The sequence below is a fragment of the Micromys minutus genome, assembly GCF_963924665.1.
Source record: "Micromys minutus genome assembly, chromosome: 5".
Lineage (NCBI taxonomy): Eukaryota > Metazoa > Chordata > Mammalia > Rodentia > Muridae > Micromys > Micromys minutus.
In genome coordinates, this window is record NC_137974.1 from 20,282 (window position 1) to 92,370 (window position 72,089).

Sequence of the window (72,089 nt, forward strand, 5' to 3'; positions counted from 1 at the left end):
CAGATTCTCTTTGAGCAGAAAACTTGGCCATGACTTTAAAATCAGTTTGTGGGAATCAGATGTATGCTTGCCAGGAAAAATGTTTTCTAGAATTTACCTGATACATTCTATAGAAAACATTTATGGTTCCAAATTAGGTTTCAAGTGTGTTCTGGTCATATTTTCAGTACATGTTCCTTTGTGTTTGTTTTTGCTATTTTGGCTTCTCGAAACAGGGTTTCTTTGTGTAGACCAGGCTGCCCTTGAACTCACAGAGATCTGCCTGCCTCTTCCTCCTGAGTGCTGAAATTAAAGGTGTGCACCACCACCACATTCTTGACACGAGGTAAAGGGAGTAAGTTTGAAGATTCCTAAGTTGGGAGCAGCTACACATCACTTGTTCGCTGAGTGACCTGAAGGGATGTTCTCAGTCTGGTTAAGTTCATCTTTGCATAAGGGTTACAACACCCAGATTGCAGGTGTTTCACAGATCTTAATTTCCACAATCTTCAGCTAAGAGCCACACTATTTTTTCTGAATTTTAGCCTGACCCCAATTTCTATTTGTCAAATATTTTTTGTAAGGGTGATACTGGAATGGGGAGGAATGAATTAAGGGGGGGGGGGGGGCTTTGTTGCAGTTCATCTGTTTGCCATTGGGATGATCTTTGGCTGAGCTAGCCAGCTCCTTCAAGGCAAGCACTTCCATGTGCCCTCTGAAGTCATACTCTTATACACCAAGTGCTTCTGTGACCCAGAGAAACTCTTCTGGTCTGGGGCAGGTTTCCCAATACATGGCAGGTCTGTTACTTGGCAGTACACCAGGGTTTTGGAGAGAGGGAGGGAATGAGAGGGGAGAGAGGGAGAAGACAGAGAATTTGACTATACATGAAAACAGTCATTTTCACCTCTATAACTCTCTCAGCAACCCCTCTTTTCTGCTGAGAACCTTTTCCTAACAAGTCCCCTACAACTTTGAGGCTCCCCTTCCCCCACTATGGTGTTTTGAATAAAAATGCGTCCCCACATGGGTGGCACTATTAGGAGGTGTGGCCTTGTTGGAGGAATTGAGTCACTGGGAATGGGCTTTGAAGTCTCAAAAGCTCAAGTCAGGCTTGCTTAACTCTTCCTCCTGCCTTTGGATCTCAGCGGCTTCTCCAGCACAACATCTGCCTGTGTGCTATCTACCACACTTCCCACCATGATTACAGCAGACTGTAATCTGAACTGTGTGCCAGCCCCAATTAAATGTTTTACAAGAGTTGCCATGGTCTAAGGACACTGTTAAGAAGACAAAATGTCAGCCAACAGATTGGGAAAGGATCTTTACCAATCCTACATCTGATAGAGAGCTAGTATCCAATATATACAAAGAACTCAGGAAGCTAGACCCTAGAGAATCAAATAATCCTATTTAAAAATGGGGTACAGAACGAAACAAAGAATTCTCAGCTGAGGAATATCGAATGGCTGAGAAGCACCTAAAGAAATTCTCAGCACCCCTAGTCATCAGGGAAATGCAAACCAAAACAACCCTGAGATTCCACTTCACACCAGTCAGAATGGTTAAGATCAAAAACTCAGGTGACAGCAGATGCTGGTGAGAATGCAGAGAAAAAGGAACACTTCTCCACTTTTGGTGGGGTTGTAAGCTGGTCCAACCACCCTGGAAATCAGTCTGGCAGTTCCTCAGAAAATTGGACATAGTAATACCTGAGGACCCACTTGTCTTAGTCGGAGTTTCTATTCCTGCACAAAATATCATGACCAAGAAGCAAGTTGGGGAGAAAAGGGTTTATTCAGCTCACACTTCCACATTGCTGTTTATTACCAGAGGAAGTCAGGACTGGAACTCAAGCAGGTCAGGAAGCAGGAGCTGATGCAGAGGCCATGGAGGGATGTTACTTACTGGCTTGCTTCCCCTGGCTTGCTCAGTCTGCTTTCTTATAGAACCCAGGTCTACCAGCCCAGGAATGATACCACCCACACTGAGCTGGGCCCTGCCCCCTTGATCACTTGTTGAGAAAATGCCTTACAGTTAGGTATTATAGAGGCATTTCCCCAACTGAGACTCTTTTCTCTGTGATAACTCCAGCTTGTGTCAAGTTGATATAAAACCAGCCAATACAATTGACCCTTGTCAACTTAACATGCAAACAAATCAATATTAAGCTTCAACCCTACTTTCTTGTTCATCCCCAAGATGTAGATAATCTTAAGAGTCCCACAACTTTTACCAATTCTTACATTTTAAAATTGCAATACCTTTAAAATATTCAGTCTCTTTTAAAAAAATCAAAGTCTTTTTACAATCCAAAGTCTCTAAACTGTGGGCTCCTCTTCTTCCTTCAAGAGGGAAAGATATCAGGGCACAGTCAAAAGCAAAATCAAACTCTAACCATCCAATGTCTGGGAATCTACTTACAAACTTCTGGGCTTCTCCAAGGGCTTGGGTCACTTCTCCAGCTCTGCCCTTTGTAGCACACACTTTGTCTTCTAGGTTCCAGCTGCCTGTTCTCCACTGCTGCTGCTGTTCTTGGTGGTCATCTCATGGTACTGGCATCTCCAAATCACCACTGTCAGTCCTGGGACACTAATTGCCACTGAGGATGCACTTTCACCAGTGGCCTTCCATGACCTTTCACAGTGCCGAGATTCAGCTGCTCTCCATGACCCCTTCATTCCTTCAAAACCAGTACCACCTGGGTGACTCTTACACATTACCACGTCCAGTCATAGCATGAGGTACAACCTTGGCTATCTCTGGAACACATCCTCTTTGTGCTCTCACAAAAACAGTTCCCAGAAGATTTCACCTCATTGATGCTTGTCTCTTCTTAAGCACCACTAATTTCTTAGCTCCAGCTGACCAACATCAATAGTCCCATTAAGGCAAAGATTTTGCTTTAGTAGTTCTGGTATCTTGTTAATCACAACTGATTCTTCAGCCCCAGCTAACCAAAACCACAGAATCTTCACAACCAAAACAGCAACAGCCCTGATCAAAGAGTCTTTAATCTTCCCTCTGAAATTTCACAAGCCATCTTCTGCACTATTCTCAACATTATCTTCCAAACTCCTACAGAACATCCCACAGAGCTCTTAATATGCCAAAGGCTCTTCTAGCTCAAAGGTCCAAAGTCCTTCCACAGTCCTCCCCAAAACATGGCGAGGTTGTCACAGGAATACCCCACTATGCCGGTATCAATTTGTCTTAATCGGGGTTTCTATTCCTGCACAAACATCATGACCAAAAAGCAAGTTGGGGAGAAAATGGTTTATTCAGCTTATACTTCCATATCAATGTTCAACACCAGAGGAAGTCAGGACTGGAACTCAAGCAGGTCAGGAAGCAGGAGCTGATGCAGAGGCCATGGAGGGATGTCACTTACTGGCTTGCTTCCCATGGCTTGCTCAGCTTTCTTTCTTATAGAATCCAGGTCTACCAGCCAAGGGATGGCACCACCCACAATGGGCTGGGCCCTCCCCCTTGATCACTAGTTGAGAAAATGCCTTACAGCTGAGTCTCATGGAGGCATTTCCCCAACTGAGGCTCCTTTCTCTGTGATAACTCTAGCCTGTGTCAAGTTGACACACAAACAGCCAGTACACCACTCCTGGGTATATACCCCAAAGATGCTCCAACATATAATAAGGACATGTGCATGTTTATAGCAGCCTTATTTATAATAGCTAGAAATTGAAAAGAACCCAGAAATCCTTAAACTGATGAATGGACACAGAAATTGTGGTATATTTACACAATGGAGTAGTACTCAGCTTTACAAACAATGACTTCACGAAGTTCATAGGCAAATGGATGAAACTAGAGACTATCATCCTGAGTGAGGTAACCCAGTCACAAAAGAGCACACATGGTATGTACTCACTGATAAGCAGATACTAGCCCCCAAAAGATCTGAATACCAAGAAACAATTTACAGACAGTCTAAAGCTCAAAAAGAAGGAAGGCCAGAATGTGGATGCCACAGCCCTCTTAGAAGGGAGAACAAAACACTCACAGGAAGAAATGCAAGGTCAAATAGAGGAACAGGGATTGAAGAAAAGATCACTCAGAGACTGCTTCACCTGGGGATCCACCCAATATGCAGCCACCAAACCCAAGCACTATAGCTGATGCCAAGAAGTACTTACTGGCAGGAACCAGATAGAAATGCCCCCTCAGGGACTGTGCTATAGTCATATAGATACAGCTGAGCATGCTTGCAGCTAACGATCAGACGAACTTGGGGACCCTAATGAGGGTGCTAAAGATAGGACTGAAGGAACTGAAAGAGTTTGCAACCTCATGGGAAGAACATTATCAACCAACCAAACCCTCCAAAACTCCCATGGACTAAAACACAACCTTTGTGCACACATTGAGAGACCTATTGATCCAGTGTCTGGCATCAATGTGAGAAGAGGCTTTTGGCCCAGGGAGGGCATGTTTTCCCAATGTAGGGGAATGCCAAGGCAGTGGGGTGGAGAGGGTGATCAGGAGGGAGTGCACCTTTGTGAAGGCAGCTGGAGGGAGAGGAGGATGGGAGGGGGTAAGGAAAGGGATGACATCTCAAATGTAAATACAGAGAGTATCTAATAAAAAAAAAGGAAAAAATGTTACTATGGTCATGATGTTTATTCACAGGAATAAAACCATAACTAAGACACCCAATGAGTTTAGTTGTGGCTTGAATGAGCATGAGTTGGGGCTATTTACTGGGACAGGGACAACTTCTCAGTAGGTACACTGCCAAAGAAAATGACACACCTCTTCACAGCTTCCCTTAAGTGCCCATTGTGCCTCGTTGACTTCATAAGCCCTGTGTCTGTCATGCTGATTGCATGACAAAGGGTGACTGAAAGTATGTGAGTAAGATGTCCAGCCTCTCCCTTTCTTAAAGTCCTCCCCTCCCTCCCTCTCGATATTCCCACAGAGTCTTGGAGAGGATGGTGTTAGATGTCTTATTCAGGCCAACATTCACCATCACTGTCTCTGCACCTCAGGAGAGGCAAGTCTACCATTGTCTTTCTTCAGATATGACACACCCCACCACATACACACCCCACAGCAAAACTCCAATCCTTACTGGAGCTTTAAAATTAAACTTTATTCTTACTGATTCTACATTTACACATTTTTTAAGTATGTTGACTTATTGGTAGTTTTTTTTAAACTTGATTCTTTGTGAGTTTCACATCATGCCCCACAATCCTACTCACCCCTGTGCCCTCATATCTGCCTCTGTCCTTGCAACCTGCCCTGAAAATGAAGTAAAAAAAAAACAAACAAACAAAAACAAAGCACAGAAAACATCTCATCATGGAAGCTGTAATATGTCACAGTGTACCCCTCTGTCTACACATCTTTTTTAAAAAAGTTATTTAATTTTTATGTTTATGACATACCAGAAGAGGTCATCAGATCTCATTACAGATGGTTGTGAGCCACCACATGGTTGCTGGGAATTGAACTCAGGACCTCTGGAAGAGCAGTCAGTGCTCTTAACCTCTGAGCCATCTCTCCAGCCCAACACATCTTCTTATAAAAACTTTTTAAATTATATTTATGTGTGTCTATGTTTGGATATGTGCATGAGGGTGTATGTATCCATGTAGACTGAGGAATTGTATCCCCACTGAGCTAAGAAACAGGAGCTTGTAATTGGTCTAACACATGTTTGGGGAGTTGAATTCTCTGTAAGATGAGCACTCACTCTTAACTGCTGGACTATCTCTCCAGCCTTGTGTTTTATTTCTTTCACTACAATTAAGACTGTGTATGTCATAAAAGTGTAGAACCTGATCTTGACACTACAGAAGAAGCTACAAGAAGAAAGAGGAGGCAGGCTCCTTCAAGTTAGAGAGTTAAAGGAAGAACGTGAGATTGCTTGTGTACCAGTTATCCATCTCTGAGACAAAACACGCCAAGCAGCATAACGGAAAAGCTTCCTCCTAGCTCCTGGTTCCAGGGACAAGGCCCACCATGGGGGGGGGGGGACACAGTGCTGACAGCTCTTCAGCAGCAGAGGCACAAGGCAACTTGCTCACAACTTGCTCCTGTTCAGTGGATTTAGAAGCAGACTGTCCTGCTGGAACCAGAGGGTACCTCGTTCTACATGGGAGCCAAAGCTGCCTCTGTGCAGAAGCTACATGGGGAGTTAGTGTGTGTGTGTGTGTGTGTGTGTGTGTGTGTGTGGGCAGTAGTGGGAGTTGTAGGAAGTGAAGCTGAAGGAAAAAGGGATCAGAAGCACAAGGCTCTGCACTGCCCAGCCAGGCCAGGCTCAACATCTATTCTAGGCTCAGAACAGCCAACAGAAGTGTGTGATCCTTACCTCTGGCTGGACAGCAACCAAGGTCACAGACACTTTCTGACAGTCCTAAGGCTCACCTTCCAGAGAGCTGTGTACTGGTAGCAGACACTCCTAGAACAACCAGCCTTTCTTCAGACACAAGCCAGAAATAACTATTCAGAAATAAAATACTTCATCTTTTCTTAGGATTCCTTTTAAAAAATTGAATTTATCTGAACAGCCCTTCACACTCTCAGAACAAGATGGCCACAGACAAATACATATCACATTGGCATAATTAGTATATTCTTTAGAACATAGAGAAACTGCTAGGCCTTTGTAATGATACATTCTTGGTCAGGACTCTCCTTTACTGGCTAAACTTTTTCACAGATATGAACCGGCAGAACTTTCAAAGAGCCAAGAGATAGTTGAAGAAACTTTGGGATTTTAAAGTAACATAGCAGAGAAGAAAGGCTCATTTGAGTTAACATCACATTCCTCTCTGACAAGAGACACATCTCTGGTAAGTGAAATATCATTTTGGGACTAAACACTACAGGGTCCTCAGGGCTGAGCCAGGCTGGGGCCTTAGTGCTGTGCTTATAATCACTTCTCTGTAGCATGAATGGTTTCTTGATTTTACATAGAAACAGTACGTTTACAAAGTTTAGCATAGAGTCACATTAAGAATATTTCTCTACAATGTGAGTTGCTTTGTCAATTAAAAGGGATCAGGGAAACTGCTAGCCTCTATTGCTCTTGAGCCCAGGGGTGATACATGAACCTCTTACTAGTCTGCTGACATTCATATCTGTTTTCTCCGGAGGGAGTTATGTCATGATTTCAATCAAAGGTTCTATAAGGTTCTATCTATATTAGTAGATGACTTAGTAGTGCATTAGTAGATGACTCTAGATACATCAGGGGTAGCTGAAGGCTTTCCCACACTGTTTCCATTGATAGGGATTTTCTCTGGAGTGAGTTTCCATGTTTTCGAGGGAGCTGGACCATCTGAAGGCCTGATCACTTTTTTTACATTCATCCTATTACATCTGCGTATTCCCAATACTTATGTGGTACACATGAGCAGACTGAACTTGTGCTTCATAAGACACGGCAATCACAAAGTTTATTCCAGGGTGAAATTTCTTGTTCATAACAAAGTTATTACACTGTCCTTACGACCTGCTCATTGAAGGATGGACAGGACCACCATAGACTCAATCACTGTTTATGTTTCTGATGGGAACTTTGGGAGTTCTTGAGAACTTGGGATCTCACTGTCTTTCTGCTCAGTCATCCTGCACTTGGGCTCACAGTCTTCTGAACACAGGAAGGCTAATGCACTTCTCGTACTGCCTTTGTACTGTTGTCCAGAAAAAGACAATGAAGGTTTAATGTAAAATGGGATTTAATCTCCCTTAAAGGCCTTCACCAGAAAGTGATAGTGATAACTTATTGGATAAACTATGCACTATAACTGTCATGAATGTGAAAAAATGTTTGGTTTGTTACCATTGGTTCACAGCTTGGTCTCAGTGCTCATCCCCTCATGAGACACTGCTGGGCTGGCCACTGGGATGTTTTTCTGCAAAAGCCATTGGATTATCAAAGACATATGAATCTTCCATGGTTCATCCAATGATAAAGATATTTTCAATTTATGTAAGTTTCTTCCTCTGGTGATTCAACAAGTTAGTGGATTTAGAAAAAAACATGTATTAAATTTACTTCAGATCCATCAGCTGCCATGAGTGATGCCAAAGAACAGCAGAAGCCAAACATTTAAACAGCTTTAAACAAGGCATTGGATAGACTGCAATTATATTCAGGGAAGAACTGCTTGATGCATGACATTAAAATGCAGTTCCCCAGGCAACTGGGAGAAGATTCATTCAATGGCAAGAGAGCTTCCAAGAATTGCTAAAAATTCTGCAGCACCTCTTTATTTATTTTTTTTCCATTGACAGTTAAATTACCACTTGAAAGCATTTGTTGACTAGAAAACAAACCTTCCGTTCTGGGTAAACCAGAGCTTCTCCACAAACAAGCCACTGTCTAATTGACAGATTAGGAGGAAGCTAGAGGAAGTATACAGATTGGATGTGTGTGGCCTCACTGTCAGATGGTGATCACAGATAGGTGTCCATCCTTCTGAGCTGTTGAAGTACTTCTGGAACAAGCAATGGTTTGGAGTACGTCTCCTCTTCCCTGGTGATTGGCTTTTAGCCTTCTGATTCAGTATGGAGCCCATGAGTCTTCCCTTCCATTAACCTGGAGCTTTCATTTTCTCTCAATTTGTCCCCCAAAGCTGCTCCATTCCTTTTCAGAAGAAAAGGCAGCTTGGGTTCTTCCTGTATTGATGGATTAGCAGCATTCTGGGCTTCAGTTGATGCCATAGCTATGCTTCTGCTGTCAGAGTTGAAAGAAGGACACCTTTTCTGTGTTTACCTTAGGATTCCTATTGCTGTGATGAAACACTATGATTGATTGAAAGCCACTTGGGAGAGGAAAAGGTTTATTTCACCTCACAGCTTGTAGCCCATCATCCACATTGAGGGAAGTCAAGGAAGAAATGTGGAGGCAGGAACTGAAGCAGAGACCATGGAGAGGTGCTCCATATTGGTTTACTCCTCATGACTTGCTCAACCTGTTCTCTTATAGAACTCAGGACCACTTGCCGGGGGGTAGTGCTACCTCATACATTAATCCTTAAATGCACCACAGGCCAATCTGATAGAACATTTTCTCCATCGAGGTTCCTCTTCCCCAAATGACTCCGGCTTGTGTGGAATTGACGTAAAACCAGCACAGGATCCTCCACTACAACCCAGAGTCTCTCCACAGAGCTTGGCTTCCAAACATAGAGCCTTCATCAAGTTCACCTGAAGACATTTCGAATCAGTGTTGCTAAATATCTAAAGCCACTTCATGTGACTAGGCCTTGGCAAGTGACTAGGTTGTCTCCCTAGTCTGGTCAGTCTTTGACACCAAGTAACTCTATTATCTACCTGTTTTTATGACATATGCCCTAGAAATGATAGGATTTTTAAAAAGGTCTTTGGTCTTTCGGAAGAAAGAAATCGCTTAGACTGGGTATTACTAATTGGGGTAGAAATATGGTGTCATTAAAATCCCCATAAGTAAATGCTTATAGGTTGGCACTGAATTGTCTTTGCTAGTGAATTCTGTATGACACACCTTTCTGGTTTAGTCTATGCCTCCCTCTTCTCCCATAACTACTTAAAACCAACCATGCCACTGGTTTGCATTCTGCTACTGAACTGTTTACACACTGCTGGAGGTTTCAGAACTTCCTTCTTTGTATTGCTTTTGGGTGCTGGCAGAACAGCACTGCTGTTATCTCACTGTATGTGATAGAAGGCCACGGTTGTAGAGGTAGAATTCTTAGGAGGGTATAGCTGATCCAGTTCAAACATCTCGATAAATCAGAAAATCTAGGGAAGAACAAGTGGTAGGCCTGTGTACACAGCCCCAGAAGTTGTACTCTCCAAACTTCCTATAAAACCCCAAGTGCTCCCACCCCTTCCACAGACACCTCTTTCCTGTAGGAGAGTGACTGTCCTTCACTGTTTGAAACAAATAGTCTGGTCTGTTGACTTCAGTCTCCAGTGTCTTTTCCACCTCCCGTATCTTTAAGTTGCTTGGGAAATCTAACCATGTGCCAACCAATGAAATGGCCAGTTTTACGAAGGAGAGTTTATACAGGTGTCAAATGTGAGTGGGTGGGGAGCCTCAGGCCTCTAATCCACCTCCCTGAGGATAGAGGTGTCTATTGGCCTGAGCTGTGGGGTATGGAAGGAGGTTAGTATGCCTGAAATGACTGGTGCTTTACATACAAATCAAACTGCATAGTTCTTCACAGGATTCACGCTCAGAAATAGTGGTGTCAGTATACCGGAGGACTGGGGAGGAGGACATACATTTAGGGTCTCTGGCATCAAGAGGCCATCCATCAGCTATAGGCAGGTGACATATTGGCGGTTTAAACCACTCTGAACTTCCTTTAAGCTCTTGAAAAATCCACTCTGTAGTCTTGACCATCATGTTTCATAAATCAGACAGCGCTGTTCTGAGAAAAATACTGGAGAGAAGAGGGAAAGCCTGGTTTTATTCATGCTTTTAGGCTATTCAGTATGTGAATGAAAGTTCCTGGAGAGAACTACCCCTGACACTGAGACTTTTGCAAGGCTGACTCAGAGGAACTTGTTCCAAGTCCAGAGCCAAGTTATCCTGCGCCTTCTGTTTACCCCCTTAGTGGACACTTATTACCCTTCTTTGTCTGTGGCCTGACTTCTCTGTGTGTGCTCTGCAGAGTTCAACATGATTAGTTCCTCACCAACCAAAGAAATAAGAATGCAATCAGGTAGCCTGTGTAGGGTATAGACAAGCTCCTTCACCTTACCAAAACCAGCCTATTCAGTGCAGCCATCAAAGGATTTTAAAAATGGATTGATGTATGACCTTCTTCGTTCAGTTTCTATTACAACTTCATGAGGAGGAGAGATTGGCTGCTCTTCCAGAGTCCTGAGTTCAATTCTCAGCACCCACATGGTGGCTCACAACCATCTGTAATGGGATCCCTCTCTCTTTTCTGATGTGTCTGAAGACAGCTATAGCGTACTCATACACACAAAATAGATAAATAATTCTTTTTTAAAAACTTCACGAGATTGCTACTTCATTAAATCATGGTATTCGGGAAATACCTAAATCTGTATTCCCAGGCTGTGGTCATTCATTTTTGGCTTTAGAATAAATCATCTCTTGCTCCTTGGAGGCAAGAACAGTTTCTGTGGTGGAAAAGTCCATTATCTTTCCAGGCACCTGAGAGCATGGGTCTTTCGCTTCATGGCTGTCAGGAAGCAGAGGAAGAGAAAGACAAAGCAGCTCCTGGGACAAGATATTGTGGGACAAAAGACATCCCAGTGACCTGCCTCCTCTTAATACAGCTCTCAACAGCTGGGGGCTGAACATTCAGCATGTGAGCCAGTGGGGCTGTTTTGTTTCAGACTGTAGCACAGGCGCTCTCCAGAGAGGCCTGTGGTCCTGTACTGCCTAACTACCTCATCTGGCCTTTGAAAGCAAGAGAAACCAGAAGCTTGCTCAGTTTCCCCACTCCCCACTCCCAGGCTTCACTACCTCTCTTTGACATTACATAGCACAATCCTGAGACTCTGTTCTGAGAATTGGTACCATCAGTGGCATCCAAACAGAAACTTCCTTAGGAACTCTTTTTAAGGAATAAGCTATTAGTTAATGTTTTGTTGTTTTTAAAGAAGGAACAAGGTTACTAACCCTAAAACATTCTTTTATTTTTTAATTGCAAGCATCTTTATTTATTTTCTTCACTTACACAGGATCCCCTCAGGGCTGAGAAGTCTGGGTGTTTGGTAAAGTTCTTGCTGTGCAACTACGAGGACCTGAGTTCAGATCCCCAGTCCCCATATACAACCAAGTGTGGGAGTACTTACTTGTAATCACAGAAGCAAGGGAGTGGAGACAGGAGGATTGTTGGAATTAGTCAAATCTGTGAGCTCTAGGTTCAGTGAGAGACTCAGTATCCAGAAAACAGGATGGGAAAAGATAGAAGCAGCTGTCTCTGTTGACCTCTGTTCTCCAGGCACTGCATACACACGGCTCATAGGAACATAAATCATGTCTGTTTGTGCACACACACAAACACACACACCCTCAGTAACTTTGCTTTTACTTGTTAAACGTGACTATCCTTTGAATATTGCTTTCAATTTTGCTTATACCAATCTAATGGCCATTTCTCGATTTCTGTAATCCACTATTGGTTGTACACAGGAACTCAGTCATTAGCTTTTAAAAACCCATGTCATGCATATTTCTTACACTCTACTTACACATATGTACACACGTTTTGGCAGTGTTCAGGACAGAACACAATTTTGAGGCAAATGCTTTACATTTTTTCTGTTTTGTTTATTTATTGACTCAGTGTCTCTTTTAACCAAGACAAGATTCTAAATCTCTGGGTAGCTGAAGATGACCTTGAACTCCTGACCTACTGCACTCACTTCCCCAGTGTTGGGGTGATAGGCTTGTGTCATCAAGTCTGGTCTGTGCAGTTCTGGACATAGGAGCCTGGGATTCTTATGTGCTAGGAAGGCACTCTACCAAGTGAGCTGCATTCCAGCCCCATTTGTCCTATTTTAGACAGACGATGACTCTGAGATTAAGCAATGTTCATGTTTTCTTCCTGAATGTTTATTTGGAATAGACAGATGTCCAATAAATATGACTTACAACTTACAATAAGAGACTTTATCAGTACAAAACAATTCCAGGGGCTTATCTTTTGCTTGATCTGATTGATCTCCAGCTTACTAACACTTACTATGAGGTTAGAGAATCCGCATACAATACTCCCTGAAACAAAGAGGACACTAATTTGATTGCTTGATAAAATCTACCTTTGGAATTATGATATAATCCCTCCCCTGTGAAAAACAGGTCCCATTCCTCCAAGCTCAAAGAAAGTAAGTCAAAGCATGTGTTACTGCTTAAGAACCCTTTTTAGTCATCAAGCCTTTATAAGTTCAAGGAGGTAGAGGTAGGTGGATCTGAGTTCAAGGCCAGTCTGGTTTATAGAGTTCCAGGACAGCCAGAAACCCCTCTCATGGGGGGGGGGGTGCTGCGCTGGAGAGATGGCTCAGTGTTTAGAGCACTGACTGCTCTTCCAGAGGTCCTGAGTTCAATTCCCAGCAACCACATGGTGGCTCACAACCATCTGTAATGGGATCTGATGCCTTCTTTTGGCCGGTCTGAAGACAGCGACAGTGTATACATATAAATAAAATAAACAAATCTTTAAAAAAATCATCTAAAAAAAAGCCTAGTTGATCAATAACATCTATTTCAGTTTGTACCAACTCCTAGGGGATGAATCTTTATACTTAAAACTGTACCAACCTCCTATTTCCTCACAAAACACAAATGGGTTTTAAATGAAAACACTTTTTTGCACTTGCTAATCAATTTTTCCAGGGTCAAAGTTCTGGCTACCACAGATGTTAGCCAGCAGGAGGTTTACTGCAGGTAGGAAGCTGATCAGTGAGAAAAGCTATCCAGGCCACTGAAGCTCTCCATGATAGACTGGCTGCTGGCATGAAGAAGGGATTATCTGAGCTAAAGAAACAGTTTTAGGCTGGGTGGTGGCATGACCCTTTAATCCCAGTAGTTGGGAGGCAGGGGCAGGCAGAACTCTGAGTTCCAGGACTATCAGATCTATAGAGTGAACGCTAGGGCTACACAGAGAAACCCTGAACCAACAAACAAACACACAGCAACAACAAAAGAAAGAAGGGAAGAAAAAACATCTTTAGTGAAGTTGAGTTGGGGAGCAGATTATTCAAGAGATGGGTGAATGCTGACTGGTGACTGCCTACTCATGTCTGAAGGTTTGTGGCCCAAGGACTCATGACTAATCCTGGTCCTGGTCCTGGAACTCTGGAGAGAAGGCTGGCCTTGAACTCACTGAGATCCATGTGCCTCTGACTCCCAGTGCTGGGATTAAAGGTGTGTGCCATCACCACCCAGATCAAGTATTTATTATCTTTTTTAAATTACCTGTGTCTGTGTGGTGGGGGTTTGTGTATGTGACTGCAAGTGCCCATAGAAGCCACAGGGAGTGTGTATCTTGGTTGTGAGCTGCCCGCTAAAGGTGGTAGGAGCTGGACTCAAGTCCTGGGGGGAGCATTGAATGCTTTTAACGGCTGAGTTAAACCCAAAGCCCCTCTTGTCAGTGGTTTGTTTTCCAAGGACAAGTTCTTGATATGCTGTCTGCTGTCTGGCTAAGAGGGTTTAGTTGGCTGCCCTAGTCCTCTTGCTGATCACCAAATTCAAGGTAATGAAAGAAAACAAGCTTCCCCTAGACATTGTGAAAGATAAGGTCAGGGCAGGTTAAAACAGCAGAGCAGAGATCTGGCAGCTTACAAATATTGCCTTCTTAGGCACAGAAGACTCCCATTTACTGAAACTCATGCACTGATGGGCCAGAGGGGTTTTCTAGAGTGGCAGGTGTGTTGTATACATTTTAAACAATTGAACAAATTTCAAGTCACAACTTCTCTACTCTTAAAAGTATGAGAGGGGCAGGGCACATGCTTTTAATCCCATAGTTTGGAAGTATGAGGCAGGCAGATCACTTGAATCAAAGGCCTTCCTGGTGGTCAACATAGGGAATTGGTCAACAAGACAGAGCTGTACTGTGAGACTTTGTCTCAAAAAGTAAAAACACAACAGAAGAATGACTGCACTAGAGGTGTGAGTATTGGGGGGGAGAAGTGAGGGTGAATGGGACAACTACTCTTGAGGCCTCAACCCTAGACAAAGTGACCAAGGAATGCCTGGACTGGGGCAGTCTTCCCCAGGAAAGAAGACACCAATGCCAGGTTAGCCCTGAAAACATACACACACGTGACTACATAGACTGAGCAGGTTATATTTACATATTTAGAAACGCACACACATACATAACAACTATTAAAAACAGAGACTGTGAATTTGAAAGAGAGCAAGGTGTGGGGAGGAAAAGGAAAACAGAAATTAAGCTAGTTGTAATCTCGAAAAAAATATTTTAAAAAATATTTTTAAAATTTTTTTAATGGAGTTTATCTGCTCCACCCTGCCTGCCCCAGCAAGGTCACCTGTTAGCTCATCTTTCTCAGGGCAACCAGACCATAGCATTTTTTCGAACACGCCTCTCTCCCTGTGGAAAGTGAAGGGGAACGGGTGTCTCTATCTCGGAGGTTCTAGTTCCCTGGATTCTTGTCTCTTTTCTTCTCAGTTCTTCCCTTCCTAAACCGAGGGGTCCAACCTGAAGCTTGTCTTGTGCAACAGCGGGGTTTAAGGGCCATCTAGGAGGGCGGGGTGGAGGGGCGGGGCGAGCGCCATGACGCAAGGGGCTCCGGCCAATGAGAACACCTCGCGGTGCCGGCCGAGTCGCCCCGCCATAAAAAGAGAGGCGCGGCGGGGCTCCCTAGCTGGCGGCTGCCCTAGACTCCGGGAGTGGTTGTCTGCAGTGAACCCCTGTCCGGGTGACAGCCCCAGGTCACGGCCGCCGGCTAAGCTGTGCCACAGCGCTTGTTAGCACCTCAGGGTGTCTCGGGAGCAGTCCCGCGGGTCTATGGAGAAGTCGCGGGGAGTCAGGTGCACCAATGGGTTCCCCGAGCGGGAGTTGCCGCGGCCCGGGGCCAGCCGGCCTGCCGAGAAGTCCCGGCCGCCCGAGGCCAAGGGCGCACAGTCGGCCGACGCCTGGAAGGCTGGGCGGCCCCGCAGCGAGGAGGACAACGAGCTGAACCTACCCAGCCTGGCGGCCGCTTACTCGTCCATTCTGCGCTCGCTGGGCGAGGACCCCCAGCGTCAGGGGCTGCTCAAGACGCCCTGGAGGGCGGCCACCGCCATGCAGTTCTTCACTAAGGGATACCAGGAGACCATCTCAGGTCTGTAGGAGCGCTGGGGTGTATGCGGAGCGGGAGGCAGCTTCGGGAAGCGGGAGCAGCTCCGGGAACTTTCCCGAGTTGCTTCACTTTTGGCGCACAGAGTCAAGCTATCACGTCCCAGCTCCAGCTGTGGTGCTCGACCTGGCCGAGGCGAGGGCCCTTCCTGGGTTGTGTGACTGGCACTCAGGGCTCTGGGGACGGTGGCCAGCGAGTGCATAGCCACTGACACTGAGCGGGAAGGAATGTGGGACCCTCTCACCCCAGCATCCAGAGTGCTGTGAGGCATGTGAAACAACTCCTTTCCCCATGTAAGGATCCCGTGGACACTTGTTAAAGGAACGAGTCTGAGATCCACGCTTTTGGGTAAAGTCGGGCTTCCGAACCCAGTGAGCCTAAAGTTAGGTACTTGTAATGGGGTGGGGGATTTCTTCAGAGAGTTGGAATTTGCATCCGACTAATGACTAATTCAATTTTACTCCAGCTTAGGATTTTACCAAAATATGACATGATTCTGGATTCGGACTTACAGTCTGAGGTGTGGACTTTCTTGAGCTAGAATTGTTACTAAAAGCTTTTAATGCTTGCCCCCTCTAAATAAATAAATAAATAAATAAATAAATAAATAAATAATAAAGAGACCACCTGCTGTTACTCTGAGGGTTGAGGTTCACTGGACACTGGATTCCGTGCCCCCTTCTCTCTAAAATGGGCAGTCTGCGCCTGCTGGCTGCAAGTCTTTCCCAGCCAGTGATGAGGCAGTTGCTGTGAGCACAGAGGCAGGGTGAAGAGGAAGTGGAAAATGACGAGGGCCTTGCTCCCTATTTGGTAAAGCAGTGTTGGCCTTTATTTTAATACGAGAAGCTCTGGTTCCTTTGATTGACTGAGGTCAAGGGCCTTATTCCAGTTTACATCTGGGCATCTCTGTGACATGTTTCTTTGCCTCCGTCATTACTCACCGAAGAGGGGAAAAACCCCAACAAAACGGTGCTGCTTTGAAAGGTGGTAATCCTGTCTATTCCTGTCATTTTCCTGAAGGCCTTGAGAGCCTGAGAAGGGTGGAGCCCCAAAGGAAACAACTACTTCCTAATAATTCAAGGAAGTGGACTCAGATCTAGTTCACTGCTTTACATTTGATTGTGAAAGTTTGGATCTCAAAAGCAGAGTCTGAAAATGCAAAAACTGGAGAACAATCACTGAGATTTTTCTGAGTTCAGTATTTGGGAGTGTTAGTGTTTTTGACTGTCTAGGATGTAACCAGGAGGAGCATTTTGACAGAGCCTTGTTCACTCTGCCTCTTGTAGACATAAAAGGTGGTCCTCAATGGTATTCTTCAACTAAGCCCCTCCTGAGAGAGAGAGAGAGAGAGAGAGAGAGAGAGAGAGAGAGAGAGAGAGAGAGAGAGAGAGAGAGAGAGTGAGTGAGAGAGAGAGAGAGAGAGAGAGAGAGAGAGAGAGAGAGAGAGAGAGGTAGAGAGAGGGAGGTAGAGAGAGGGAGGGAGAGAGAGAGAGAGAGAAACCTACTCAGGGGCTGAGATTCAGCTAAAGAAGCCTAAGAGCTCCAAAGTACCCCCATTCCACTTTATTCATAAAAGGTCCATTGACCTAGCCGCAGAACATCTGTCAGCTGAGAAAACAGCTAGTGAGTGGCAGCTTAGTGGGTGTGGGGCTTCCTTTTCCAGTGATAGAAATGTTCTGAAAATAGACAGGTGGCAGTTACCAGGTGACAGTTACACAGCATTATGATTATGATTTCTACTGAACTGTGTGCTTTATAAATGGCTAAAATGAAGAGTCTTATATTTTACCACAATAAAAATCATTGATTATTTGAACATTTGATTTTTTTTTAAAGCATAGCATTGGCTGGCATGGAGCCAGATAGGTAGGTGGACCCGACTAGTCTAAAACTAGAACTGCCTGCCTTTGCCTCTGGAATGCAGGGATTAAAGGTGTGAGTTGCCATACCCACTGCAACTGAATGGTGTGGACTGACTCTGAACTTTGCCATTAGGCATTATTTTATCCTCACAGTGGAGTTTATACCTGGTGGTAGTTGGTCTGTAGGTATTTACTTATGTTGTAATATAGCAAGACAAACAGTATACCTTTCTACCAAGCATGTGGACAGGGAAAGATCAACTTGTCATGTGTAATAAAGCATAGTAAAGACAGATGTTTAATAGTTTAATTTTCTATAATTTGTATTTTTTATTTCATATGCATTGGTATTTGCTTATGTGTCTGTACGAAGGACTGGATCTCCCAGAATTGGAGTTAACAGTTGTGAGCTGCCACATGTGTGCTGGGAATTGAACCTGTGTCCTCTGGACCTAGTGCTCTTAACCACTGAGCCATCTTTCCAGCTTCAAATGCTTAGTTTTAAATATAATGTTTTTATTAGTTTTTCAAGAATTACATTCATACCTGAATGGTAATAGCAGCACACACCCTTAATCCCATGGAGGCTTTTGGGTCTCTGAGTTCAAGGCCAGCCTGGTCTAGGGAGTGAATTCCAAGGACAGCCAGGACTACACAGAGAAACCCTGTCTCAAAAAAGAATTTCATGTGTGCAGATATTTAGATCAGATTCACCCCTCACCCTTTCTATCTGCTCATATCCTTCTGACCCCCACTCTCTCTTCCTGCCCTCCCCTTCCCAACTTTCTGCCTTTTAAATTTTATATTTATTTTTTAAATTTATACTTATAAATTTAAATTTATGAAACCTATGGCATCTATATCCTCATGGTGATGTGGCCATCCACAGGACTGTTTGACCTGTTGGGAATCACACTCTTAAAGAAACTGACTCTTCCCCCAGAAGCCACCAACCGAGATAGAGCCTAAGGCATAGGGCATATGAGTCTCTCCCCTATCCATTCTGAGTTGTTGACAAATAACCAAAACTAATTTTTCCAAAAAAATAATAACAATTTTCTAATAACTTCAAAAAAAATTTTTAATTACATGTGAGCGTTTACATGTGTGAGTGTTATGAATGTGTGCATGCCACATGTATACAGGGACCCTCAGAGGTTAGAGGAAGACATGAGACCCCTTGGGACTGGAGTAATAGACATGTGAACCAATATGAGAGACCAGGTCCTATATGTAAGAGCTGTGCCAGCCCTTGAGAGTCTTGATTTTTTTTTTAAAGCTTGTAGACAAACATAAGGATTTACATTGTTTGTGTGCTTTATTAATTCCTTGTTGACTTATGGCAGAAGCTATTTAATTATTTAATACTCTCCATGTTTTCCTTTCTCTTCCAGCTTTTCTCTTCATTTCTTGGCCCTGGGGACTTTTTCATTTCTTTACCTCCCCTGTCACATCTTTCTCCGTCCAGTGCCTGCCTTTCCATGGGAGCGCCTCTGATCATCTGTGGCAGGGCTGCCTGCATGCCAAGTGTCTCTGGTTGTCACTACTGTAGCTTGTGGGCTAGCAGCTTTCCTCAACACATATCCTAGAACTTTGGAATCTCTAACCTTGGGGTCTCCAGGCAATCTAGGTAAACTCCAGAGCTTCACACAGTGGCCTTATCTTGGCTTCTTTGCAGGGACACCCCTTCCACACACCTGGCTTCAGTGGCTTTCCTTAGTTGTGGAGGGCAATTCCATAACTCTTATCATTGATTCTAAAGCCAAAAGGGTGACTGAAGTCCTGCTGCATTCTGGGGCTGGAACTGGCTAGCATCTTTCTGTATTCAGTGGTCTCTTCTACTGTTTAAGTTTGGCCATCCTGGAGCCTGTTCTGCACACCAGGCTGACCTTGAACTCAGATCTGCATGCTCCTGTGATGAAAGTTGCTTACTACCATGCCCTGACCTAAACTGTTCAATTCCTCTTTAAAAGATGGATGTTTAGCTGTGTGGGGTCCAGGATATAATTACCATTCCTATGGGAAGGAGCACAGCAAGGAAACACTGGATTAGAGTAAGACCAAAACCAGTTGGACAAACTCAAAACTACATCTCCATGTCTGATGTCAGAAAGCTTAGATTTCTAATTTCTTTGTTGACTGTAACATACTTCTGACTCCTGGAAATATGTGATAATGCTTTATTTTATTTTAAAGGGGATTCGTTACTAGATTTCATGAATCTCAGAAAAGACTTGGAACTTTGGTTTAAAAAAATTTTTGAAACTGAAAACATGAGGACTTTTAGAATTGAACTAAATACATTTTGCATTATGTGAGCCTATGGAGACCAGGGAATAGAATGTGGTGGTTGGAATAGGTATAGCTCTCATAGACTTGTGTTTGAATGCTTAACTCATAGGAAATGGTGCTACTAAGAGGCATGGCCTTATTGGAGGAAATTTATCACTATGGGGCAGACATTGAGGTCTCCTATGCTCAAGCTATGCCCCATGTGGTACAGTCTCCTGCCCACAGATCAAGATGTAGAACATTTGGCGCTTCCAGTACTTAGTGCTATGCTTCCTAGAATGACAATAATGGAAACAGCCAGCCCCAATGAAATGTTCTTTATAAATAGGAGTTGCTGTGGTCATGGTGACTTTTCACAGCAACAAAACCCTAAGACAAAGCCAAAGTGTCAAGGTAGATAAGAAATAATCTTTGTTTCACTTTTTAATTATATGGAAGGGAGGGAGGGAGAGCACATGCACAAGGCCAGGAGAGAGCATCACATTCCTTGAGGCTGTGAAATAATAGCAGTTATGGTGCTAGGGTCTGAACTTGGGTCCTAGAAGAATAGTACATGCTCTTGACCTTTCCTGACTCACAGTAAAATTCTTTCCTATTCCATCCAATCTCGTGGATGACTAATAAATTTATGCCTTTATTTAAAAAATACATATTATAGTGCTTTTGGAGTTAGTTCAGTTGATGATGTACTTACTGAATAACTGTTAAGACCAGAGTTTGAATCACAGCAGCCACATAAGAAAGCAAGGCAAGGTGGCATACTTGTGTTATCTTAGCCCTGAGGAGGTAGAGACAGGACCCCTGGGGCTTGCTGGTTACCTAGTCTGGCCAAACTTTGTGTTTTTTCTGCTGTTTGCTTTGTCCGGCACTAGAAACTCCTCCACATCCTGGCATCTCTCCTCCTTTGCATTTGCAGCATCCTTTGGCCATTTGACTATTTCAGTGAGTAAGACTGCAGTACCAAAATTGTCCAGGAGAGGGCTGATGCCTAATTACTGCAATTAGGAATCTGGATTGCACAGATCCTAATTCCATGTTATGCGAAGGGAGATGTTTCTTACAGCGTAGGTCCTCCACCAAGTCTGGCAGATACTCTCAGGAGTTACCTGATAATTTTGTTATAATTAATTAAGGCCAAGGATTTATTAGAATTTTGTTTACGGGAGAACACTGGGGACTGTAGGCATTCTGTTTGAATCCTTAGCAACCTGCCTCATATAACTGATGACCCTGATGGATGCTTAGCTTATTTTCAGGACAGACCATTTGGTGCTTTGTCTTGTTAGGATTGTGTATTTAAAGATTATCTTTAGAAGATTTACTTATTTTTATTTTATTTTATTTTCTGTATTTTGTGTGCTTGTATGTCTCTCCTCTTCTCTCCCTCTCTGTGTGTGTATGTATGTGTATTTTGCTCATGGAAACCAGAAGAGGGTGCTGGATTCACGGAACCGGTGTTACAGGTGGTTGTGAGCACTGTGCTGTGAACCAAACCCAGCTGGGACTCTTGAGTCAACTCTCCAGCCCAGAGTTACAGAATAGTTCTGGTGTGCATGACAACAAGCCGTGTCCCCATAATGCAGCCTCAGTGACGGTTAGCATAGTAGGTCTATCCTGCTTTGTTGCTCCCTGCCTCACAACCTTTCTTCACTGAATCATCTTACAGAAAGTCTCTGCCATTTCATTGCTAAACATTCTACTGATCTCTAAAATATAAGGATTTAAAAACAGAAATGTATGCTCATGTGAAGTTGACCACATCCCCTTATTATTCAATGCTTGCATGTACTCGTTTCTTACAGGCTTCTTTGTATTAACTGATCTTGATTTTAACAAAATTCTCACATTATATTAGGGAACTCTCTTTAATGATCTTTATGAGTACACTGCTGTCTTCAGACACACCAGAAGAGGGCATCGAATCCCATTACAGATGGTTGTGAGGCACCATTTGTTTGCTGGAAATTGAACTCAGGACCTCTGAAGAGCAGTCAGTGGTCTTAACTGTGGAACCATCTTCTAGCTCTCTCACATTGCCTTTTTGCTGAGGAAACAGCCCATCAGCGGTGCAGAGCCCCCACATTACAGCTTTGTGTGGGGAGGACAGGAAGCGTGTGACTGTGGGGAAGCTAAATATCTTCCTTTTCAGGCATTAAGCTCAGTCAGCCTTAAGTGTCTCACCAATCTTGTCAGTTAGAGTTTCCAGCCAGCCTGTAACCTACTGATTTAGGATCTGCTAGTGACTGCCTAGATATGGTATTTGATCTTTGGTCCTTTTATTTTAAATTTATTAGTTGGAATTATAAGCAGGACTCTTGTGTCCCTTTATAACTCTGTATTACTCTGGAAAGTACACGAAGCTTTAAAACATAAAAAAGCTGATTTCTAGCTTAATAATCTAGAAATAATAAAATATGACTAACAAATTATTTTTCATATATTGAATTCCATCACAAATGAAGTCAATTGATAAGCTGGGAAGAGACATTCACTCATCCTGGGCAGTGGGCTGATGATAATGTAAGATGAAATGCTGGGAAGTGTTGGGAGAAACATAAGTCACACAACTGGAAATTGCCAAAGCCTCTGAAGAGAAGGTTCTTAGTAAAGTAAATTCAAAGGGCTCCAAAAACAGAAAATATGACCTCACTCTCCATGAGAAAAACACACAGGTCGTACGTTGTTTTTTGTTGGGTTGAGAAACATACAGAAATTTGACTGTATATATATATATATATATATAGTTGAAACTATAAGGAAGCATTATGTATATGTTCAAGGTTAAGTACTGTATGGAAATGACTAATATCCATTGTCTTACAGTTGAGTAAGGGATATGGGTGAGGATATGTTGCAGTTATAACTTTATCCTGCACTAGTGCCGGCACCATTAGGGCCACATGGCACTGCAGGGTATCTTTATCCCAGTGGTTCTGTGCTGTTTCCAAGTTTTCTTAGACCCAGGTGGTCTGAGGGCTGCCCCCTCCCAGCTGTCTTCCTGCCAGCCAGGAACATTGCTCATGTTCCCCACAGCCCAGTAAAATCATGACTCAACAATTAATAATTTATCAAACAGATTTATATGTTAAATTCTCAACCCACAGTCCCTCCACATAATAAGCTTACAACCAGTTGACAAAGATATAAACCGTCCACCTAGATAAATTGACCTATAGAAATCTATCCCTTAGAAAGTATAAATAACCTATATCTACTCAGAGCTGTGTGGATGGAGATGGGTCATCTTTGTCTTCCATCTTGATTTTCCCTTCCTCTCCTTTCTCCTTCTTAGACTTTTCCGTGCCTGCCTTTCTTTCTTATCCAATGATAGGCTGGACCTGCCTTGCTGCATAATGACATCATCCTACAAGGATAGAAATGCTCAGTAGCTCTCCACAGTTGATCACTGAGCAATGCTAGTGTCGGGACACCAACCTCTAGAAAGTTCAAGTATAACTTTCAAGTCTTCTGAAGGTTGATAGCCCACAATTGACAGGAAGCCTTGCTAATAGCAAACAGACTAATACACAGGTTATGTGTTATGCATTCTATCTAGTAAAAACATTTATAAACTTAAAGATCACTTTTCCCGGGTTATATAGCTTATGGCAGAGAAGAGCTGCTCAAGAGAATATTAGGATAAAGACAAGACAGACTCATCACAGTTGCACTGAGAGGCAGCTATAAATTCATGACAGTTCTACAGTTGTGTGGTATCAGACATTGAACCTGAGGCCGTGGGCATACTAGTCAAGAGCCCCACCACCGAGCTGTATGACTAGCCCCACAGATAATGTGTTTTTAATTATGATTTAATACTGAAGTATTTATTTACATTTCATTACAGATGGCACAGTATGGGCTAGGCTACATACGCCTAGAGGAAATTGCACTCTGCATGCATAAAAGCGTGTATATGCATATGTATGCATGTGTGTGAGGGCCAAGGGTTAACACTGACCTTGTCAGTTGCTCCTCTACCTGATACCCTAGACAGTGTCTATCGCTGATTGGCTGGATAACTAGCAAGTCCCTGGAAATCCTCCTACCTCTGCCTTCCTATTGTAGGAATGGCCTTTATATTTGTAATAAGCCTTTGTTAGCACTAATGCTGGACAGAGATCTACCCTCTATGCTATTATTTCCTACTGATAACACCAAGTAATTACTTATATAATTTCATGGCCAACCCTCATGCTTTCATGACTCCTAACTCATGGTGTCTTTCTCCTTTCTCTACCTTCTTTTTCTCTCCTCATGGCCTCCTTCTACCCCAAGCCTGGGAACACCAAGACCCACCTACCTTCTGTACAGCTATCAGCTCTAAGCATCTTTATTCACCAATTAGAAATAACTTAGGGGCAAGGTCACATAGTATCACTTAGGTCTACATGTGAACTCTTCTTGTCTTTGGGGCAACCAGGCCTTGGGGGCCGCACCTAGCACACACTCAAGCCCTGATGGCGAGGTCACTGGTGTGTTGTTGGAGGTTGGTGATTCAGAACCACTCATAAGCTCCAGTCTCAAGTCTCTTCAGTCTATGAGGCATTCTGCAAGCTCTTCAAGCTGAAGAGGTGTCCAGGAAGGAAGCAGTTAGCAGTGCCAAGGTGCTCAGCTGTTAACATTGATCAGGAACCATGGATAGAAATGTGTGCTTCACCAAAGAAAAGTATCTAAACACCAAGATGTAAATATTAGAAAAAATTTGCAAAGTATAATAGAAAAAGGAAAAGAAACTTTGACTCTTAACATCCCAAGCAAATCCCAGGTCTGGCAAACACTGCTAGTCTTGGATTACTTGACTTATAAACAAAATAAAAATAAAAAAACTCAAACATTTTGTATACTCTGGGAAAAGGCATTTTTAGCAAAATGTAAAAATTTTAAAGTATTCATTTATTCAATGTTAATTTTTTACTGTAGAATAACCGCATGACATCCCTCCCTCGTTCCTTCTGAGTTTCACAATGTAGACTAGGATAGCCTAAAATCCAGAGGCCTTTGGGTCTCCCTGCGTTAGTAGACTGTTTGTTGCTGGCACAGCCCATGAGAGAGCGGTGGCAGTACATATTTCGAATGTGGGTGGTGGTGGGGTTCTGAAGGCCGCAGTCAGTAGACAGATCAGCTTTATTTAGTGTGAGCAAAGGCTTAAAGTTTTAGGGAACCGAGGGTAGAAGTATCCAGGATGGGCCGAAATCATTGGCTGAGGGCTTAGGGTATCTGATATGTCTCAGCATGGAGAACCATTTCAGGACTCCCAGGTTCTGGTTGAACAGGTTTTGTCAGAAGACATGTAGTCTATGAGGCTACATGAGATCCCTCAGGTACATATGCCTATGGAGCCTTTGGAGTCTCCCATATTCTGCCAAGCCAGAGGCTATTGGGTCATGGTGGACGTCAACCTTAATTAGCAAGGTTTTCCCACAGAGATCCACCTGCCTCTGCTTCCTCGGTGCCAGGACTAAAGGCATGTGCCACCACTGCCTGGCAGCAGTTCTGTTTCAAGGAACAGATTTGATAACGAGTAAGGAAATGTATTCCTCAGTATTATAGGAGCTTAAGGCTGGAACAGCTTCTCCAGAGCATCCCTGATGAACTCGGGGGATGATAAAGATGAGGGGAGACTGCTGGCTGCCTAAACTCAGGCACTGGACGCTGAGAGAGGGTAAATGAGGGCCAGGCAGGCAGCCAGGAAGGGCCTTGACAACTCACTTGTGGGTTTTGAACCATAGAACTTTCAAAACAAAAGCACTGAGGTTCCATTTAATGTCCCACTAGCTATTGTGAGGGAACAGTCAATGTGAGAAGGAAACAGGCTCGTTCTAACCCATGACTAATGTCAGCAGTCATTATGGCAAGACCTATGCAGCACTGAAAACGTGCCCTGGAATGAGATGTGTATGCAGTTCTGTGCCTCCCAATACTTCAGCATCACTAGCATATACCGCAGTGACTCCATAAGACAGACAGCAATGGAGCAAGGGCAAGAACAAACAAACCCCCCAAACCCGTTGATCAGGACAACCCACTAACACATGTTACACTCCTGTGCTGCCCGTGGGTTAGGGTCACAGCTCAGAACGGTGTGCAGCAGCAGAGCCCCTGCCTTCTGTTCAGCATTCTGTTAATCTGTCTGTTTTAATCTTGTGTTTTGTTATTCATGGCCTTAAAAACAGTAGACTATATTATAAATATGTAAATATACTCACTATTAATATCATGTGATATGTAAGTTGTTTAGTCATGCTCTACGGCATTCATGCAGTAATAAACTTGCTTAATGATTCATTTTGCAGAGCACAATTCTGTCATAACCAGGCATGGTGGCACATTCTTGTAATTCCTAATACGCGGGGAGGTGAGACCTGTGCTACATGAGATTCTATTTCAAAACCAAAATGAAAACAAAAGCATGTATGAGCGCATAGGAATTAAATAACAGAAAGGAAGGAACAACGGAAAGCGCTGGACTCTGAGTGTATAGAATGTAAGACACCGGGAGCTTTGAGTCACCATATAAAAATGCCAGCAACCTCTTGCTCTGTAGAGCCATTTGAGCAGGTGGAGATACCACTTGCTGGTGTTTGAGCCATAGCTGCAACACTGGATGTGTGAGTAAAAGCTCCTTGTTGACCCTAACCCTAGATAGAGTAGCGGCCAGACACATTTCGGTCCATAGAATCTATGGACCCGATAAGCTATGCCTTAGAACACCCACCATGTTGCAATGCTGTGGGCTTTCCAAGTGTCTCTGAGGTTAGTTACACTGGGGGAACTTGGACCTGTGACACACTTCTTTTTCTCAAATGGGACAGACGTATCTTTTTGATTTTTGATTTACAAAACAGGGGTTCTCTGTGTATCTCTGGCTGTCTTGGAACTCACTCCTTGAAACCAGGCTGGCCTTGAACTAAGATTCATGTGCTTGTTTCCCAACTGCTGGGATTAAAGGTGCACCACCAACACCTGTCGATAGACTTATCTTTGATAGCACCTTTTGATTTAATTCTGGGCAAGAGCAGAGTCCCCATGTCTTAGGTTGTATTGCCCCAGCCCGCCTGGGCTCTATTGTTTCTTACCCTTATCTTTCTCTTTAGGCAGGATATATACCCCCTGCTACATCCTTCAGATGGTTGTTTGTTCAAGGCTCCAAAGCCATCTTTCATCTGGCTTGCCTGCCGGAGGATGAATCAAGTGTTGCACCCTGGCCTTGAATGCCATTCTGTGCCCAAAGTTAATGGTAAAAACAAGATAGAAGTGTTCCATGTTTTTCCCTTTTGCCCTTTTCTCTGGAAAAACAGGTCTGTTTGTTCTAAACGTGCACTTATATATTTGAGCAGGAACATACAGGAGAAGCTCCACCAGGAGCTCTCAGTGAGGTCGGGCCAGTTCACAGTGTCTGGGATCTTTTCAGAAATCAGCTTCTCTAGACCCAGACTGACTGAGACTGGACAGGACCCAGCAATTGTGTTTTAATACAGCCGTGGGAAGGGTCTGCTGTGTGCTGCTTTACAAGGTGCTTCCAGAGCATCACATGTGCCTGCCGTATTTTCAGGAGGAGTCCTTCATTTCTCAACACTGACAAGGCGGTGGTAGTGTGGACAGACCTCAACTTCAGGAGGCTGCTCTGGTTTCCTCTGTGGTTGTGACTAACAGGCAGTAGGAAGGAGAATGCTACGAATCCGGTTTCCAGGGTTACCTTCTTGCTGCTGATAGCAGGCAGGAAATTAAAACAATCTGTGATAAAGCTTAGTTCTTATTATCCACAGATGGCAGCTTCCAGATATGCGGGAGCAAACCATAAGTAAATATAGCTGGGAAACTTTATTACTGAAGAAAACGACTTGGTGAGGTCAAGTCTACAGTCTGGGGTCATTTTAATGAAATGTGATATAGGTCAGTTCTGTGTAATACGGTGCCTTCAGAGAACAAGCAGGCTTCACGTATATCAACATTTATATCAACTACGTGTCTGGGAAGATGACTCAGTGGTCAAGAGCATTTGCTGCTGTTCCAGAGGACTCAGCTCCAAGCTCTGGGGATTCAGTGTCCTGTGGTCTCACTTTTAAAGACAAAAATCTCTAAAAAATACGACAAATTATATTTTAAACACATTTAATTTCTAGCTATTTCCCTTTTTTATTTGTAAACCCTTTACAAGTATTTTATTAGGCTTGTGATTTAGCCTTCCATCATTTCCTTTGAGGGATAAATGTTTATGCTGAGGCTCCATATTGTATTATAATGAAAAACTAGTTAAATTTATTAAGGTAATATCTCCGAACTCAACAATGATATTGTGGGTTATACACACATACAAACACACAGTTAGCTACAAGGAGATGACAGGGCCACCCCCAAATTTTCTCCCTGTCAGTTGGCAGTCCACTGCACATCTGCTCCCCACCCCCACTGACAGACTGGCCTTTCCCAGGATTTCACACCCAGGCATCCGTGTGTCAGCTGGCTGTCTCTTCAGACTGCACAGAGCCGAGCTGAGGAGACAGCCTTCTCAGACACCACCGCAGATGTGATCTACCACTGGCTGAATGTTGCTGTGTGCTGTGCCTTTCATGTTTGCTTGTGACTTTATGCCACACAGAGACCTGCAATTCACTGAGGCATAAATACTCTCAGTTCTTGGGTGTCATCCTTTTTTTTTTTTTTTTTTTTTTTGAAGCAATTTTAGACTTAGGACAAAATTACAAAGATGATACAGAGGGTTTTCATAGACCATTTCACCAGCTTCTGCTACAAACACCTCCCCTGCCCATGGCACGGTTACTAACACTTAAGCCAATACTGGCGCAATGATTCCAACCAACATGTGCTCTATTCAAATTCCGGCTTTAGCTTTGATTACACTTAGCTGTCATCTCACGAATCTCCTCTACTCTGACAGTTTTATGGCTTTCTCATTTTTTTATGACCTTAATGTTTTTTCAGAAGATGACCCATGCATGATGGTGCATTCTTATCCCAGCTGCATGGAAAGCTGAGCTGGGAGGATTGGTTCAAGTCTAGCCTAGATGATTTAGTGAGCCATTATCTACTGAAAACTATTAAGGTGATCACATAATGTAGCCTGTTCCCCAATTTTTCTGATGATTAGACTATAGTTATAAATTTTCGATAATACTACGTGGGTGAAAGCCAATGCCATTAGGTCCTAGAAGTGGCTGAGTCACCCCTGATCTACCAATGTTCTCTACTGTAGAAATGCCTTTTCACCCACTGTGTGCCTTGCTCAACAGTCAGCTGGTTCCTGCCTAGCCTGGCTTGAGGCTGACTCTAACGTGCTGTGTAGTTGCGCGGAAGTTTGAAGATTTCCTTTGCCAGAGAAAATGGTCGTCTGACATGCCCCGCTCTTTCGTTCGTTTAGAAGCATTGTTTTGTTTTTACTGTCAGTCAGATTTCTCACATGACCAAGGGTTTTAGTGAGCTGTACATGGCCGTATGATACCGAACTCTTAGAGAAATGTAGGGTACTTCTGAAGCACTGTGTGCTTAAACTACTTTTAAAAATACAACCAAAGGTTAGGGCAGAGCATTCTGTATAGGGGACTCCACCAGGGAAGGGGTATTTCCTTAGGGAATGACAGAGCTTGTCTCTGCTTCATTTATCCCTGTTGGACTAAATGTGTTTAAACCTGGCACATGTCCATTCTTGCTGGCCACACTACTGACTCTCTTACCACTCAATTCAAGTTGATTCCAATGGCCTGATGCAAACAGAGGTTTACGCATGACTCAGTACCTGAGCCCCTGAAGGTCAGGCAGTGGGGGTGGGAATTTGTACATCTCTGAGTCATAGCCTGCCTTTCCAGGGGAAAATTGCTGTGGGCAGCTGCAAAGCCATCCCCATCCCCCACACTTATCTAATTGTACTGTGGGTTGGGTATTCCCCAGATCCTTGAAGTTACACACTAGCTGTCTCAGTCTACCAAGCCATGAGATGAGGGTTTTCCTATGCATGTGCTTGTTTTATAAAAGTGAGGAAACATCCTCATGACAATGACATGTGACACTCACATACGATTTTAGGGCATATACCAGTTTGTCAACACTGACAGTGATGGCTGTGGCTTATATCTCTTTATCTTTCTGCAGCCAGGGCAGGATGCTCTTGCTGTCACAGAGTGTTAAGTGACCTCAGTGTGCTCTTGGGCATCCTCTGGTTAACCTTCTCCTTTGCAGATGAGGAAGGGACCGTTAACTAAGTGCAGCCTTTAAACATAAGGCATCTTGTCTGAACTGTCTCTTATCTGCCTGACCATATGTGTGAGGTTCACAGCTTACATGACTACCACCCCTAGAGAGGTGTACACATGCAGAATATGGGATTTATTTCTTTATGAAGGCTGACATTTCCCCTGGCAATTTTGGAGAATTTTGCCAAATTTACAGGCATGTGGATCTTTGTACATATCTGTTAGGAAATGTAATGTTGGGAAAAACAAACCCCGTCTCTACCTCCACACACAGCCCTCACTTTGTCATGGCCTCTCCCCTCCTCCCTTCTAGCTCATGATACAAATGCATTTGGAAGTCTGCATTTCTCTGGAAAGATTGTCTAGAGGCTGTTTTTATATCAATTAAGGAAAAGACAAAACTCACTTAGAAGGGAAAATGAACTAGTTTTCATTTTTATTTTTTTAATGTTTTAGTAAGGGCTTAAAAATTTTGAGCATCCTTTTGTGTTTCACCATTTGTTTTCCCTGTTCCAGATGTCCTGAACGATGCTATATTTGATGAGGATCATGATGAGATGGTGATTGTGAAGGACATTGACATGTTTTCCATGTGTGAACATCACCTTGTCCCATTCGTAGGAAGGGTAAGGTTCTCCTTGTTTCCTCGTAATTTAAGGAAGTGTAATGGATATCTTAAATTAGGAAATTATATTTCAAACTGTCAACTGATTCTTAGTATTTTCAGCATTTACAGTCCATATAGGTAATTTTTGCCTCTATCAATTCTGGATAACCTGATAATTGGAAATTCAAGCTGGGAGGTAGCGGCACATGCCTGTAATCCTAGAAGGCAAAGGCAGGCAGATCTGAGCTCAAATCTGGGCTACAGAGAGTTGAGAGTTCCAGGATAACCAGGGCTACAAAGAGAAACCCTGTCTCAAAACACAAGAACTAAAAAGTAAAGAAGGAAACTTAAAGCAAACCAGCCACATGGTGGCATATGCTTGTAACACTAGCAATCATGAGGTGGAGGCAGGAGCATGGAGAATTTGGAACCAGCCTATGCACATAGAGAGACTTTGTCTTTAGAACAGACAACCCCCAAACATGGCCTCCACGGACCTTTCATCTTTAGCAGCCTGTTTGTATGTTGGGATAGTGAGGATAAACTTGCATCCTTTAAGGGTGAATGCTACTGCTCTGAAAAGCTTTGGCCCATATTCTGAATGAACTGTTTGCTCCAAGATCCATGTACACAGAGCATGACATTGTGACCTGCAGAGATGACTGCAGAGTTTCTGGAGCCAGAGGTTATGGTATTAGTGAACTTAATTGAATTCTATCCCTTTTTATATTAGGTAAGAGAATAAAATCCAAGCTACATAAGTCAGAGTTGTCATGAAATGCACCTTTGAGGGCATGGATAAAATACATGCAATAGAGATGTCCTGGTGTGCCTACTCTCGTAATAGTTTAATTTTCTCTCTTATTAATGTCCCAACAGGAAACACGTGTAGGAAATAATATGAATATTTAATATTTGCTTTGCTTTTTGTTAAAATATTTTATTTATCTTTGAAGCACCCTTATTTCCTCAGTGGCTCTGCTCTTCCAGACTGCCATGAACTGAGCAGCTCAGCCTCACCGCAGCTCCACCAGGCTTCTGTAGTCCACCTCAGGCCTAAAGCAATAGAGGCAGGCTGCCCGCGGACCGAACCCTCCAAATTGTAGGCTGAAAAGTCTTTTCTCCTTGAACTTGTTTTTCTCAGCTGTTTTGTCAGCAACAGAAGGCTAGTGTGCCACCGCCACTGTAAGGACAATAGAACCCAGGAAACAAGGCATCAAGAATAAGACTCCTTATCTGCAGTTTCATCTCCCAAGCCTGGGCGCTCTGGAGGGTGCTCTCTTTCTGCCTCAGATGAGGTGGTAAAATCTTAAACCATGAAGCTCCTGAGGACTGAGTAAAAACAATCACTACAAAAAACTATTTTATTTATCTTCTTATGGTTGTAAAACATAGAAATGGCACAACCATATGAAGATTTGTTTCATCTTCATTGTTAAACACTATTTCATTGTACAAACCACAATTCTGCTCTCTCTCTCTCTTTGTCTCTGTCTCTCTCTCTCTCTGTCTCTCTCTCTCTCTGTCTCTCTCTCTCCCTCTCTCTCCCTCCCTCTCTCCCTCCCTCCCTCCCTCTCTCTCTCTCTCTGTCTCTCTCTCTCTCTCTCCCTCTCTCTCCCTCCCTCCCTCCCTCCCTCCCTCCCTCCCTCCCTCCCTCCCTCCCTCCCTCCCTCCCTCCCTCCCTCCCTCCCTCCCTCTCTCTCTCTCTCTCTCTCTCTCTCTCTCTCTCTCTCTCTCTCTCCCCTTTTCTTGCTGTTAAAAACAGTATGGCCCAAGCCAGGCATGGTGATACACTTTTAACCCCAGAGGCAGAGGCAGGTATCCACCTGGTTTATATATCAACTTCCAGGCCAGCCAAGATTCTTATAAAGAGAAACTGTCTTGAAGGCCAGCCAATCTCTTGGTGTACATATGCATCTATTTCTGCTGGGGCTGTGTCTAGGAGTGGGATTACAGGATCAGAGATATGCCCATGTTCTCCTTGCTTCCTTCTAACCTTTGGATCTACAAAGGGTCATGTGGGAGTTACCAATATTTTATACTTCAATAGCACTTGGTACTTCCCTCTTTAGTATCTAATCTTTGAACGCTTTTAAAGAACTTTTGATTCTTTGTAAATTTCACATAGTTCATCCCAGTATCATTCATCTCCCTGTCCCTGCATATCCACCCACTGTCCTTCCAACCTCTCCCCACCCCAAAGAAAAGAAAACGAACCCCCAAACAAAAAACAGTCTTGCCATGGAAGCACTGCTGTGTCATGGTGTGTCACACACTGTACTCTTTTTACTTGCAAAAGTTCTGGTTCGAGGCCTCGGGCTTCTGCCACACTAGCAGTACTGGATCCTCAGTGGGACTTCTCAGACTTTGTTGCTTTGTGCCACTGAGATCCTTCAGCTTTGGGGTGGGCCTTCTTGGGCCCTGCATCGGGCCTGGGAGGAGGCCTGCTCCGTGGAATAGCATTCAGAGGTCCTGCCATTTAAAGGAGTCTCCCTGACTATATACTGTGTGTTGTGTGCTCCTTTTTTCCTTATTCAGTATAGTTTTTCTTGACAGGCTTTTGGATTTGAATCAAGAATTTTACCAAGGAACATTACAAGTTTAATTTTAAATTGTCATTTTAGTAACAAGTCTGTTCTTAAGTTTCTTCATGTAGTATATATAGAATTGCTTCATAGGTTTTAATGATCCATTTTTACTGTGATTAACTTACCTGTATGTATGCTATGGTCGGCCTATATCTTTATGTTGTTACAAAGTGCTTTCTGTGTCTTTATTTACTTGAAAACCTCTCTCTTCCCTGAAGGTCCATATTGGTTATCTTCCTAACAAGCAAGTCCTCGGTCTCAGTAAACTTGCCAGGTAAGCATGAAGTTTCTAGAATTGTTCCTATTTCTTCCAGGCTGAAGGGGATGGGTTAGTGGCTAAAAAACACTGATTCCTTTCAGAGCACCAGGGTTTAATTCCTAGCACATATGTCAGCTCACAACCATCTCTAACTCTAGGATCTGACATCATCACAGATGCATGCAGACATAACATCAATGCACAAAAACTAAATTATAATAGAGATTTCTATTTATACCTGTATGGAGCTAACTTAGAAGTTATAATGTTATAAATAATATTGTGTCTGCCTTCTTCTCTCTCATTGACCTCTCTCCACAAGCTTGAAGTATGAGCTCACAACTTTCTCTATAGAGGTTTCTCCAACTGGAAAAGGCCTAAGGTTACTCCCAGTCCAGCCCTGAATCTTAATAGGAGGTTAGCTAACAGTGAAGGATGGGAGAGAAAACACGCACATCAGCCTAACGGCACTATCTTTCTATGGGAGGGGCAGGGAGTAGAAGAATATTTGCATATGTGGAGAATAGTATCCAGTGCATTGCAGGAAGTACTTTGTGTTGATGTAAGTCATGTAGGCAAAACCAGATCCCAAAGTCTGTAGTTGGCTTATACTCACAGCAAGGCCTGGTCTTCTGAAGGTAGCACATGCCTCCAAAAACCCACACTGATTCCCAGTGAATGCACACAAGCAGAGTAAGATAAGCACAATGCCTTATCTTACTACTGAAGGTGTTTTGCCAAAAGTTTTTCCCATCCATTAAACAGAAACAACTAGAGAACATACTTCATGGTAGTGAGTTCTCTCCATTGTTCTCATGGGTGCTAGAAAGGGCTTGCTGTGCAGCCTCCATATATGCTTGATTGGGGCCTCTTTCTAGTCTGAATCCTTTCAGTTTTCAAGTAGAGCTGGATGGGTTGACCCAGATAAGTGTGAGTACACCCATAATTACAAGGACACAGAAAGTGAAGGATTTTACACATTGCCGTACAATAAGTTGTCTCTCCACTGCACACTCAATACTCAAAATGAGTATTGGAAAGTTACCGGCACAGCACATCATAGGATTTCTGTCCACTGTGAGCCCTGTAGTTCATGTGATTGAAAGAACCATGAAGGGTTTCCCTATTGCTTACACATAGGGTTTCTCTCTAGTACGGTGAGTTCTGGTATATCATAGAAAGCAGTTACAACCACTGGAGGTTTGGCCACATTCCTTAAATACATGGTGCTCCCGTCTGGTGTCAGTCACTTTTCAGAAAGCACCGAGGATAACTGAGGGTTCCTGCTTCCTTGTATTTACATGTCTTCTCTCCGTGGTATTCATAGAACTGAACTGCAGTGGGCATATTTAGGGATGAATGACCATGTGGGACTTCTGTCCTCACGTGACTCCTGCTGGAGTTGTCTATTCCCTGGTCTGGAGATCAGATAAAGGATTCTCCGGAGCACCGTTTTTGTGTGTTCTGAATCTGTCTCCATCTTCATGTTTAGCTTTCTTTTTTTTTTCCTCTTTTTTTTTTTTTAAGATTATTTATTGTGTATAGAGTTCTGCCTGCGTATACACTTGCACACAAGAAGAGGGCATCAGGTCCCGTTACAGATGGTTGTGAGCCACCATGTGGTTGCTGAAAATTGAACTCAAGACCGTTGGAAGAGCAGTCAGTGCTCTTAACCTCTGAGCCATCTCTCCAGCCTACATTGTAGCTTTCTTCAGGAGTTTTTATAGTATTTGCTCTGGTCTTAAAAAAATCATTTTCAAGCTGAGCATGGTGGAAGCCGTTAATCCCATCACTCAGGGAAAGGAAGCATGCAGATCTCTTGAGTTCAGGCCCAGCCTGATCCACATAGTGAGTTACAGCATAGTCAGAGCCATGAAGAGAGACCCTGACTAAAAAATAAATAACGGAAAAATAATTTGCTGCCACGTTCACAGGATTTTAGGAAGAAGAGGTGACGTGTGCATGACAATTTGTGTTTAGCTGGAAGTCAGTGTGAAGGTTGATTATGTATCTCTGTTTATTGCCCCTAAAGGTTCTTTTGTGTTTTCATTTGTTTTTATGGAGTTAGTGAATCCGGGCTAGGTAGGTGCATATATGAGCATGTGTGTGTATTTGTGCATATATGTATGTGTGTGCATGTGTATTAAGAACCAAAGGAAGGGGTAGGTGGCGAGTGTGCAGTCACTGAGTATAAAGTTTGTATCACTTGCCTGAGCAGGCACATTGGAGCAAATGAATTTCTGTGAGCCTAAGTCCCCAAGTGGTAGCCTTTGTCTTTTTCATTTCTTGGAATTTGTATAAATCTGTGGTGGTTTGGATAAGAATGCCTCCCATAGGCTCACAGGTGGGTTCGAACACTTGGTCCCAGTTGGTGGTACTGCTTGGGGAGTTAGGAGTTGTAGCCTTGCTAGAGGAGGTGTGTTTATGGGGGTGAGGCTTTGCCGTTTCAATGCCTCACACTATTCCTAGTTTGCGCTCCTGTTTGTGGTGCAGGATGTGAGCTCTCAGCCTGCTGTTCCAGCTTCTGTGTCTACCTGCTGCATGTCTCCCCACCGTGACGGTGATGGACCCATCAGCACAGATATGCGCTTCCCTTTATAAGTCACGGCCATGGTGTTTAACACAGCACAGGAAAGTAAGAGCAGCCTTCCCCCATTACTTACTCCCAATTAATAGTGAAAACAGATTTATATCAACAGTGACAGTGTCATCAGTCGTAGCTGCAACTTTCTGGTGTTTTCTTTTCCACCAAGAATGTTAATTCTGCCCTTTCCATGGGAAATCTGGCACTGTTGGGAAGAGAGAGTTGGTGATGGTTTCCATACTAAAATGTCATAGAGCACGGTAAGCTTAGGTATGGCCACTTTACTTTCCTCTCTTTGGTACTGAGGCTCGAGCCCAGGGCCTCATCCCATCTAGGCAAGTGAGTGACTGTACTACTGAGCTGTTTCCCCAGGCCTCTGAAGACCTTGAAGATCACCCTCTGCCACATGATTGACCGTATGAGAGATGGTTTCTTGAGTGACCTAATGGGTCATGGAATAAATGATGACTCGGAGGCACAGGAGGACAGCCTTGGTTATGTCCTTTCCTAGTGAAAGGACCCTAAAGAGTTAAATCTTCTGTGAAGCTTTAAAGAAACTGATTGTATGAGATTTGCCATTGTGCTAATAGGATTAAAATTTAAGAATAAAATGAAACACCAAACCAAGGCATTGAATGTCCAACAGCTCATTTCTTTTAAGAAATAAGAATGCTTAGAGATCAGGGAGTAATAAAGAAAGCTACGTCGTAGGGAAGCCTCACCGTTCATTTTAATCTTTGTGTGCCCACTCTGTTGTCTGCTCACCTTTACATGCGTGACCTTTCCATTCCAGTGAAGTCAAATATCAAGCAGAAAAGCCTCAAGTCACACCAGAAGTGATTTGATTTGGTCCTAGTGGAAGTCCAGAGTAAACTCAGACCAAAAAAACCTGTATGTCTTCTTGCCTTAGAACAATTAAATGAATGTAATTAAATCTTGAATTTGAATTGTAGTCCCTGGGTATTGAGTTACTTGGCTTAGAAGGGTTCTCCAGATCAGCTTCTGCCATAGCCAGAGAGAAGGAAACAGCAGCCTCCTTGGAGGGGAATGGGATGAGGTAGCTGTAGCCACAGAAATGTCTACCTCATACCCAAGGCCCTGAATTCAGTCCAAAGTGCCCAAAACAGGTACTAAGTTCAGAGCAACTGTGGTAACAGTGGTGTGCCCAGGCGGAAGTGGAGGGATGACCAGATTCCTAAGTAGGGGGAACTTCTAAGGTGTGGCTAATGCTTGAAGAAAGGCAAAGCAGAAAGTGGGATCAAGCATGTGTGTGTGGCCAGACTGACCAGTTACCAGAAATAGGGGACTTTTAACCCACAGGTGATGAAGAAACACTCAAGTTAGCTTTGATTACAAAATAATTAAAGACATGTGGAACTATGCCCAGCATTACATCTTTCTTTAAAGATATTTTAAAGGTTTTTATATCTGAGAGAGTTGTGCATGTATTTCATGTCTGTGTACTACATGCATGCCCAGTGCCCATGAAGCCCAGAAGGTGTCAGATCCTCTGGAACTGGAGCTACGTTTCGGTAAATATGAACGGTGATTCTGTGGCTATCGGCCCCACTCTCTCATTCCGTGGGAGCGGCTGTGGAACCAAGTGCACATTGTCTGTCACAGTGTGCAAGCTGCCCTCTCCACACTGCCCTGTCCATTCTGTGGGAGGATATGACCACCCTGGCGTGTTCTGTTTATATATTAAATTCTTAATCCACAAACCCTCTACACAATGAGCTTACAAGCAATGGACAAGATACAAACTGCCGTTCTATATGAGATCAAAAGACCCATGGAAACCCTTGGAAACAATAATAACCTCATCAAGCTAGAGAGAGGAAAACATACACACCTGCCTCCATCTCTGTTCCTCCTGGAACCTCTCCCCATCCTCCTCCGTTTGCCTAGCCGGCCTCTCTGTGCAGTCACTGTAGTCTGTCACCACCAGCTGAGCCTCCTTGTTCTCCAAGGTGGTGGCTGCATTGGCCTGAAGTTTTGAACTCCACGGTGTAGTTTTGATCTAGATGTCCTTAATGGCTGAAGCAGTATTGTTGTTTGCTTTTTTATCACCAACTTCCATGATGCAACTGCTCACACCTCACACCATCTGTGCTTTTCATTCGTCTCTTGGTTTTTCTTTTGAGACAGGGCCTTGCTACATAACTCTGGGTGGCCTCAAACTGTAACTAAGGCTGACCTTGAACTCAGACTCCTCCTTCCTCAGCCTCAGTGCACTGCTGTGTCTGGCTGTTCAGTGTTATATTTACACAAGGAAACTTCATAAACGCTTCTGGTCACAAGCAGTGTGTTTGTATCTGTATGGCTCCAGGCTTTATTCATGTTTAAGCCTCTACTACATCTTGATGTGTTTGGGACCAGGAATAAGGAAGAAGCTCTTCTTTCCTCCTGGATGCTTCTTGCCTCACAGAGCTCCCCTTCTGGCTGTGCTTCCCCCCTTTCTTGCTGCCACCCACTGCTGACCCTCTATCTTCTCTCCTGGTTGTATATTAAGGTCTGGACTCTGCTCCATATCTTCTAAGGGTCCTTGAATCTGCTGCTGGACTGTTCTTTCTCAAGTTCAAAATTCACTATGCTGCCCCTTTTGTGACTACACATAGCTTTTAAGGCGAAGGTCAGGTTCTTTGGGGGTAATTGAGAACACTAGCAGAGAATAGAAGTCACATGCCCAGCCACTGAATACTGAATTAGAGATTGCTGGAGATCTAATTGAGACAGGGCCTCAATTAGTAGTTTAGGCTTAGTCGGGAAAACTAAACGGGGAACATAAGTAAAAGGGAACTATCCAAGTGGATTATTCTGTTACAGACATGACCATGTTATAAGAGGATCTTGAAGAATTTAGAAAGACAGAAAGGAAAGAAGGGTGGATGGATGGATGGATGGATGGATGGATGGATGGATAGGTAGATGAGCTCTCTGAGCGCAGGGAATCTATGTTTGGCCCAGTACCACATAGATACTAAATGACCGTTTGCATGCTTCCTGCTGGGGATGTACCCCAAGGCCTAGTGCATGCCAGGCAAGTATTCCACCACTGACCTACATGATATGGTGCTCATGGCATGAAAGCCACTCAGTACACTCACTACATCAGATGATTAACAATGTCAGAGGTGTTTCTGTTAAGGTGTGAAGCATTACCCACCCAGTATTACCAGCATTTGCCTAACATTTCATCCTCACTTTTTCTTTAAATAATGCTAAAGTTGTAAGCTATAAATCAATGACATCTAAGTATTTGACAAACTTAATCACAAAAAACCAACCCAGAAGTAATGTAACCCAGTAGCTCTTAACTCTGGTCTTAAATTCTTTTGCTCAACTAAAACAGTATCATATCACATACATTTTATAACTACTGAGCTCAAGAATAGAACAGTCCTGCCAAGAGGGATCTGCAGATTGGGTGGTAAATGCGATGGTGTTCATGCAACTGATATACCCAGGTTAGCTAAAAAGGAGCGTTCTGCCAGAGGTGTGTGTGTGTGTCTCATAGAAGACGTGAGCAGACAGTAATGTTTTAAAGAAATGCTTTGTCGATTGCCCATTGCCACATGGGCTATTCATACTGCCAGGAGCCTTTTATTTAGGAGAGCATTAATCCTGTGAAATGCTTATATAAACTTTTCATGAAGAAAGGCCTGAAGAAATCTAATCTTCTCTAATCTGATTACTCTAATAGATTTAGCTGGTTCAGTAGTTGACCTATTAATTTACAAATAGCCTTTTATTTTCAACTTGAACTTTAAGTTCTGATAAAACAATATGATGAATTAGAGTGTCTGAGATTCAGCCTGAAATTGATGATCAAGGGCGTCAAGATCTGTTACTTCGGTGTAGTTATGTTTTTCTTAAATGAACTCTACCTGGGGGCCGATTAGTTCTCCCTGTCTCTGGAAGCAGAGCTGAGGTGTGGCCAGTGCTCTCTGCTTAATGCATCCCTTGCTACTTTTGAAAAGCCCACACCTATGGTTGCTACCAGAGTCCCTGTCTCACAAGAAAGCTTTGCTGAACTCATTTTAAACTCATGACTAGTCAAAAACATTTCTTCCTTTCTAGGATTGTAGAAATCTACAGTAGAAGACTGCAAGGTAAGTACAAGCTTTATTTACAGAGAATATTTTCCCCATAGAACAAATAGTTTTATTCTATTAACAAATGTAATAAATAGGTAGACGTTGGGCTTCTGAAGGAGGTCCCAGAAACTTGTGTTTTAAACCTGTAGAGGAAGCCCTGCCATGCCTTCAGACTCCTCCCATGTCTGTGCGTGTATGAACGTTTTCAAACCAGATCCTTTTACATTTAAACAAAAACAGGCTGGCATGTTTCTTGTTTGCTTAACGCACCTTAGACAACCCCCACACCTTAAACAACCCCCACACCTTAGACAACCCCCACACCTTCACAGTTCCATTGTGTGAACTCATTCACCAACCAGTCTCTGCTCTGGTCAACATTTAGGGATTTTGTCAGTTTTCTGACATTGGCATGATTCTGAGGACATGTTTGCATGTGTTAAAAGACAAGGTGCAGGCTGGAGGGATGGCTCAGTGGTTAAGGGTACTGACTGCTCTTCCAGAGGTCCTGAGTTCAAATCCCAGCAACCACATGGTGGCTCACAACCATCAGTAATGAGATCTGATGCCCTCTTCTGGTGTGTCTGAGGACAGCTACGGTGTGTTCATATAAATAAATAAATCTTTAAAAACTGTTTCAAAAAGAAAATAAAAGTTTTTGATGGCATAGGAAACTAGACACCTCAGCTCTGGGAAGACAGAGGCAGATGGGTGATGAGTTTGAGACCAGCCTGGTCTAAAGAGAATTTCAGGACAGCCAGGGCTATGCTGAGAAATTCTGTCTCGGGGGAAACAAAAAGAAGAAGAAGAAACTAAATTGTTTAGGTTCCAGCATTGGTTTTCAACATTCCAGCAGTTAACTTTTATGCTAATAACACTGCTGTAAGGTAATTAATTTTTCATTCCACTCTGTATCTATGGAGATGCTTGTGAGCCAGTATCTGTTCTTGATGCTCAAGGAAGAGATGCTTGCTATTCTGATACCTTCCCTGCAGAGGTGCCCAAGGGCCAGCATTTCCTCAGGGCCTGTAGTGCCCACGAGGAAACTGACCAGGGACTTTTTCTCAAGACTTAGCAGATAGAGTAATCCCAGAGAAATCTGGCATGTCTTGGATGTTAAATCCCACAGAAGTCTGCTTTGTAAGATCACAAATATTCTAAAGGAAAAAAAACCTTTGTTTGTGTGTGGCCCTTAAACCTACCTCTTTGTCATATCTTCAGTTCAAGAACGCCTCACCAAACAGATTGCGGTGGCTATCACAGAAGCCTTGCAGCCTGCTGGCGTTGGAGTAGTAATTGAAGCAACGTAAGTCCAAACCCGCCTTTGACGTCTCAGTAGCATCAGCCTCTGCCTTTAGTGCTACTCAGCTTGCTGCTGCTGCTGGTGGCCCTGGCCATGCGCCTGTCCCTCATTCCCTCCTTCCTGCTGGCCGAGGAGTCAGGGATAGGAAAGAGTTTTGTTCTGATTTTAATCTTATTTGGATCCTGTCATGTCTGTCTCTGCACATGTATCCTAGTGGTGTTTGTGGAGGTCAAAAGGGGAGTTACAGATAGTTACAAGCTCCCAAAATGGGTCCTGGGAACCAAATTCCGGTCAGCTGACGTTCTCTTAACCACTGCTGAGTCATCTCTCCGGCCCCTAGCTTTTTATTTTCTCCCTCTTGTGAGAACATTGGAGCTCTGAGTCATAGGGATCACTGCAGAAGTCTTTGTGTAGTCAGGAGATTGTATCTCACCTGTTTCCTTAGCTTTTCTGTGAGTGCGCATTTATTTGTCAAATAGAAAAACAGTAAGAGTTGATACAAAGGGCAGCTGAAGATGCTGTTTAGAAGAAGAACAAATATTTTCTAGTTTTCAATTTTGTTGTTAACTCAAGATTTAGTAAATCCAGGTGTCTTAAAAAAAAAGATTTATTTATTTTATGTATATGAGTACACTGTAGCTGTCTTCAGACACACCAGAAGAGGGCATCAGATCCCATTACAGATGGTTGTGAGCCACCATGTGGTTGCTGGGAATTGAACTCAGGATCTCTGGAAGAACAGTTGCTGCTGTTAACCACTGAGCCGTCTCTGCAGCCCTCTGCCCTGAGTTTTATTTAACTGAAATAAGGTATCCCTTTTAAACCAGCTTTTTTTCCTTATAGACACATGTGCATGGTAATGCGAGGTGTGCAGAAAATGAACAGCAAGACTGTGACTAGCACCATGTTGGGCGTGTTCCGGGAAGACCCAAAGACTCGGGAGGAGTTCCTCACACTCATCAGGAGCTGAACTTGTGTGTGCCAGCCCTGGTTTGCACACCCCATGGAGGCTGGTGCTTTCAGTCTCTGTTGTACATTCCAGTCTCAATTGGTATACTTGTGAACTTTATTTCTCACTATGAATTGTATTTAATAGTCATTTATAGATATGTCAAATAAAGGTGATCCACTAAGGGGTGGGCTTCTGCTTCCTTCTCACCACCTCTTAGCTAACTTGGTGAACTACCAGGAATCTAGCTTATCCCTGGCTACTGGGGAGGAGGGAAGTTCATACGTTTGGTTGAAATCCTAACTGACTCATTAGCAGAGGCACTGTGCGGTTTTCTGCATCGGTGGGCACAGTGTGACTCGTGCTGGGGTGATGGGCAATGCAGAAAACATGGCTCTGCATTCAGAGACCCACAGTCTCCGTTCTGTTTTGATCATGTATGTGAAGCAACTAGGGACACTTTCCTTTCTTAACTGTCCAGATATAGCACTAGTCTCCGAGGGAAGGTGGTGGGATATCTGTCTTTAATTTTGCTGTGAGTTAAATAGACAAAAATTTTCACTTTGTATATTTTAAGAATTGATTAGGGGGAATTCCTTCCTGTGGTGGTTTCCTTGGCTTTCTTCTCATGTCAGCAAACGTGGACTTAGGGGTTGACTCTGTGCCTTGGTAAGAATATCCTTTGGAGTGCAGGTACCTTTTGGACAGCCATTACTTCTTAAGATCTAAGTCCCCTTACATTACTGATTTCTTTCCTCTGAGTTCTTAAGAGTTTACTTTGTCTACTCCAAGGAGCTGCTTCAAAGCATTTTCAGAAACTCATAGGAAGTCATTTTGTAATTATTTCTGGGATCTTTTGCAACTGCCTCAGTCAGGCCTGCAGACTCCCAGCTCCTATGAACTGCAAGCTGGGGAGGCCGGGGAACTGTTCCCATGGCTCTGGCCGTGCCAGGCTGAGGCTGTTGGTGGCTGAGGAGACACACTGGGGACTTCAGTCTAGTTCCTTTGTTCGTGTGTGTCTTGTCTTCAGTACAAGTGTGTTCAGAGCTGTCTGGGAGGTGTGGCTTATTACCATTTACTTTAAACATCCTCCACTGGGGCAGTGAGGGGCCAAGTTAAATGACAGCATTCTCACTCTCCTGAGCAAACATTATCATAGCTGTGCCCATGAATTCTCCATCTGGCTGACAGTGTATTAAATGTATTCCTGTGGTCCTTTCTGCCACTTAGAGACTCATCGGCTTATGATGAAACAAGAACTGGGTATTATTATTAATAATTATTATTTAACTTCTACTCTTTCCTAGCACTTTCTATATTTAGAGTTTCCAAAGTAGAGTCAGGTTGGTTTTGAATTTCCTTTGAAATCTAACCTGATAGCAGTGTTAGCCCGATTTACTATTTAGACATTTCTAGGTAGAATGCTAAGTCCTTAACTCATGTTTGGTATTTGAAAGTGGGACAAAACCAGTGTGACTTGATTTAAAGGACCAAAGAAATGGTTAGATATGCTTTCATTTTTGGGGGGTGGTCATTTGTGTTCCTCCTGGACGACCCTGTTGGGTAATTCTCTAGAAGTGTTCTTGACCAATGCCTGACAACAGGCCATGTTGTCCTCAGTGTCTGTGTAGGGGTAACCTCGTCTGTCTCAGTCTGGTCTGTAGTGCTTCAGAGCTGCCTTTTCACATCCATGATGCTGAGTCCATTTGGGGAATTTTTAAGAATTTAATGTATTTAAATATTCTGTTTAATTGCACTGTTTGGATTTACTGTATGTGTTTGTATGTTACAGAAGTTGGTTCTATTTAAATGATTAAAGTGTTTTAATTTTGTTTTTGTGGATGTTTCCTTTCTCAATCACCAGTACATCATATCAATTATTTTGGTTCTGTATTAGCTAAAATATCATCCAGTAAAAAATACACATCTCAAAGATAATGTAATATAGCCTGAGGCTTTGGTAGTTTCTCTTTAATGTGTGATGGGAGTGTTACTAACTCTAGGCTCTTGCTGATAATGGGAAGGGAAGCTCTCAGGGTAGCTGTGGCTTCCTGAGACCGGCAGTGCTTTTGCTTGGATGCTGATGGGGAAGGGTGTGGAAGCAGAAAGAGTCTGCTCTCCCTGGGCAAAACCGGAAGTGAGATGCAAAGGGCTTTTATGCCCTTTTTCTGCTCTGTGCCAGAGTCCCTGTCCCTCCATCCTTCACTGGTTATCTAGTGCCAGACTCTGGAGTGTCTCACTGCTGTTTACAATATACTCAGATAGTAAGTCAAGCCATTATGAGGAAGGCTCACTGGTATAACTCCCAAAAGCAAGTTCCAAAAGTCAAAACTGAACTGTTCAGCTCAATATGTTAGTACTGAGCTAAAAAATGCACAAGTCCTTTGTCACCCAGAGTTGAAAGAAGGCTTCCCAGAGGTGGTGCTCACCTTTGCTTGCAGGAGGCAGAGGCAGGTGGATCTCTGAGTCTGAGGCCATCTAGGGCTTCAGACTGAGACCATCTCAAAAGCAAAACAATAAAATCAAAACAGGGCTTTTTACTAATGTGGCAGGTACTGGTCTTTCACGGAAAAAGCCTTCTGAGAGGAGTTCAAGGGGTAATGTAGTGGCTATTTCTGGTTGTCAACTTGACTATATCTGGAATGAACTATAATCCAGAATTGGAAGGTTTGCCTGTGATCCTGATCTTGAGGCTAGGAGATTCAAGTTTCTGACTTGGATCTTGGCATGGAGATCTTGAGGACACTAAGGCAAGGAGATCTCTGAGTTCAAGGCCATCTGGGACAAAGTAAGTCCCAGATCCAGGCTTGGAGATACATGCCTTTCAGCTGGGACACATCTGCTGGAGACCTACATAAGGACATTGGAAGAAGGAAGACTCTCCACCTGCCTGCCTTGTGGGACTGAGCATCTGCTAGATCCTTGGACTTCACAGCTGCTGCTGACCATCATTGGGGAGTTGGATTACAGACTGTTAAGTCACCAACAAATTCCCTTACTATATAGAGACTCCCCATAAGTTTTGGTACTCTAGAGAACCCTGACCAGTATAGGCAGCGAATCCCTAACCACCCTACCCCCACTTTACCCAAAGTCACTTGGCTTATTTTATTTTTTAATTGTTGTGCAAAATAAAACATAAAGCTGCAGAGAGACTATAGTCTCTGATCCCCACACCCCTCTCATAACTTCTGACATCTTATGTATAACCTACACCTCCCATCCCTACCTGACTGTTGTAAATCTATTCTTAGACCATTTCTTTTCTGCTTCCACTCCTTCTTGCTCTTCCCCCTTCTCCCTCCTCCTCTGGTTCTGTCCCTTTGAATCAAGCTTACGTTTTAAAACATCTGCCCCAGCTCTTCTTTAGCTTTGGCTGGAGGGTTACCTGCCTGTCAAGATTTTTTGGTAAAGGTGGAAAGTTAGGCTGGATCTGGAAAAAATGAAGTCTGCATATAGGCTCTCTTCTAGGGACTATTCCTAGCAATTCCAAGAATTGGCTTAGGGAGTAGGAGTGTTTTGATTTCCCCTGTGTTCAGTCACACTGTAGTAATTCTCTGAGCAAGAAAATTGAGCTTTGACTTGGGTAGGTGGGAGGATAGTGACATTTCCAGTCTTTGGCCTCTGTCTCTTTCCTGTCCTCCCTCTTCCTCTCTGCTCCCCCCCCCCCCAAGTACTGGAATGAACCCGGGATTTCTTATACTTGAGGAGACCACTCTAGCACTGATCAACACCCCTGGTCTTGCACAGACTCTTCTAACAGTAAAGTGGCTTTCTTGCAAGTCCTGGTAGGATGACCTCTGACATGTTGGCTGTGGTGGTCCTGATGATCTGCAGCTTCCTCCTTTCTGGTCCACTGCTTGCTGTGAGCTGCATGTGTACAGCTCTGACCTGAGAAACCCTTTAGCTTCTGGAACAGGCTGTGCCTGGGTGTGGTGAAGACTTCCAGGGTTGTTGATGTTTTTTCCCTGACCTTGGAAGGCAGGATTCTTCTCCCCCTTGAAGAGTGTAGAAGAAACCTGAGGCTCGGAGCTTCATGGGTCAAGTACTTGCTGTGTAAGCATGAGAACCTAAAGTTCAGAACCCACCACTCATTCACAGTAGCATACTCTGATCCCTGCTCCCCAAAGTTTGCTGCCTAGCCAGTCCTGCTGAACACCAGGTTCTGTAAGAAAGCCTGACTCAAAATCAAAAAGTGTGATTGAGGAAGATACCTGTCATTAATAAACAAATATGTGAACCCGTGTACACACACACACACACACACACAGAGAGAGAGAGAGAGAGAGAGAGAGAGACAGAGACAGAGACAGAGACAGAGAGAGAGACAGAGTTTAAAAACAATTCTGAGTACCAGGGACATTAGTTATTTTTTGTCAGTCATTTGGTATGTTCCCTAAACCAACCAAAGGCAACTACTCTCAGATGAAACTTTCTTATGGATCTTGGCTCTGGGTTTCGGAATGTTGATATGCATATAAGCCCAGGATACCAGGATATAAAGTCCTTATTGGAGCTGCATCTGAGAGCTTCTTGCCCAATTGTCCAATCACTTTTCCTGAAGGGGAAAGAGGAGACCAACTTCTCCAGCAGTGTTGACTATCCTAACAGTTGCCTTATGCCTTAGTCAGGGTTTCTATTCCTGCACAAACATCATGACCAAAAAGCAAGTTGGGGAGGAAAGGGTTTATTCAGCTTATACTTCCACATACTGTTCATCACCAGAGGAAACCAGGACTGAAACTCAAGCAGGTGAGGAAGCAGGAGCTGATGCAGAGGCCATGGAGGGATGTTACTTAATGGCTTGCTTCCCCTGGCTTGCTCAGCCTTCTTTCTTATAGAACCCAGGACCACCAGCCCAGGGATGGCACCACCCACAGTGGGCTGGCCCTCCCCCCTTGATCACTAGTTGAGAAAATGCCTTACAGCTGGATCTCATGGAGGCATTTCCTCAACTGAGGCTCCTTTCTCTGTGATTAACTCCAGCTTGTGTCAAGTTGATACAAAACCAGCCAGTACACCGTAGTAGTTTACTACTGGAAAATAAGTAGGCTGAGTGTAATCTGATGTATCTCTGATAACAGAACTCTGGGAGTAGGAGGATTATCCATTCTGGACCAGCGTGGGCTGAATAGTGACATACTATGTCAAAACAATAAAATGTGTGCACATCACCTAGTACTTCTGTCTAGTCTGAACTAAATGCTCAAGTTGTCTCAATATTATGTTTAAACAGGTGTCCCTTATGCTTAGCACAAAGTTCAGCAAAAACAAAATGTCCCAATGATGTGGCATTTGACTCTAGAGTGAGGACTAGCTTCTGGAAATATAAGAATGGAAAAAAAATTCATCATGTTTTCACAGAGTTCTTTTAAAGTCAGTGCATGCTAACCATAACAAACTGGAAAATCAAAAATATTTGCATTAGAAAGGTGTCCCTTTGCATAGCCTTGAACACCCTTGCTAAAGAGAAAAAAGGTGGTCAGAAGAACTGGGTGTCAGCCTGGGCAGAGCCTCTTGAAGTTTGGTTTTCTTTTGCGGTGATTTTATTTGATCTTATACTCAAGCTTTGAAAGGTAGCAAAGATAGAAATGTCTTCCCTCTTTCTACCACCCAGCTCCCCTCCCTACAGCACCCCTCCTCCATTTTCTTATGGACCCTTCCAAAAGGATTGTAAGCTCCTTCACACACATGCACTTACATCAGGGACTCTCAACCACGTGTGCCTCTCCCAAACTACCTAGGATGCTTTGTCAGCACATATGTCTGCACCCAGTTTAGCACTACGCAGTATTCTTTGGAAGAGGAAAGAAAACCCTTGAAGATTCCAGCAAGCTCCTTCAGTTGAACTAAAGCTTCTTCAGGTACTGACTAAACATTCAGTTCCTCTGACCAATGAAGCCACATGACCAGGAAACCAGAACTCTTCATCCTGGGCAATTTAGGCAGAGAACAGTATGGGATTATTGTGGGAGAATGAAGTCCAGCATCCAGTTAAGGTGGTCAAGATCTTCTGTAGCCACTCAGTTGGTAAGTGTAGAGGTAAATTGCCTCTTACGAGCGACTGTCTCCAGATTAATACAATCAGTTCTACAGAACCTCTGTGTGAGGAATTCATTTCTCTGGTCTGATTTTCCTAAGCATCTCCCACTTCCACATCCTGATTCATCATGGCAGACTTAGAAAACCAAGTTAGAGGAAGAGAGAAACACTAGTTACTGAATTGTATAACGCAGAAGTAAAGCTGTTAACATTTTTTTTTTCTTTTCTTTCATTTTGTTAAATGATACTGAAAAACATGGTGCTTTAAAGCAATTTCATCAAGGCATTATTTCACCTGTATTTCCATCAGGATGAATAGGAAGTAAAGAATTAAACAAAACCTCACAAATTTCTTACCCCAACCCCCAAGTTGTAATGATTAATTCCTGATTCTAACTCTGCCTTGGCCTCTCCCAGTTTCAAATGTCTAGAGTCAGACTTTGATGTCTTTGCCACATCTTTCCTGATATAACTGGAGACCCTAAGGTCCACATTGCTTTCCCTGTCCTTCCTTGGCATCTTATCCTTATAGCATTGTTTAAAGAGTTACACAGAGGGGCTAGAGAGATGGCTCATCTGCTAAGAGCCCAGATGTTCCAGAGTTCAATTCCCAGCAACCACATGGTGCCTCATAACCATCTATAATGAGATCTGGTGATCTCTTCTGGTCTGCAGGCATACACCCAGGCAAAATACTATACACAATAAATAAATCTTTAAAAAAAAAAAAGGAAAAAAAAAACTTCTATGGTATAGATAACACAGGTAAATAATTACTTTCACAATGACAAGCTTTTGTTTCCAGTTTCTTGTGACAATGTCTCAATGAATACCTGTATTTCAAAGGGCAGGTTCTGTGTGGAGGTCTCGAAACAAATAACTCCTTTTCTCCCTAAAGTAGCAATCGTGATGTCTGCAGATGAGCTCTACCTGTCTCTGGCTCTTACATGGTTTAGTCGTTCTTATATATCTTAACTTTCTCATAGCTACCTTTTTATTGCACACAAGTTAATTGGTGCAATATACCAATATTGAGATTTACTTATTTACTTGTACCTCTGGTGTGTGTGTGTGTGTGTGTGTGTGTGTGTGTGTGTGTGTGTATTAAGTTTTGTGTTGAGATCACGTTGGGTAAATGTACCCACCATGATAGTGAATACACTGAGCAGCTCTAATCTCAGGACCCACCAGGTTGTCTTATTGCACCCACCACTCACCCCACCTCTTCACGATTCAAACACTTTGGGTATATAATTCCAATTGTTTCCTAACAAGGTATTACTAAATTCATGCTGCCAGCACTGAACGTGCTATTTTTCAAGTATGATCCGTTATTAGGTAGATATACCAAGGGTCTCAGCCCTGGATGCATATGGGGGCTGCAGTAAAGGAACTGCCAACATGACCACTGCTTTACTAGGGCAAGGTTTTGTTTTTAATTGGGGGAAAGGGTGAGAGAGAGGGATAGGGAATGGGAGAGGGAGAAGGACAGGGAAAGGGAGAGGAGGAGGGGTGGAGGGAGGGGCAGAGGGAGAGGGAGGATAATAGAAAATCGTTGGTTATAAGGTGAATGGATAGCCATGAGGAGAAAAGGGCCAGGAGACTAGTGTGAACTTTTACATTTATTTGATACTGCAGGAGCCTGGAAACCAACATGGGCTTTGATGTGTATCACAGGTAGGCATATGCCCCTTCTGCTAGAGGTAAGATAAATGACTCCTTTTGGTGGATGGGAACCAGTCCCACAAATTCCTGAGGAATACTGGCTTTTATCTAACCCACCAGAAATCCTTCTAAAGTCCAGGTCGAGCTCATTTCTAGATATATGGACTACTTGTCAGACCTAACAGTAGTGATGTCAGTGGCAACAGGGACAGAGGTACTGCTTCATGCTGTCACTCTTGGCAAGCTTTGCTTTGCCTGGGCGTCTACTGACAAGCCTGCCTGCCATGCCCATGGGTCAGTAAAGGGATGGAGATCAACAGTCCAGAGACGGTTTCAGGGAACAGAGTCTGCTTTATTGTACGGGAGCAGCTGCTTGTACAGTGGAAGCTTAAGGACTGTGGTGGGTTAGCACATTACCTAGGATTTGATAGTGAGCTCTTAGTACCAGGGAAGGGTCTCTGTGAGGAAGAAGCTCATACCAGGAGCCACCTGGCTACTCGCACTACATCGTTATTCAGACTTCTGGGAATACTCAGAAGCATGAACTGTCATGTTTCTTATTTAGCAGCAGTGTGACAAGTAGCCTGGCTGCCAGATCATACCTGCATTTTTCCCACAGGTCTGAGGAATCCCTTTAGTCTTGTAGGGACTTCAACTCAGGTAAAACATGATTCTTGCCTTTGCTATGGAAAAGTATTTTGGGATGAACTAGTATGAAGCAGAATTGGAGTTTATTAAAAGGTGTTTTTGACATGGGTTTAAAAAAAATAAGGGTTACTAGAAAGGCTCTTAGGAAGAAAGTCAGACATGAGAGAGAGAGAGAGAGAGAGAGAGAGAGAGAGAGAGAGAGAGAGAGAGAGAGAGAGAGAGAATGGGTCTTCTCAGAGAAGTATCAACCATGTACCTATCCTGGTGGCTCTCCCATTACACCTCAAAGGATTGCTAAGAATGTCCACCCCACCTCTGCTAGAGAAATAAGATCACCTCTATGGAGGTGCCTTGGATGGGGCTAACTGAGGTAAAGCCAGAGACAGCAGGGTTGCCAAAGGCATTTAGGGCCTGCCCTTTCATCCTAACACAGTTTCAGGTGAGATTTTACTAGAGAACCATAGGCTTTCTGGAGGGAAACTAGAAAGGCTGTAAACAAATGCTGTTTTTGTGTAACAATTCTTAATTCTCAGCAGGCAAGAAGCTTCCCCTAGACTCCTGGGTGAGGGACTCCTTCCCTTCCTCTGTCCTCCATTTCCTGTGTCTTTCTATCCTGCCTTGAGCTTTATGTTAAGGTTCTGGAATAAAGCCCATCAGATCTGCTTCCCGAGCCAGCGTATTGCACTGATTTTCCTGCTAGGAAGGGGACAGATGCTTCCCCTCTCTAGTTACCCAATACTCAGAAGGATTGTTTTCAGTGAAAATCAAATTATGGAAGCTGCCAAGTGCAATAGCATGCAGCTTTTTATTTTAACAAAGCTGCTGTACATTTTAGAAACACCAGTTGTCCAGGCAACGAGTGTGTGTGTATCACTCTCTGATGCTGAGGATCAAAACTACACACACACACACACACACACACACACACACACACACACACACACACACTAAGCACACTAAGCACATGTTAAGCTCTTGCCAAGTATATTGCACCAATCACATTCCTAATTCATTAACCCTTTCTTCCCCCTACCTTCCTCCCTTCCTCCTTTCTTTCTTCCCTTCCTTCTTTCCTTTCTTTCTCTCCTTTGCTTTAGGCAAGTTTCCTGTTGCTGAGGTTGGCCTCAGACTCACTTTGTAGCTGAGGGTGACACTGAACTTCTGATTCTTCTGCCTTCATTTCCTGAGTGCTGGAGTTGCGGTGTGTGCTGCCTCCCTGTAGGGAGGTATTTTGGTCCTTTATTTAATTTAGAATGAATCAGGCCCCAGTTAACCTGGTGGAATTAATTTACAAAATGCATTGAAGATTTACTTTAATTTTAAGCATGTTCCACATGTATTTTTATAAAATATTATAGATGGAGTGTGAACAAGAAGGTCAGAGCCTAGCAGTGTCTGTGTGCATGGATTCTGCATGTACATGCTATTAAAACCATATGTACTTTGCTCCAACAATTCTACTTTTGGGGCTTTTATATTCATTCATTCATTCATTCTCTCTCTCTCTCTCTCTCTCTCTCTCTCTCTCTCTCTCTCTCTCTCTCATGTGTGTGTATGTGTGTGTGTGTGTGTGTGTAATCCTGTGTATGTGGTCACTTATTGTGGCATTTTAAAGTTCTTGTTTATAAGTCAGTTATAATCCCAAGTTGTGTGCAATGATCTCATGGGGGTTGGGTTGATTTTTAGAATCCTTTTAGTAAGAAGCAGATTAGTTCCTGATCCACTGTCACCGTGTCACTTTGTCTCCTGCTGAACAAGATCTGAGTTGAGCAGGAGCTTGGCTGGTTGTCACTGTGAGTCCTTCAAAGCATTCACCATTTTGTGTATGATCACATTGGCCCTCTTGCTTTTCTGTTATTCTCAGAGACTGGATCAGAGAGGCCATGGGGCATCAGGACAAGGCATTCTCCAAACAGCAAGAGGGCCATGGCTGCTCATTTTTAGAGAGACATCTGGGCTACGTGATTTGCTTTGTAGATACGTAATTGCCTTGAATTTGTACTATGATTAAAAGGTTATAGCTGGAGATCTAGAACTTCTCACAGCTCTGCCATGAAGAGTTCCCTTACAAAAGCTTTCAAATGTACGGAAAAGAACACAGAGAGAAGACAGAGCTCTCGAGGACTTCGCTTATGCTTATTGGGAGACACACAGCTACCATGGGAACAACAGTTGCTGAGTTGACTAAAAACTGAGATATCCTTGATCTTGGGACAAAGATTGCTGTGAGGTCCAGCCTCATCTGTCACGACAGCATTTGGAAAACATGCAGACTGAGCAGCCCAGAAGAGCAACTAATGGGTGATCTTTGGTTAAGTAACCGGTAGATGGTGAGCTCAGCGGTTCTTGTCTTCAGAGAGGTGATGGAGGCATGAGAGACAAAGGACCCCATTAGTTAGACACCTGTTTTTGTTTTTTCATCTGTCACTATTTGATGATCAAAAGGCAGGTAGCTGTAATCCCAGCACTCAGGAGGCCAGAGGATTGCCATGAGTTTGAGGTACCATATAGTTTGAGAATAGCCTGAGGCTACATTATGAGTTTGAGGGCTGCTTAGGAAACATAGTGAATGCCATCTCAAAAACAAAACAGGAGGCTCGAGAGCTGTTTCAGCAGTCCAGATCACATACTGCCATTTCAGAGGACTGGAATCCATCTCAGATGGCTCACAGTCACCTGAAACTCTAGCTCCAGGGGACACAATGCACTTGTCTCCAAGGGCACCTGCATTCCTGTGCTGCACCCGTATACCATTGATTAAGCAACAGCAGCAACACATCAGGTGATTCACTCTCTTACAGTAAACATGTTACTGGCCGGAATTTTTACATCTTTATTTCTCTGTAACTCACAGGCTTTGAGAACTCTAGATTCAAAACCAGCAGCCTTTTTCTGGAAAGTCTCTGGTAGTAAATATTTTTGACTCTGTAGGTAACATGTTTTCTGCCTGCTCTGTCATCACAGTGTGAAACTGACCATAGAAAATGTTGGTGTGTCTGAACACAGCTACAGTGTACTCATATACATTAAATAAATCTTTTTTTAAAAAAGAAGATCTGAGAAGAGAAAATGCCTTAGTCAGTGTTTTATTGCTGTGAAGAGACACCACAATCAAGGCAACTCTTATAAGAGAAAGCATTCAATTGTGGGCTGTCTCACAGTTTCAAAGGTTAATCAATTATACTCAGGGTGGGAGCATGGCATCTTGTAGAAAGGCATAGTGCAGTGGCTGTGAACATTACATCCCAATCCATAGGCAGAAAGAGTGAGAGCAGACTTGGCATGGGCTTTTGAAACCTCAAAGCCACAAAGAGGGCCAGGTAGCTGTCATTGGGACTCCCAGATCAGCTGCACAGGCAATTTTCTACCTGGACCAAGGGTGAGCCTGATACACAGGCCAGTTGGCTGTTCTTCGAGGGAATGCCAGGAGTTCATGGAACACAGGGAGCTGGTGCTCTCTGAATAAGGGTCCTTTTTGGCCTAAAAAAAGAGCCAGGTCTCCGCCATTAGGACTCAGGACCTGTGGGCAGGGGGCTGAGCTCCCAGAATAGCCTTGCAAGAGCTCTCACAACTGAGCCCAGGAAGACAGAACTGAGTCACTGCCATGAGAACTCACTACTTGCCCACCAAGAGCCAAACATTCAGTAGCAATCCCCCTCCTGAGCCCACAGGTCTTGAGACACACAGAAGAGACAAGCACCAGTCAGAAACAAAAAGATCACCTACAACCACTGACAACAAGATGGCAAGAGGAAAGTGCAAGAACACAAGCAATGGAAACCAAGACAAACTGCCAACATCAGAACCTAGTTTTCCCACCACAGCAAGTAGTGGATTTCCCCACTCCAGAAAAACAAGATTTAGACTTAAAATCATACCTCATGATGATGATGGAGATCTTTGAGAAGCAAATGAATAACTCCCTTGAACAATTATAGGAGAACCAGGAGAAATCACTCAAAGAACTACAGAAAAACACAAACAGGTGAAGAAATTGAAAATGGAAATAGACACAATAAAGAAATCACAAAAAGAAACAATCCTGAAGATACAAAACCTAAGAAAGCAATCAGAAGTCACAGATGCAAGCATCACCAACAGACTACAAGAGATGGAAGAGAAGATCTCAGGGGCTGAAGACAACAGAGAAAACATAAACAAAACAGTCAGAAAAGATGCAAAAACCAAAAAGTCCCTAACCCAAAATGTCCAGGAGATCCAGGAAACAATGAGAAGACCAAATCTAAGGATAATAGGAATAGAAGAGGTCGAAGAATATCAACTAAAAGCCACAGTAAATATCTTCAACAAAATCATAGAAGAAAACTTCCCTACCCTTAAGAATGAGATGACCATGAACATCCAGGAAGCTTACAGAACTCATAATAGATTGAACCAGAAAAGAAATTCTTCCCAACACTTAATAGTCAGAATACCAAATGTTCAAAACAAAGAAAGAATACTAAAAGCAGTAAGGGGAAAAAGTCATGTAACATATAAAGGCAGAGCAATCAGAATCAGACCCGACTTCTCAACAGAGACTATGAAAGCTAGAAGATCCTAGAGTGATGTCATACAAACCCTAAGAGAACACAAATGCCAGGTTACTATATCCAGCAAAACTCTCAATCAACATAGATGGAGAAACCAAGATATTCCAAGACAAAACTAAATTTACACAATATCTGACCACAAATCCAGCCCTGCAAAGGATAATAGATGGAAAATCTAACACAATGAGGGAAACTACACCCTAGGAAAAGCAAAAAATAATAATAATAATAATAATAATAATTATGCAAAAAAACAAAAGAAGAAAGACACACAAATATAATTCTACCTCTAAGACATAAATAGAAAACAACAATCACTATTCCTTAATATCTGTTAACATCAATGGACTCAATTCCCCAATAAAGAGACATAGACTGTCAGACTGGATGTGTAAACAGGATCCAGCATTTTACTATATACAGGAAACTCATCTCAGAGACAAAGACAGACACTACCTAAGAGTAAAAGGCTGAGGAAAAAAACCTCCCAAACAAATGGTCTCAAGAAACAAGCTGGTGTTAGCCATTCTAATATCGAATTAAATATATTTTCAACCCAAAGTTATCAAAAAATATAAGAAAGGATGCTTTTTACTCATTACAGGAAAAATCTATCAAGAAGAACTCTCAATCTTGAAATCTATGGTCCAAATACAAGAAAGAGCACCCTTATTCATAAAAGAAATAATACTAAACTCAAAGTATATATTGCACCACACACAATAATAGTGGGAGATTTTAACACCCCACTGTCATCAATGGACAGATTATGGAAGCAGATACTGAATAGAGACACAGCGAAACTAGCAGAGGTTATGGACCAATTGGAATTAACAGACATCTACAGAACATTTCACTCTAAAACAAAAGAATATACTTTTTTCCCAGTACCCCATGGCACCTTCTCAAAAATTGACCATATAGTCAGTCACAAAACAAGCCTCAACATATATAAGAAGATTGAAATATTCCCATGGATTCTATCAGATTACCATTGACTAAGGTTGGTCTTTTATAACAACAAAGACAACAAAAAACCCACATACACCTGAAAGCTGAACAAAGAGCTACTCAACAATAACATGGTCAAGGAAGAAGAGAGAGAGAGAGAGAGAGAGAGAGATTAAGGATTTTTAAGAATTTAATGAAAATGAGGGCACAACATACCCAAACCCATTGGATGCAATGAAAGCAGTAATAAGAGGAAAATTCATAACTCTGAGTGTCTCCAAAAAGAAACTGGAGAAAGCATACACTAGCAACTTGACAGCACAGTTGAAAGCTCTAGAACAAAATGAAGCAGATATACCCAAGAAGAGTAGATGGCAGGAAATAACCAAACTCAGAGCAGAAATCAACCAAGTAGAAACAAAAGAATCATACAAAAAATCAACAAAATCAGGAGCTGGTTTTTTGAGAAAATCAACAAGATTGATAAACCCTTAGCCATACTAACTAGAGGGTAAAGAAAGAGTATCCAAATTAACAAAATCAGAAATGAAAGTGGAGACATAACAACAAAAACTGAGAAAATTCAAAAAAATTATCAGATCCTACTACAAAAGCCTATACTCAACAAAACTGAAAAATCTGGAGCAAATGGACAAATTTCTAGACAGATGCCAGATACCAAAGTTAAATCAGGATCAGATAAACCATCTAAATAATCCCATAACACCTAAAGAAATAGAAGCAGTTATCAAAAGCCTCCCAAACAAAAAAGTCCAGGATCAGATGGGTTCATTGCAGAATTTTATCACACCTTCATAGAAGATCTAATAACAATACTCTGTAAACTATTCCACAAAATAGAGACAGAGGAAACACTACTCAACTCATTCTTCAAAGCCACAATTATTCTCATTCCTAAACCACATAAAGGCACTACGAGGAAAGAAAACTTTAGACAAATCTCCCTCATGAACATTGATGCAAAAATACTCAATAAAAGTCTTCCAAACCGAATCCAAGAACACATCAAAACGATCACTCACCATGACCAAGTATGCTTCATCCCTGGGATGCAGGGATGGTTCAATATATGAAAATTCATCAACGTAATCCATCATATAAACAAACTCAAAGAAAAAAACCATATGATCATCTCACTAGTTGCAGAGAAAGCATTTGACAAAATTCAACACCCCTTCATGTTAAAAGTCTTGCAAAGAGCAGGAATCCAAGACCCACACTTAAACATAGTAAAAGCAATATACAGCAAACCAGTAGCTAACATCAAACTAAACAGTGAGACACTTAAAGCAATTCCACTAAAATCAGGGACTAGACAAAGCTGCCCACTCTCCCCCTAACTATTCAATATAATACTGGAAGTACTAGCCAGAGCAATTAGACAACAAAAAGGAAATCAAAAGGATGCAAATTGGAAATGAAGAAGTCAAAATATCACTATTTGCCAATGACATGATATTATACTTGTGACCCCAAAAATTGCACCAGAGAACATTTCCAGCTGATAAACAACTTCAGCAAAGTGGCTGGATATAAAATTAATTCAAACAAGTCAGCAGCCTTCCTCTACTCAAAGGACAAACATGCTGAGAAGAAAATTAGGGAAAAGATACACTTCACAATAGTCACAAAACTATGAAATACCTTGTGTGACCCTAACTAAGCAAGTGAAGGACCTGTATGACAAGAACATCAAATCTCTGAAGAAGAAAATTGAGGAAGATCTCAAAAGATAGAAAGATCTTCCATGCTCATGGATTGGAAGGATCAACATCATAAAAACGGCCATCTTACCAAAAGCAATCTAAAGATTCAATGCAATCCCCATCAAAATTCCAACTCGATTTTTCATAGAGTTGGAAAGAGCAATTTGCAAATTCATCTGGAATAACAAAAATTCTAGAATATCGAAATCTATTCTCAACAACAAGAAAACTTCTGAGGGAATCACCATCCCTGACCTCAGGCTATATTACAAAGCAATTGTGTTAAAGACTGCATGTTATTGGTACAGAGATAAGCAGGTAGATCAACGGAACAGAATTGAAGACCCAGAAATGAACCCTCACACATATGGTCACTTGATCTTTGACAACGAGCTAAAAACATTCAATGAATAAAAGGACATCCTCTTCAACAAATGGTGTTGGTTCAACTGGCAGTGAGCATGCAGAAGAATGCAAATTGATTCTTTCTTATCTTCTGTACAAAGCTCAAGTGCAAGTGGGTCAAAGATCTCCACATAAAACCAGGAACACTGAAAATATTAGAAGAGAAAGTAGAGAAAAGCTTAAAACACATAGGCACAGGGAAAATTTTCCTGAAGAGAACACCAGTGGCCTATACTCTAAGATCAAGAATAGATAAATAGGACCTCATGAGATTTCAAAGTTTTTGAAAGGCTAAGGACACTGTCAAGAAAACAATATGGCAGCCAACAGACTGGGAAAGGATCTTTACCAATCCTACATCTGATAGAAGTCTAATATCTAATATAAACAAAGAACTCAAGAAGTTAGACACCAGAGAATCAAACAATTGTATTAAAAAGTGGGGTGCAGAGCTAAACAAAGAATTCTCAACTGAGGAATACCAAATGGCTGAGAAACACCTAAAGAAATGCTCAATATCCCTAGTCACCAGGGAAATAAATGCAAATCAAAAAAAAAAAAATACCCTGAGATTCCACTTCACACAAATCAGAATGGCTAAGATCAAAAAATCAGATGACAGCAAATGCTGGAGAGGATGTGGAGAAAGAGGAACACTCCTCCACTGTTTTTGGGGTTGTAAGCTGGTCCAACCACTCTAGAAATCAGTCTGGCATTTCCTCAGAACATTGAACATAGTACTACCTGAGGACCCAGCTATTCCACTTCTGGGCATATACCCCAAAGATGCTCCAACATATAATAAGGACACATGCACCACAATGTTCATAGCAGCCCTATTTATAATAACCAGAAGCTGGAAAGAACCCAGATGTCCTTCAACAGAAGAATGGATACAGAAATTGTGGTATATTTACATAAATGAAATACTACTCAGCTATTAGAAACAATTACTTAACAAAATTCATAGGCAAATGGATGGATCTAGAGAATATCATCCTGAGTGAGGTAATCCAGTCACAGAAGAACACACATGGTATGCACTCACTGATAATTGGATACTAGCCCCAGAAAGTTCTGAATACCCAAGAGACAACTCACAGACCTTCTGAAGCTCAAACAGAAGGCAGCCCAAAATGTGGAAGCTTCAGTCCTTCTTAGAAAAAAAAAAAAAGAAGAAAAAGAAAAAAAAAATGTGTATATATCACATATTATATGTAACAAATTTTGGGAGCTATAATATTTTTTATAAAATAAACTTTAACAAGAAAAAAAAAAAAACAAAGAAATCTCAAAGCCTACCTCTACTGATATTGTTTCTCCAACAAGGCCACACCTCCTAATCTTTGAAATTCTTCCACTCACTGGAGACTGAACATTTAAACAGGGGCTATTGGATTCTTATGCAAACCACCACAGGAAATATACAGATGAATCAGTGTTTGTCTAGATGTAATCTTATTTATGATCACTGACACTTGAATTTCATACAATAATTTCTAAATTTACTTTTTATATGAATATCTATGTGTGTGTATGTGTGTACACCATCTATTTTCAGGTGTCCCAGAGAGCATCGATCCCATGGAGCTGGAGTTGTCAGTGATTGTGAGCCCCCTGACATGGGTTCTGTGGACCAAATATGCATCCTATGGAAGAGCAGCAAGTAATCTTAACCACTAAGCCATCTCTCTAGCCCCTTATATAACTAGTATGTGTCATGAAATATTGCTTTATTCAATTATTTGAAAATGTAAAAATCATTAACAGATAGAGGATTGGATTTGGCCAGTAACCTGTTGTTGGCAGACCCTTGCTCTGGATCCAGCACATGTGTGTGGTTCCCTCACATGCATAGCAAAAAGCTCCAGCCATCTGGGCTTCTAGGGAAGCTTCTGTAGAGTTGGCAACATCTCTTCCACAGTCACAGCTATGGGGATTGTCTTAGAGGGCTTTCAGGTCCTATTAGGCCCTACAGAACTAATCTTGTTTCTCTTCTCTTCTCTTCTCTCTCTCTCTCTCTCTCTCTCTCTCTCTCTCCATCGTTCTTAATTTGTGTGTGTGTGTGTGTGTGTGTGCATAATCTTTATTTTTGTGTGTGCACAGATGTGTGCTCACATGCAGACCATAAGGTGATACTGGGTATCTTCCTCTCTTTCTCTCGACTTTTTTTTTTTTTTTTTTTTTGAGATAGGATCTCTCACTGAACCTTAAACTCACTGATTCATGTAGACTAGCTGGGCAGTGAGTGCTAGGATACACCTGTCTCCATCCCAGCACTGAGGTGCAAGATGCCTGCTTCTATGCTCAGCTTTTCATGGGCACCAGAGATCTGAACTCACAGCTTGATGCTTGCATGGCAAACACATTTTACACTAAACCATCTCCCTAGTACCTCTAGTATATTTCTTACTAAGTTTGGAGACATTCCTGAAAATGAGGCCATAGTTTAGTGAGTACTTAATTCTGTTTGCATAGGGAAAGATATGGCCTGTCTTAGTTTGCTTCTCTGTTGCTGTGATAAAAACTGTGGCCTAAACAACTTGTAGAAGGGTTTATTTTTATCACAGTTCATCAGTGAGAGAAGTCAGAGCAGGAGCTAAAGGCACGAACCCAGAGGCAAGAACTGAAACAGAGATCATTAAGGAATGCTGAGTACTGACTTGCTCTCCATGTCTTGCTTCAGCTTGCTTTTCTATAGCATCCAGGACTATCTGTCTACACTTGACACTGTTCATAATGGGTTGGGCCCTCCCACATCTGTCATTAGAGAAAATACCCCACAATAACACCTGTATTTGATGGAAGCAATTCCTCAGTTGAGATTACCCTTTTCCCAGATAGGCAGGGCTTGTGTCAAGTTGACCAAACTAACCAACACACTGCTGAAAGTTATGCAGGAGGGCTCATGGGCTTTCCGGTGCAACAGGTTGGATTTGGTACCTTGGTCCTGGAAACTTTGGATGGTATAGACTTAAAAGAGGTTTCTTGAGTGCGGGCCCCCTTTCTATTCACAGGTGGAAAGACCAGGTAAATACTGGGAATGAGGTCTCAGCTACCCAGAGAAGTAACACCACAGTCTCCTTCCCAACTTGTTGCTTTTTCTTGCAATGACTGCACAGGGTTTTCTCCCTTAAGCTTAGCTGTGCTATATGTAGGCACACAAAGGTGAGGAAGACAGTCCAGTCTTTAGACTCAGGCATGGTGTGAGCAATGGAAACTCATGTTTAGAACACATTAGATAAAGAGTTCCTCTGTATGTGGGTCCCACAGTGGAGGTGCGGTGCTAGAGATTGGTTTGGAGAGATTCTCCAGATCCTAGAAGACTTCAAAGTCCTTCACAAGAACAAATCCAGAAACAGTGTAGAGCTGTGAAAAGCTAGTAGGAGGTATTCAAGCAGGGAGATTTGGGCTGTACTCAGAGTCTGAGGATGGGCATCTTAGGGGCTACTACATTAACTCAGGATATAAAGCTTGTCAGTATGCCTGAGGCTGAGAAGAGAAGACAGCACAGCAGAGAGGTTTAAAAGGTAGAGCTAATGAAATTGTTCACCACCTGGTGAGGGCTCAGCCTGGGCAATCCTATTTGGGAAGGCTGGGTATTTGGGGATTCTGGCATCACTAACCGCAAGGGGAGACACTGAAGAGAGAAGATGCTTATCCTAGCCTACTGAGCCAGGAAGGCTCACGAGGACACGTTGCAGCAGAAGCAGGAACCAATTTGCTTGTATCTAAGCAAATTGCAACTTGGAGGGCTCAGGATGGAATCTGAGCAGGCTATAGCCTATACCACCCACTTCCAAGTTACCCACTTCTTCTAGCTAGGATTCAACACCCCTGATAGTAACTGAAGCATGAGGGTAGGGTTCCTCAGCTCAATCGAGCCTTGGAGAAACAGGAAATAGAGCTCGGATAGGAGTGGACTCTAGGCTATAAAGCTCAAGGCACACTTACTCCAGAAAGTTCCTTCACTTTTCCCCCAAACAGTGCCTATAGCTGAGGACCAAGTATTCAAAGACATGAGCCTGTCAGGGCATTCTATAGTGGGAGTTAAGGAGATGTTTGACATGGTGTACAATGGTGCACAGTAGGCCATCAGCTTCAGACCTGCTCACTGAGGCTTCTGTGTGACATAGAAGTAGAAACAGGGTGGGGCTAATTGCAGACCAACTCAAGTTGTGCCCAGACCTGAAGTCAGCCAGGAGAGGATGAGGGGCAACCAAGAGGAAAAAAGATTTTACATATGTGTGTGTGTGTGTGTGTGTGTGTATTAAAGAAAATTCATATATATATATATATATATATATATATTAAAGAGAATTCATATATATATATATATATATTTTAGAGAGACAGAGAATCTAAGAGTGCCTGCCACTGAGGCTTCTGTGTCTATATTCTTCAGGGTTACAGGCCTGTATTTTTCTATTTTGAGGTATTTTTGTCTGACTTTGACATCACAATAATATTGATCTCTTAAGTCTTCATTTCTTTTGAATATTTTTGGAAGAATGGCCCACAGATTTGTCCCGCACCACCGTCTGGCCGGCAAGAATGGACGCAGTACACAAGGATCCTTCTGTAGCAAAACTTTAATGGAGGAAGACCCCGAAGGGTGGAAAAGCGCTCACTTTTATACCCTTGAAGGAGGGGGGGGGGAGCATGTCTCAAGCTGATTGGCTGCTCGCTGGTGGTCTGATGATTACACCCGAGATGGGCGGTGACTTTGGCTGGCCTTGCTCTTCACGCATGCGCTTTTAGGTTGTTTGTCTGTTTTAGCTGACTCACGGCCCGGAAACCAGCGCCATCTCTGCAGGGCGTTGGCTGCGGCCCCTTACACAGATTGGCATTGACTTTCAATTTGTGGGACATTATTAGTGAGCTTTTTTTGAGATTTTGATCAATGATTTAGTCTTTATACTAAATCATTATGAATGGCTTACAGTTTTCTGCTTTTTCACATTTTAGGCATAGTGTGTTTCTAGGATTTGATTTGTTAATTTCTGCTAGCTTATTCATCCTGATGGTGAATAATTAATTATTCACTGTCATTTTGAATGATCCTTTAAAAACATCTGTGACATCAGCTATATACTACTTCCATTCATTTCTAATTTTGCTTGAATATTTTTATTTTTCTAATTTAGTCTAGGTTTCAATCAGAATTGAACAGTTTATTATATTAGCTTTTAAACTGTCTTTCTGTTTTCTATTTCATTTATTTCTTCTTTGATTGTATTTTATTCTTTTTGCTAATTTTGGCCTTATTTGTATCATAGGTTTATGTTGCTGTGATAAACAACATAAACAAAAGCTACTTGGAGAGGAAAGGCTTTTTCATCTATTCTCCCTGGTTATCCATCACTGGCAGGGCAGCCATGGAGGAATGTGGCCTCCTCTTCATGGTTTGCTCAGCCTGCTTTCTTATAGAAGCCAGGACTACCTTCACAGGGGGGCATGGCTCACAGTGAGCCTGGCCCTCCCACATCAATCATTAATTAAGAAAATGCACCACAGGCTTTTCCAGTGGCCAGTCTGGTAGGGACATTTTCTCAACTGCTGTTTCCTCTTCCCAGATGTCTCTAGACTGTGTCCAGCTGTGTCCAGCATGGCTTGTTCTTTTTAATTCCTTGAGACATCAAGGTAATTGTTTGTTTTATATTTCATCTTAAAAATTATTACATTTATCTTTTATGTGCATTTAGGGTATGTGTGCACATTTGTGGCATGTGTGTGGTGGTCATAGAATAATTTCTGAACACAGTTGTCTCCTTCTACTACATGAGTCCTCAAAGAATCAGGCTTCCTGGCAATTGTCTTGACCACAAAGATAATTTTTTTTCTGACTACATATTTCTTCTCTTTTATATAGGTACCTACTGTGGTAAACTTCAGCTTAATTGCTGCCTTTGCGCATTTATGTGCCCTGGAATCTAAGGTGAGCTTCTTGTGGATTGTTTATAATTGAAACTTGTTTTCACTCATTCAGCCACAACATGCCTTTTCTTTGTGGAGTTTAATCCATTTAGCACTGATGGTAATTATCAATGAGAAAAGATTTACCATTGCTCTTTTGCTAATATCTTGTATTCATCTGATGGCCCTTTGGTATGATTTCTCCCTTTGGGTGTTTTGTATTCTGCAGGCACTCAACATTGATAAGCATTGTGTTTAATTTTATGCGTCAATTTTAATGGGTCATAGGATGCTCGTGATAAACTTTGTTTGGGGTGTGCCAATGGAGATATTTGAGTTGGTGGGGTTTTTCCCCTTTGTGCTTGGGTATCATTTAACCCATTGAGAGTCACACTATAGCGAAAGGAGGAAGAAGTAGGGATTAGTTAACCTCCTCTGCTCCTGTCCCTCTTTGAGCTCGGATGTACCTCTTCATATCTACTCTGGCTTTCAAGTCTTCACTGGGTGTTTGAAGCATATGGAGAGTAGACCACAGACCTTCTCATCCTCCATAATTACATGAACAGTCCCTTGCTATCACACTACAGCCTCTCTGTTATGATTTAAATTAGGAATGTCTACCACCAGCTAATCTCTTGAGTTCTTAGTCACCTGACTGTGGTGGCAATTTAAAGGCTATGGAATGGAACCTTTGGAATGGGGCTTGGCTGGTCAACAAGGCAACTAGGAGTGGTAATGGTGCACATGTTGTGATGATTATCGTCATTGTTGATTTGACAAAATTAAGAATTTCCATCAAAACACACTTTGAAAGTTTCTATGACAGTATTTCTAGAAAGGTTTAGCTGAACAGAGAAGTCCCATCCAGGGAGTAGATGTGGGTAGCAGCATCCCAAAGGCTGGGGTTTTGACAGAATAAAAACAGGAAGGTGAGCCAAGCACCAGAATTCATCTCTTCTGCTTCCCAACTGTGAATACAGTGTAACCATCTCTCTCACATTCCTGCTGCCACACCACCCCGGACATGATGAACTGTGTCCCCTCTTAACTGTGAGCCAAGATAAGTCTTCCCTTAAGTTGTTTCTTGACAGTCATTTGGTCAGAGCAATGAGAAAAGTAACTCACAAAGTAAATATTTCTGGTTTCTTTAACAAGTCAGTTGTGTTATTTGGTGTTTTTCTGGAAGCTGTCTTGTGAGAGGACATGTGATGTTTTGCTGAAAACACACATCTGAGAGGATGCATGATGTTTAGAAAGAATATAAACGAAATCCCACAAACATTGAGATTGTTGGGATAAAAATTGTGGCTTGTGTCCAGACAAACCATACAAGGCCAACATAGTTCCATGTGGAGAGATTTAATGAAATGACTGAACAAGGGGGTTAGAGAAGAGAGAGGAGAGAGAGGGGGGTGGGACTTTTATGTGAGCTTTGATGTAACTTGCTCCCATGTGTAGGTGGGCATTTGAACCAGTGCACACTGGGAATGTTTGGCCTCTTCCATGGCAACAGATGGGATGGGTCTCTGTTGCCTGTGGGTGGTGCCTGTGGGCAGCGGTGCTGATGGGGGAAGGGCAGTTCCTGATGCTAACAGAGAAGACGCTCTTGTATTCATCCCCTATGCAACACTTTGCTGCTCTTTGTTGGTCTTCATGTCAGAGAGAGAAAAATGCACCAAAGAACTTCTTATGGTATTCGAGCTAATTCTGGCTGCTCCTGCTTGACCTGTACTAATTTGGTGGAGCCTTGCTGTTTCTGCTGGATGGCACCACAGCTACACAACTGAACTGCTGGTGTTCTAACAATGAAGTGTGGAGTTGCCTCAAGGAACTACTTCTGAACATTCCTCTTTCTATTAACCCTCTTTCCCCTACTTCTGGTAGGTAGGTAGGTTAGAGGACAGGTTACAGCATTTAAGAATACTAAGTAAAGTTGGTTTTGACAAAAACCTAAGTCTACAAACTAGTACAGAAAATTGATACCCGCAGTTGTTCATTGCTGTGATAAACTAACCACATGGTTCTTAGGTCTTCAGAAACAGTTTGTGGGAAGAAAGTGGAAGAGTTTGAAACTTCAGCTAGAAAAGTCTTACCACACTGAAGCAGAGATTAACAGCTATGGCCACAGAGGTTTGGAAGGCTAGAGGCTGAGAGAAACGTGGACGATAGAGTCCCAACACGTGAGATTACAGAGGGGAACAAGAATTCTGTCAGGAACTGAGCTAGAGGCCGTTTGTGCTACATTCTGGCTAAGAATCTGGCTGCTGCCAGCATTCTAAGAACCCGAGTGAGACTGAATTAAAAAGTAGTGGATTATTATATTTGGCAGAGGAAATTTCATGGCAGGAGAACATTCAAGCTGTGTCCTGATCCCTGTTCAGTGTTGTTATCCAGGTCCACAGTGAGAGACAGCAACAAGTGGAGCTGAAAGACAAGGAAAATGTGCCACTTAGCCGGGAAAGGATGGAGTTTGATGTTGCAAACCCAGCTGCAATTGTTAGAGGAATTCGCCCCATTAGAAAGAAACCTAGAGTTTTGAGAAAAGTACCTCAGAGGCAAGACCCTACCCATTCCCACCTCCAACTTGTAAAAATGAAAGTGCATCTGAAAGGAGAGAACCTTAACTGAGAATGAAGCTGAGAGTTGTCCCCTGCTAAAAGCAGCCACTTTGACACTCAGAGGCTACTTGCACCTTGGTCCAATGATGCCGAGCTGCATTTTTGAGCTGGCAACAGAACCTGGTGACATTGTCCCATGGTCCTGATTTTGAAAGCATGAAAGACACACAACTGAGCTCATGGGATCTCATGCCATGGTTCCAGAGAGCTACTGAGAACAGGTGATGTGTGTCAGGGTAGACTCTCTGGTTGTGGTAGCCATTGTGTGAAGCTGTGAAAGTGAATCCTAAGGTTCGCTGGAAACTCCAGGACCACGGGATCCCCACAGAGAAAAGTTGCCGGCACAGGGTGAGGCCAGCCCAAGAGAGAGGTTTAGCAAGTTGTAGGCAGGAGATACGGTGCTTCTGGCTGCCCAAGCTGTTGAAGTCAAGACCGAAGCGATATGGAATTGCAGAATTTAGCATTTTCCCTAGTGGACTTTTATGCCCCCATTTCTCCATTTTGGAATGAAAATGTTTATTCTATATAGAATTTTTATTTTATATAGTAATTATATGATTTATTTTTGTTCTTATCTTTTAAGATAAAGAACGTATATGTAGGTGTTGTATCTGTGAGTATATCTGCACATCATATGCTCATGGAGACCAGAAGAGGTTGTCTGATCCTTTGGAACTGAAGTTAGAGGTGGTTATGAGCTGCCACGTGGATGCTGGGAATCGAACCCAGGTCCTCTGGAAGAGTAGCCAGTGCACTTAACTGCTGAGTCATCTTTCTATCTCTATAATTTATTTTTATAATTGTTCACAGTCACTAGATTTCATTAAGCCTCAGGAGACTTCGGACAGTGCTGGGCTGTAAAGACTCCAGGACTCTTACAGATGGACTACATGGATTTTACATTATGAGATATAAATGAGGCTAGGCACCAAGAGTGGAATGGATGTTATGATTTCAAGTGATATGTTGGGTAGAGTTGTGATGGTTATTCTTCATGATCAATGTGAAGGGATTTAGGTTGGCACAGAAGCAGACCTTTGTGGTTACAGAGGTATTTCCAGAAAGGCTTAATATAGTGGAGAAGTCCCAGCTTGAATGTGGGCAGCACCATCCCATAGGCTGTGTCCAAGATTAACTAAAAAGCAGAAAATGGGTGTAGCACCAGCATCCATTGCTCCCTGTTTCCTGACTGTGGGTATATGTCTTAGTGTTTTGCTGCTGTGAACAGACACTATGACAAGGCATCTTTTATAAAAGTAACTTCTAATTGAGGCTGGCTTACAGGTTCGGAGGTTCAGTCTATTATAATCAAGTAAAGGCCTTGGCAGCATCCAGGAAGGTATGGTGCAGGAGTAGCTGAGAGCTCTGCATCTTGTTTTGAAGGCAAACAGGAGAAGATTAACTTCCAAGCAGCTAAGATGAGGGTACCAAAGCTCACACCCACAGTGACACACCTACTCCAACAGGGTCTCATCTTCTAATAGTGCCATTCCCTGGGCTGAACCATCACAGTATAATATGACCAGTCTCCCCACACTCTAGCCAGCTTTTGAACTGGTTTTGTTCTTAAACCGTGACCCCAAACCAACCATGCTTCTTGTCAAGTGATATGCATACTGTCTATTCTGGCGTGCTTTCTGTCTTTTCTGTTCAGGCTGTGTGAACAAACCCCCACCTCACCCTTCCACCACAGAGCCACTCTGCCACACCCAGCCAAGCCCAAGGAACTGAAATCCCTCTGAAACGGTCAGCCAAAAAGAATCTTTCCTTCTTTGTTTTGTCATAGCGGTGAGAAAACCACTAGTGATATATCTGTGCTTTGTCTCTCTAGAGGACTTAAAAAACAAGCTCCAACCTCTACAAGCATTTTCTTGATGCTTGAGGCTCACAGTATACTGTCAGCTGGTGACAATGTAGCTACAACCGCCTGCAAAATGATATATTTTATTGACTTAGCAATGTACATCAATCCTTACTATACATCTTTTAACATACTTTGATATAGCCATTTTCATATTTTCATATTTTAGTTTTTATTATACAACAAACAGTAATGTCCCCACTCCCGTTACTGTGATAACATATTTTGTACATGTCTAGACATTTTTCTCTATTAATGGATTTAGTACTTTTCCATACAAATGTGTTGTATCCTTTCATTTCAACTTGAATGATTCCTCTTAGACTCTAGACTATAAGGACAGTCTCTCTCTCTCTCTCTCTCTCTCTCTCTCTCTCTCTGTGTGTGTGTGTGTGTGTGTGTGTGATATGCATGTGTTCCTGTATCTCTATGCACACACACACACACACACACACACACACACACACACACATATATATATATATATATATATATTGTAATGTGTAAAGTGTAGGTCATAGATGGAGTTCATGTATTTTTTTTTATTTTTTTCCACCTTAGTTTTTGAGACAAGGTTTCTCTCTGCATAGAGGATACCCAGCTTGGCTAGGCTCGCTGGCCAGTGAGCTTGTGGGAACCACCTCTGTCCTCACGGCTGGGGTTAGAGGTGGGTACCATTGTGTGCTGCCTTTACATGGGTGTTGGGAATCTGAACTCTGGTCCTCATGTTGCCACAGCAAGCACTTAACCTAATGTGTCAACTCCCCAGCTCCTTCTCATTTTTTGAAGGATATTTTTGCTGAGCATAGCATTCTTATGTTGACAGGGATTTTTTTTTTTAATTTAGCACTTTGAAATCATGAGTTCACTCCCTTCCTGCTTATAAAGTTTCTGATGAAAAATTGATTTGTGTCTCACAGATATGTCATGAAAAGGAAAGTACCTTGGGAGAGACCTCAGGCCATGATAGGAATCTGAACAAGTTGATATTAAAGTTAAACTAAGTGTTTCTGACCACCAAGGGATAAATCTGGTGAACAGTACAGGAAATTAGAATAATTTAACACACCATGGAACAGCTGTAAAATCTAAGGGGGACAAGGAATCTGTAGCTTGTAGCTTTCAAAATTCTTTGACAGTTTGATTACAATGTATTTCCACAAAGAAAAGTAGATTTGTTAACATTCATCTATTAGGGGATCCTTGTGTCTTCTTGGATACAGACATCGCCTTCTCTAAGGTGTAGGGAGTTTTCTAAGAGTAAACTTTCAGGACAATTCCTCTTACTGCTGTGACAATGTGTCCATCTGTTGACATATTAGCATCTCTTAAGTACCTTCAGCTCCTTCTTCTTTCTCCCTGTTCTCCTGACTCGATCATTCTTAGAGATGTACATTGGCCCTTGTAAATTATTCTTGTTTTTCTCCTTCTCCTCCTCCTTCTTATCCTTCTTCTCTTTCTTCTTGTTCTTCTTCCTGTTGTTCTTCTCCTCCTCCATTCCTGCTTGATCTGGTCTGTTGAACTGCTTTAGTGAAATTTTTAATTTAAATGTTATATCTTGTCTTAGTTCCATTTTTATGTTTGATATTTATGGCAGTTTGAATATGATTGGCTCATGGAAAATCCACTATTACGAGGTGTGGCCTTGTTGGAGGAAGTGTGTCACTGTGCTTTGAGATTCTATGTACAAGCTCTACCTAGTATGGAGACAGTCTCTTTCTGGCTGCCTTCAGATCCAGACATAGAACTCTCAGCTCCTTCTAGAGTACTGTTTGCCTGGATGCTGCCATGTTCCTACCATGATAGTACTGGATTAAACCTCTGAACCTGTAAGCAAGCCCCAATTAAATGTTATTTTTTATAAAACTTGCCCTGGCCATGGTGTCTCAGCAATGAAAACCTATCTTTTGATATTATCTGTTTCTTTGTTAAAAAATTCCCTTGTTGATGTGTGTGATGGTGCACACCTTTAATCTCAACAATCAGGAGACAGAGGTAGGCAGATGTCTGTGTATTTGAAGCTAGTGTAGTCTCAGCTCCAGGGCAACCAGGGTTACATAGAGACCCTGTCTTAAAAACCAAAAAGCAACCAACCCACCAACCTGTTGCAGTAAATATTAAAATGGAATGGCTTATCTCATTATTGGCCCGCCACTTTAGTATGGAGCCAAATGTACAGACTCTGTCACTTGGTCAGCAAACCGCCCTCTCCTGGGGATTCCGTTTCCAGGTGGTTCACCCCGCCTACCCTGCTAGTTCTTTGGTTCCTTTGTTCCAGGTGGACTTCCCTGGCATGTTTCTTTCCACTACCACCCCGCACAAACATGACTCCAAAGCCCAGTAACTTTTCAAGCAAGTTTATATATTTAATTCTCAATCCACAAACCCTCTATGCAATAAGATTACATCTAATGGACAACACACAAACTACACTTCTATGTAAGATAAGATGACCTACAGAAATATTCCTCTACCTATTGCCGATAAGTCCACCTGGATCTGGGTCTGCTTACTCCAGCTCCATCTGTCTTCTTCCTCAATCTCTATTTCTCTTCCATTTTCCTACCTTTTCACTGCCTACCTCTCCACTGTCCAATCATATATCAACTTGACATAAATCTACATCAACCAACTAACCAACCAACCAAAACAACAAGGAGGGGGTATTTCACTTGTTTATGCAATTTCCCTTAGCCTGAGCCTTCACTTTCCTTAACCTTCTATGAGCTGTCCATTCTTTAGAGGAAAGAGAATCCACTCCCAGCTTCCACTGTGCATAAGAAATAACGTGACCAGACTGTCTGCCATACATCAGCCTGACCAGAGACACTGCAATACTTTCCCTTCCTACAGCAGAGCTGGCAGCTATGGCTTTGATTGTTTGCTGTGTTGAGTGAGCTTGGCAGAGGAGGCTATTCCATCCACAGGCCAAAACATCATTTCTGCTTCCTCCACGTGGTTAGAGTGTGCCAGGCCTGCCAGAATTAGACATTGGCAAGACAGATCCTTGGGCAAATGAAAACACCAGTAGCATGGCTTAAATATTTTCCTTCTCAGGGAGAAGCTGATAACTGGGATTTTTAAATTTTTTGTTATTTATTTATTTTTTGTCTACCCGCTGTGGTTTTTTTGAGCATGGAGGAAAACCCATAGCATCTTTCAGTTCAA

The 72,089-nt window shown here is 42.7% G+C and overlaps 1 protein-coding gene across 1 annotated transcript; it reads left to right on the forward strand.

The window, feature by feature from the left end:
* The first annotated feature begins 15,348 nt into the window (after positions 1-15,348).
* Positions 15,349-44,367, forward strand: GCH1 (GTP cyclohydrolase 1). The gene is made up of 6 exons (XM_080917375.1): positions 15,349-15,768; positions 30,665-30,774; positions 33,562-33,617; positions 40,267-40,298; positions 41,505-41,589; positions 42,430-44,367. Exons 1-6 carry the CDS (start codon positions 15,453-15,455, stop codon positions 42,554-42,556), a joined length of 726 nt encoding a protein of 241 aa, XP_080773501.1. The 5' UTR covers positions 15,349-15,452; the 3' UTR covers positions 42,557-44,367.
* The last annotated feature ends 27,722 nt before the right edge of the window (positions 44,368-72,089 follow it).

Excerpts from the sequence above, each read along its gene's own strand:
- GCH1 (XM_080917375.1), top strand. The coding sequence starts at position 15,453 with ATGGAGAAGTCGCGGGGAGTCAGGTGCACCAATGGGTTCCCCGAGCGG. Across the intron at positions 30,775-33,561 it reads TTGTCCCATTCGTAGGAAGG|GTCCATATTGGTTATCTTCC; the intron begins GTAAGGTTCTCC and ends TCTTCCCTGAAG. Across the intron at positions 41,590-42,429 it reads GGAGTAGTAATTGAAGCAAC|ACACATGTGCATGGTAATGC; the intron begins GTAAGTCCAAAC and ends TTTTCCTTATAG.